At 39.9% G+C, this 72,089-nt stretch overlaps 2 protein-coding genes across 8 annotated transcripts in view; both read right to left on the bottom strand.

The window, feature by feature from the left end:
• bach2b (BACH transcriptional regulator 2b) overlaps nt 1-11,381 on the bottom strand; it is a 95,249-nt gene extending 83,868 nt beyond the window's left edge. The window contains exon 1 of one of the 2 annotated variants that reach the window (XM_026142947.1): nt 11,244-11,381. The gene's annotated coding sequence lies outside the window, so the exon portion shown is untranslated. The remainder of the gene's footprint in view (nt 1-11,243) is intronic. The other variant, XM_026142945.1, reaches the window with a different exon arrangement.
• A 24,899-nt stretch (nt 11,382-36,280) lies between these two features.
• Nucleotides 36,281-65,162, bottom strand: map3k7 (mitogen-activated protein kinase kinase kinase 7). Of its 6 annotated transcripts, none has more exons than XM_026194555.1 (18): nt 64,861-65,162; nt 64,229-64,348; nt 64,000-64,110; nt 63,856-63,921; nt 63,731-63,776; nt 61,166-61,304; nt 58,504-58,628; nt 57,595-57,723; nt 57,138-57,268; nt 51,269-51,350; nt 47,497-47,627; nt 46,988-47,135; nt 46,154-46,234; nt 42,192-42,259; nt 41,504-41,603; nt 40,771-40,832; nt 38,101-38,216; nt 36,281-37,848 (listed from the first exon to the last, which is right to left on the bottom strand). In XM_026194555.1, the coding sequence occupies exons 2-18, from the start codon at nt 64,319-64,321 to the stop codon at nt 37,668-37,670; spliced, it is 1,809 nt and encodes a 602-aa protein (XP_026050340.1). In that variant the 5' UTR covers nt 64,322-64,348; nt 64,861-65,162; the 3' UTR covers nt 36,281-37,667. The 6 variants fall into 6 exon arrangements, with proteins under 6 accessions (XP_026050340.1, XP_026050343.1, XP_026050339.1 ...); XM_026194558.1 differs by having other exon boundaries at nt 64,229-64,299; XM_026194554.1 differs by lacking the exon at nt 64,861-65,162 and adding an exon at nt 64,626-64,847 and having other exon boundaries at nt 64,229-64,299.
• Between the last annotated feature and the right edge of the window lie 6,927 nt (nt 65,163-72,089).

The raw sequence follows: 72,089 nt of genomic DNA, 5'->3' as shown, positions 1-72,089 counted from the left end.
AATATGTCAATATTAAATTAGACTAAAAATTTAAGTAACACACGAACACGCAGCATTTCACATAAATGTGTGCAGCTAGAAGATGGCACAAAGTGTTGACCAACTCAATTAAAAAAGTTTTTAAAAATCATCATTTACAGTAATTTAATAAAAATAGAAAGAGAACAGCATATACTGTTGATATGCTCAACAAATTAATGTTAAAAAATATATAAATTAAAAACTAAAAAATTTAAAAATCCTTATTAACAAACTCATACTGAACTCATATTTTCACCTGTCAGGAGTAAAAAGGAACCTTTGCGCTGCGCAGAAACAGTCATTTGATTCATATTGCTATATACATCGATATTACCTGTAAAAGGAATTACAGGGAATTTTTTTTACACCAAAAAGCCCTAGGCATGTAGACACTCACACGTATATCGCACACAATCAAGCTGGTATGGTTGCTTCAAAACTGCATGACTGCAAGAAACCAGTCAAGACAAATTTATGTGACGTCTGACCATCGAAATGAACTCTTTCCAGTAACAGAGGAACATATTCTTATTAAGAATAATATCCATTTTTTTAATCTGTGGGGAAGCATTTAATGTGTGTTGTGTTGTGTTGACATGCTGATGAACTGTGTTGATGATGATGATGATGATGACAAGATGATGTTGTGTTGTGACTCAACCGTGGAACAGCTCTGCCTGGCTGACCTTTTGCCATCTGTCCTTAATGACAGAGTCTGGCTGGTGGACTGCAGGCAGGAGCATGTGACTGCTGCAGGTATACAGCTGGTGCCTGCTTACTCACTGTAGACCATGGGGAGACACAAGTGGACAACCACTGACACCTGGACCGTGAACTCAAATCATACCCACTTCTGGTTTCCCTTGCTGGTTTACAATTAATTTGGGTCATTGATGCTGAGGCTTGGAGAACAGACTAACCAGAGCTTATACTCGTGTGGAAAAATTTTTTTTTGCCATTATTTAACTTTTCTGGATGTCGCATAGACTATTTTTTAGACTTTTTTTTTTTTAAAACTTTTCAACAACGAGGAACGGCAGACTATCAGATGTCGACATCCGCTTACGTTGAGGTCATTTCCTCTAGTTACCCTGGATTATATTGTGTCACAAGTAGGGAGTGATAATGATTTTTGCATTGTTTTTTTTTTTTATTACAAAATCAGAACAGTTAGTAAACAAAAGAAATTTTAGCATGTTTTCTTATTTTCTCAGACTCCACCAGGTTTGCTTTGCATGATTCATAGTTGTAAATCATCCTTTATCTTACACTGGGCTTTGGTGCAGCCCTGCAGTTCATCCCCAGTCTAAAACAAATTATTTTACCACCTCTGATATTAATGTAATTAACCTTTCAAGCCAAAGAAATTTGGGTTGAAACGTTCTTCAGACTAGCTTGTAGAGACTCATAAAGAGAAAGTCAGAACAGCAGGTGGGTGGGGCTGCTGTGCCTGAGATGATTCATTTTTGGGATGTCGGTGCTCTATGACATCACACGTGTTAAAAACTTGGTAAAGAATATTGAAAACTGAGTTTTTGACTTATTTACCATATTTTTAAACGTTGGCCCTTTTAAGATGAACAATCAGTATTATAACAGAATGTATATGACAATACACTAGGAAAGGAACAAGAAGAAGAACTATCCAGTTTAACCTAAATCAAACCTAACCTTACTAACATCATAAGTTTGTATGTGTTGTAGCCTGGCTGCCCTGTGAAATGAGCACATCTCTAAAATGAACCCATAACAAAAACATTTAATCTTTCTGGTTATCGGAAAAAGGTAAAAATCAACACATTTCGACTTGTAAAGCTACGAGTAACTCAAAGCTGTCAGACAAATACTATATTGTAAAAAAAAAAGTGAGAGAAATATTAGTCTGCATAATACATAAAAATGAAAAACTACCTACATCTTCTACTTGTTGTTGTTATTACTGTAATTTCTAGCTCTCTTCCATGGTGTGTCTTTTGTCCTGTCTTCCTTCCCTTGACCCCAAACGGCTGCGGCAGATGGCTACCCTTTCCTGAACCTGGTTCTGTTCTGAGGGAATTTCCTGTTAAATGGGAATTCTTCCTTCTCACTCTCGCCAAGCACTTGCTCGTAGGGGGTCATCTGATTGTTGGTGCGTCTCTGGTGCTATAAATATAAATAAATAAACTGGAGTAAAAGAACTCAATTACTTTATTATTAGTGGAAGCAGCGTCCATAGGGTGAACATCACGTTTTCAGTTTCATCGTGTCAATTCTCAGGTTTCTCTCGCTGTATAATTTCATCTTTCTCTTTTTTCGCCTCCCTTTTATGATTAGAAAAAAAGTCAGCCATGACTGCCTGCTGTTAACTGGAAAAAAAAAGGCCAAGAGCAGCAAATTGTGCTGATCTTGTTGTAACCTCATGGTTTTTACAGTGCTGCGCAGGGGTTTGATGCAGGAAGTGGGCACATTACTGCACTTCCACGCCCACAGCAGCCCTATTCCCTCCCTCCATTACACCAACCCCCCTCCTAACCACCTGTGCTGGTCTCACAGGATGAACCCCCCTCACCCCTAAAGCCTTCTTTCCTCCGCAACACAAACTCCTTTACAGCTGCACGTCTTTGCCAAACCACATACTGAATGTGCTCTGTTGTTTTACACTCCACTGCTTCAACAACATCAGTGAAGATTTGGTTTACTGTAAACTGTCTCCAAGTGCAAGCGAGCACTCGTTAAAAGATTGGGCTCCTCCCAAACTCATCTTCTTCTAGAATTTTCTATACAGACGTCTGCTTCAAAGATACCCATGTTCATCAACAATATTTTTTGTACAAAAGAAATTCAGTGTACGGGGATTACCCATCATATTGGGATCATAATTTCGGGAAAGATATTTTTTGCTATATTTCTTTTGATATGTCAGTATTCTATTCTGTGAGTAGCTGAATAAAATAATTTTGGCAATATAGATTATCCAATTAACCTATCCCCACAAGCTGCATGTCTTTGGACGGTGGGAGGAAGCCAGAGTACCCGGAGGGAACCCACGCAAACACGGGGAGAACATGCAAACTCCACACAGAAAGACCCCGGCCTGATGGTGGAATTGAACTCAGGACCCTCTTGCTGTGCGGCAACAGTGCTAACCACCGTGCTGCCACCTCTTAAATTTACATTTCGATATAATTCAGTTCACTTTTATTCATACAGGACCAAATCACAAAAACAGTTGCGTTGAGTCGCTTTATATTGTAAGGTCAAGACCACTATAATAAAGTATTAGACTAATACACACAGAATCCTTAAACTATACATAATCATTTAACCATATAGCCATTATATTGGCAGAAATCTTCAACGATATTTTCTGTGTTGTTACATCGTTGCATTTAGGTGAAATGACAGTTATTTTATATTGTGCTTTGTGCCAAATTAATATTATTCGTGAAGATATATATTAATTATTGAACTGAATTGAACTATATTGCCAACACGGGAATCATTTACATGCTTGAATACAGCCTAAGGTCCTATTGGTTGGTTTATCATCTAACAAATGGCTGTTAGATATGTTTTAATAACATATTAATGTTGCAGTCCTGAGTATTTATCAGGAACTAGTTTAATGTTACACCAATAACTGGGCAGAAGGAGGAAGGCAGTGTTGCAGCAGCACTGGCGAGCTTTTCAATGTGTAACCTGTGATGTCAGCGTGTGGAATAAAAGGGTGCTACACAGAACTAAATGACCTCAGGCTTCAGAGAAAAAAAGCACACAGCAGCGTTCTTCTTCTAACGCGGGAGCACGAATAACCAGCCAAAACCAACACGTCTCATTGAGACATCCTTATATTTCTAACCACAAATGTTTGTGGTCAACAGCCAATATCAAATTCAGGAGTGTAGAAGAACCTTTATAGCTGGAAAAAGAATGAGTTAACTCTCATTGTGCAGACTGATTCTTTTCTACTATACATAAAAGCAAAGCAAGGTCATTTTACTGGATTGATAAAATAAGTATAATTAATTATAATTAACTAGTTTTTTTTCTGTTAGCCGCTATGTTAACTATTTAGCAGTTCAGCTCAATATCTTAATTTGGTGGAATATTTACTGATGATAAATTTCATAGTTTCAGGCTTAATTAAGTGAGCCTTTGTAAGATTTAAAGCTTTCCTTTCCCTGATATATTTATAACGAAGCTCCCATTTGACGTGTTTTCATTGTGTGAATCATTAATATCTGTTGAAAAAGTATATTTTTATGAATTTACAAGATATAATAATTAGTAAGAAATGTTAAGAAAAGTTTATTTGGTTGATTCTGTACTTATAGAGCCATTCTGGATCTTTACTCCACATTGTAAATAAATTATGGACCTTTTGTGGTCTAAAAAGGTAATTTTAAAGCTTATTGCCAAATCGAAAAACAAAATCCGTATGCTAATAAACATCAGGGGAACAAAACAGAAATTAGGTAAAATAGTTTTGTCAACCAGAAATATAGGCTGGGACAGCGAAAGTGTAATCATCAGATCTGCCATGAAGAACATCCTGATGAGTCAAAAGAAAACAGCAAAGACAACGTATATATATACTGAATATATACACTTCACATGTGACTCAGCAGCTCCAGAGAGCAACCAGAAGACTACTTCTGTGCTTCAGTGTTCCCCGGGAGGACTACGAGGGGGCCTAACCCCAGAGAAATTCTCTGTCTACGTTGCCTCATTTTCACCACAAAGTGCTCTAATGTGATATGGTATGCATAGCATTTCTATGGTGGCAGCAGGGGGATGGGCTCTGGGGACCACACAGACAACAGTCCTTACTAAGAATAACCCAAGCAATGCTGAGAAAATCCAGCATTCTTATATGGAGGAGCTGTTTAAGCTGGACGCATCCATATAGGCTCTGTTATCGTCACCGTGGTGAATATCCAGACGCTGCAAAAGCACTGGATGAGGCTCTCTAGCCGCCATTTTGCCAGTTGGCCCAGGGGAAGAAACACTGTAGCGCACATGTCATTCACATTTAGTGATGCTTGGAAAAAATAAAACAAAGACCACACACAAGTCAGTGGAATTGAAAAACAGCGTGCAAAAGCTTCATCAAAGAGCTTGTTTAAATGTGGAGGCGTGTGTTTCACATGTGCATAAATGAGAATGCGTCAACTGTAACACATAGCTATTTTTATCAAACTATAGGCGCACTCGTAAGTGAAGTCTCTACATGAGAGCAACAAAATGAGACTTCTTTTCCACAAGAAAAGGAAAAAAGGAATATTATTTAATAAAATCTACAAAGAAAATTTGAGAATTGCCATTAAATATAAAAGGAAAAAGCTGAAAGAAACCTGCAACTAAAATGTCTGTTTCCCTCCCCCCAGAATTTGCTACACATCCTTGTGGTTTTGAATGGTTTTATGAAACTATTTGATATTTGAAACAACTGCTAAGTTATTTTAGGAATCAAGATGTGAATGAAGCTAAGTTTATGTAAGTGTTACGTCCCTCTGCAACCCGTATTCTCTTAAGGTTGCCTGGGCTTCACTGCTAATTAACCATATTTGGTAAGGTGTGGATAAAGGCAAGACTGAGGGTCACTCTACAGAGACACACACCAGTTTTGTCTTTTTGGGGTACCAGTTGTTTTAGCTAAGTTATGATGTCATTTAGAATAAAACTACACTTCTTAAAACTCTAATGTCAGTTTCTTGTTGCTTCTGAGCTGAGTCGTAATGTAAATGGGCGTCTGGGGCGTAACTGTAAATTTTGTCTCATATTCTCAATTTATGTTTAAACTTGTGACAGATAATGGAACACATGTACGTGAGAGAGCTGAAAAAGTTAAACTGTGACAAGAAAATAAGATTGAACAATTTCCAATTTACAGTTTTACAAAACTCTTTAACTGATCAATGGTGAAATCAGACTTTTAAGGAAAGGTTAATGGGTTTAAATCTAGGTTTTTTATTTATTTATTTTCTCAGATTGGTTTCTGAGATTTAAGATTTCCAGAATTAGGTTAACGTGAAAATTAAACTTTAAATATGATTATAATTTGAACTCATTGCCACTTTAATCAGTTCTTACAAATGCAGATAACACATACAGTACTAGTTAAATGTCTGAAGACTCATTCATTGATATGAGTGCATGACTGTGTCCAAACTTCTGACTGGTACTGTTTAACGGATGAATTATAAATATACTTGGACTTCTCTGTTGGGAAATGTCTTTTAACAGAAATCAGAAAACTTTACTATATTACAACCATTTTACTACACTGAGGCTAAGTTTCCTCCCTTGTTCAGAGCACTTCAAGGTTTTCTCTAAAGCAGCTTTCAGCCTCGTTCTGATGAGTCAACTGTGCCAACAGTAACAGTGCTGCAATAATCTAATATAAACAGGTTACGCTAAATGATTTCTTTTTGTTTACTGAATGCTACTTTACATTCTTCTAAACACCAAACCCCCCTCCTTTCCCTTCACTGAATTGAGTTTTCATTCACAGCTCAGAAGGTGAAGTCCTCCACTCAGGGAAGAGGTCATCAAATAGGTGGGTCATTTACTCCATCGTTTCTAACAGGCACACAAAGGCACAAACACAAACCAAAACAATCAGAAAATTGACTGTGGTGGTTTAGTTTTGCTAGCTTCTTGGCAAGAGTCAAACACACACAGACAGGCCCTGACTCTGCAGCCGCAGACTGATGGCAGCTGGGGCTGGGTGTATAATGCAATCTGATTTCACACAAGTGATGAGAACACCAGTGCACATCACTACTGAGAAAAGTGGGAAAAGAGAAGAAGAATGAGCAGCCATGACATGACACGGGGAAAGAAGGGATCACAACAGGGAGAAAAGGAGAAGGAAACAATAGCTTTTGCTGTAATGTACAGAATCTGAGATTTCTCCAAGCAGTGCTTCTCCAGCTATGCCATCACTGGCAGATGCCCAATCACCTGCCTTTGAGAGTGCAATAGCAACATCTTTTTTTTTCCCTAGCCAAGGCAGTGACTTGGGATATTCAACTGAGCCGGTCAGGGGTACTCAGATACCCTTAGTGATGCAAAGAAGACTTTAAAGATGCAAAGAGAGGAGAGATGGGACCTGCTGCATACACTATCTGCTTTTTTCTTCACATAAATCAGAAATAATAGACCTTAAAAGGCTGCTGATATTGTGAATTTGATCACTTCATGTTGTCCTACTCCAGCTGAAATTTCATGAATCAATAACCCACCAGTACTTGGTTCATTTGGAACACAAGCACCTTCTCCAGTCATTTATTTCCAGTCATTTTTTAATTAGCTGAATAGCAGGATGATTACATGTGGCTCAGCAGAAACAATGAGGAGCTAGCCCTGGATGTTTTAGACTGTTTTAGTCTTCAGGATCCCTTCATGGTCACATGACAGGAACTTGGTGTTATTCGGAATTTTAGCTGTCGAAGACAATCCTGAGGGACTTGAGCAGATCCCCAGAACAGCACTGTTCACAGTGAGATGTTCTGATATAATACCAGTGAGATGGTCCTATGTATTTTTAAACAGATTTCAGAAGGGCCTTCTTCATTTTTCATTTGGATGCACATAGAGATAAAAAAAAAATAGAAAGTATTTAAAAGTCCAAAATAAATCTGGAAGCTTTAAGCAAAGCACAAAAATTCAAAAATCTAGCCATTTGGGGGTTATGGCAAACTAATTCAACTATTCAATTAAACATTTACAATGGTTTAACATCATGATACCAATGTCCTTCTGTTTGCTTTGTTTTTGTTATTATTTATTTCCTATTTCCTATTTAGTGCCATGGAAAGGAAGGGATCTTAATATAAAAATAAACTATTTACCCTTTGACATCTGAATATTCCTAATCCTAACCCCAAAGCACCTGCCATTGTAGTGAGCTGACTGTCCATAGGTAATATGCAGAGCTTTTACTAACCCACATCTATACACTGTGCTGTAGTTGTGCACTGTCAGTAGTGGGAAATACCTGAAACACAACTTTTCAGTCAGTCAGAAATCTACCTACATGTCATGTAGCATTATCAACATGAGGCTGCATGCTGTTGACTTTTTAAAGAGGCTGTACACAAGTGTGTCTCCTTTTTTGGGCTCAAACACAGAATTAGGTTTAGGTTTAGGTATCATCAGTGATGTCATTGTCCTCACAATGTTCTTTCAGCTCTTAATCACACTCTGAACAATTAAGAAGTACTGCATTGTGATGACATTAGCCCCATCTAACCACTATTTATTCTACAGACTCTTTTCAGTCCTTTTGGATTGAATACAAAATTTGATGGAAACAAGGATTACAATAAAACAAGTAACAATTGATCATAAATTACATCTCATCGCATTACAGAAAACATATTACTGAACATATGACTAGTTTGTACTTTTTGTTCCTATTACAGATGTATTATATCATATAATAGCAACCCTGAATAAACAGAAGAAGATGGGTGGATTTTATATATTACTTGCACATTAAAATAGGTAGAAACAAGGCTTGTGGTTACAAGCTACAGCCTGTGCACTGGTTTGACTTTCAAGCTGCAGGTTTTTGGGGTAATTAAGGAGGCAGAAGGGAGAGAGAAATTCAAAACGTGATGCAATAACTGTGCAACAATTCAATATTCCTGTTTTACTGTTGTCTGTGGGAATTACAGTGTGACAAGACAATTCTAATTTTGTGTAGTGATGCTGCCAAAATTAGAAGAGAGTTTAATAAAGAAACAAACAAGATATGGTAGTTTTTCATCGCAGTCATTATTGCTGGGTTTTGTAAGGCTGCAGATAATTGATAAGCATTATTGTAATCTTCCAGGTCTATTGTGACTGTACTACTGCTCTGATCTGTTACGGACACCTAGTGTAAGTATATTTGTATATATTACAAATAAATTGATGCTTATGCAGTGCAACTTATTAGCTGTGGTAAAACTCGTCTGGGCAGTTACTATGAATCATTACTTAAATGTAAGTTGTTTTTGGGACATAAAAACTACAAATATAGAATCACAAGCTGAATATAATAATAATAATAATAATAATAATAATAATAATAATAATAATGGCTTTAAAACTTTGCAAACACTGCCCCATCATAAGGTTTTAAAAAGCTATTTCACCATCTCTGCTGTTGTGAAATTTTCCTCTAGATTTCATTCAAGGATCTTGAATTCTTTGGTTCTTATAAAGTCTGTAGTTTTCTCTGAATGCACAGTCACTGGTTTACACATATCATTCCACATGGTAAGAACACGAGACTAAACGCTGGTCAGAGAACAGACCAGCTGGAACTGAAAATCTTCTTGCTGTTAATGATTGTTGAGTGATGTAATAAAGAGATTTCTCAGTGGTGATCTATTAAACTGATCGTGCTTACAATAAAATGTGACACGCAATTATGAAAGTATTATTTTTATGCGATTCGCGTGTCTTGTTTATACTAATGAGCAAAGAAACCAAAGCTTGACGTAAGCTGACAAAGTCACTATGAGGTTTACAGTATGGACTCCACCCCCTCTCCTCCTCACAGTACACAGAGGACTGCCATGCCTGGGAAAAGAAAGGCAGGGGGCTACTGTAGAGAACAAAGGGTTCCGTGCGTAAAACTGCGCATGAGTGCCACTGCCGTGCACGCGTCGCCAAAGCAGCGCGTTGTCTGTGAAAATGTGAGTTCACGTCAGCTGCCTTTACACCACCAGTGAGATCCTATTAGCTCCTATTACCTATGCACCTGCTCTCGGCACAGCTTAAACCCATCCCTGTGGCGGCTGCGTGGAGTCAAGGCGTTTCGGGCGTTTCAAAAGAATGCGCGACGCATCATGACAAAGGTTCTTGATCATGATGATGGAGGATCCATCCATGATGCTGCGATCGTTCCGCCGTTTGCTTTGCATCAGCACTATCAGACAAAGAGGATGGTATGCTTCCTCGAAATGCTGCATCACCGCATTTATAGCAGCATCACTCCGCTCCCTTATGATTCCAGGCTCCTCCGCTGCCGAGGCAAACACATGGCCATCAAACAATAGTCATGACGAAACAAACACTATTAAGAAAAAGCCCTGCCTGCCTGCACACACGCGTCTCTTTAACGACAGAGGGAAACAATGCAAACGCGAGTGCCTGCAGCCACCGATATGAAGCCAACTAATCTTACTGTAAACACAAACGAAGCACATTCTCATAAATCTTTTAAAGGTCGTAATGCATGGCAGCACGTGAGACTACACTGTTTATATATATATTATCCACGATCACAATTTTTTTTAAGAGTCACCTTAAAAATGCCCCTTTTTATCGACTGAGGTGCATCTCAGCACATTACTGACTCAAGATTGAATAAGACGCGATTGCAGCATCTCCTCACATGACAATGCAGCTCCGCGCACAAGGGTGCAGTTTGATTTAAAAATGCCTATTTTATATTCTCGAATATGATGGCAGACTAAGAAATATATATATGTAATAATGAAATATGGGTTTAACGTCAAACGAGGGATTGACTGTTATAATGTGGATTAATGATAAGGTGTGCTTATTTCAGTTCAGTTTATTTTATTTATATAGCGCCAAATCACAACGCCCAATGGGCTTTATATTTTAAGGTAAAGACCCTACAGTAATACAATGATTTCACACAGAGTGAAATAAACTGGAATAGCGGTAGTAACAGTTCTAATGAGCTCCACATGAACTAGATGCACACGTATTGAACGAGGAAGGTGTTTAATGACTCTGCATGTGGCAGCTCATCCTGACGGATCACCACCGACTACTTTACCATATTGGATAAAAAAACAAAAACAAAAAAACAACAGTACAGAGGAGCACACAGAGAGCGGTGACTCAAAGCATAACAGGATGCGGTACAGAGTTGTGTTTCACTCCTGAACCCGCGTTCACACCCCATCACATTACAGGCTTCAATATTCGTACCACGCGCCAGGCTTTCAAGATTCATGCGTGCGGTTCTGCTTTTTTCCCCTATAAAGTCGATTTTTTTATGCATCTCAGCAGGGGGCTCTGTTGGTAGTAGCCCACTACCACTGCGTCACTTATGCAAGTTTGCGTCTCGGTTATGAGAGCATCAACAATAGACCGAGATTGAAAGCTAACAAAAAGAACAGCTAGAGAGCGAGAAAAGGATAGCGAGAGAGCGAGCGAGCGAGAGAGAGAGAGAGTGGTCAGAGAGGAAAAAGACGTGCACGCCAGCTCACCTTTTCCGTCCTATTCTGCTCGTACTCCAGCCCTTTTGTCCGTTTCCCACAAGTTCTTTCACATGATGACTCGGTTTGCCGTTTCCTCAAACCCTCCTGATTGCAGATGGATGACTTCTCTCGCTGCCGCAACTCGGTTCTTTGTCACTTACAAGAATGTTTATTTAAAACACACACACAGACAGACACACACGCTACAGTGTCTGTGATTTTACGATTTGTTGTGTACGTGTGCGCGCGCGCGTGTGTGCGTGTTGATCCTGCACGGCGTGCCGCTCCTTCTCTGCTGTTTGTTACACTCGACTGGAACGCCTACTCTCAGTCGCTACATTGTTGACATTCGCCCGCTGACGTCACTCATCCTCTCATTCACAACATCGTTAGTGCGACGCGGCGTTGCGTTGAAGCCGGCGGGAAGCGGGTGCGTAGTCCTTCGAAAGTGCGCAACGGAGCTTGGAGAATCGCACAATTCTGACTTTCTAGCTCAAATCCCTCCCCCTCGGCTTTCTGGACTCCCTCCCTCCCTCCCTTGCACACCATGCTTTCTCCTGGTCCTCCCTCCCCCCTCTCGTGAATGCAGCGGGAAAATTACGATTAATGATGACACAAGGCATTTTTTTCGCATGTGAGAACAATTAAAGGGGATGTTTAGCTGACTTATTTTCCGATCGCATTAAAAGCCTGATAAGGGAACACTGAAACCTATCTATTTTCTTTTCAAGTGTGGGAACTATTTTCTTTAATGTTTTTATTATTCACACGCTCCTCTACCATTTCTATTTATTAATGTGTTTTACTGAACTCATTACCTGACACACATTTGCAAAAAGAATAATTAATAGTTTCAGCTCCCAACTTCCACGTAATTAACAACACAAACGCCAGTGTATCAGAAAATATACTTAAAAGTACCCAAAGTAAAAATAATCATTAGGCAGATTCAGCCTTTTCAGAATCACATATTATTTATTTATAAATTATTTATTTATTTATTTACTTATAGCTATAATGTTATTAAATTACTTGTACATGGGATAGCTTTTAATTCATTTAGAATTTATCTGTACAGTGCCCAACAACAACAACAGTTGGCAAAGACATTTATCTCTTATAACTTATATTAAGAAGACTGATATTTTTAAATGTGGATAATAATAAGTAAGAATAATCTTAGAAAATAAATGTTGTGTAACACAAAGCTCACTGGCCACTTCATTAGATACTTGTTCTACTGTTTGTTAAAGTAAATATCTAATCAGCCAATTACATGGCAGCCACTGAATGCATTTAGATGTGTAGATATGATCAAGATGACCTGTTGAGGTTAAAATTGACCATTAGAATGGACCGGAATGGTGATTTAAGTGACGCTAAAGCTGATGTGGTTGAAGGAGCCTACTCTTAGTATTTCAGAAAGTGCTGATCTGCTGTGAATTTCCTGCGCAACTATTGAACAGTGTGAAGAAATAGCAGATATTCAATGAGAAAGCAGTTCTTTGAGCAAAAATGCCACTTTTAATGTCAGACATCAGAGGAGAATTGTCAGACAACTCAAATAACCACTTGTTATGCAGAAGAGTATCTCTGAACACACACAACAGTAAACCTTGAAGCAGATGGGCTACGGCAGCAGAAGAATACACCAGGTGCCACACATGCCAGCTGAGAACAAAAAGTGAGGCAACAGTTCATAAGGACTCGCTAAAATTGGTTAACAGAAGATTGGAAAAAAATGCTGCCTGCCATGACGAGTCTTAAATTGTACTGCAATATTCAGTGCTGGTGATGGTCTTTTGTCATGGCATGGTTGATATTTTTTGGCTATTTCCATTGCCTTTAGTACCCAGTAAGCATTGTTTAGTTGCCACAGCATATCCGAGTGTTCTTTCCGACTATAGCCATCCATTTATGACCACAGTCAGAACAAACAGACATTTGGGATGTAATGGAACAGGACATTCACATCTTAAAAGTGTCGCCAACAAATTTGCAACAACTGTGCAATGTTATCATATCACAGAAATACAGTAAAATAGCACTACACTAAAACTTTACTTCAATAAAGTGTTTAAACTTTATTAAAAGTTATATTCCATGTCCTGTCATGACAACAGTTTGACAGTACTGTAGCACTCTGGCTAGTGTAAGTTCTTAAAAAACAAAAATGAAATCATGAAAAACTAATGAAAAATTTGTCACCTAAGAAATTCAGTGTTTTTATTCTGTGATCATTTTAATTAATGTTTATAACGCACATGTTTTGTGTGCAGTGTAAAGTGGGTCTCTACTAAATAACTTAGCTACTAAATAAATAAATAAACAAATAGATGTAAGCATCTAAGGGATATTGTGCAAATGAAGTTCAACTATGCCAAGCTTTCTTTGCATTAGCTGGCTTGAAAAAACCTAAAACTCCAGTTGGAGATAACAGGTATCACAGCAATTAAGAGAAAGTTATTAACTTTCCATCCTACTCAAAGGAGGTTTGGCTCAGCATGTGAAGCAGGGCATCTAGTAGTTGTAAAGTTATTGGTTTGATCCCTGACTAACCCAAAGTGTCCTTAGGCAAGATAATGAACCCCGAGTTGCTCCTGATGCTCCTGGAGTTTGAATCTGCGAGAGAAAACACTTTGACATAGAAAAAATTGGGTGAATGAAAAGCACTTTGAATGCTAGAGTAGAAAAGCAGTATATGCGGACCAGTCTATTAACCATTTTCAAATTCAAATTTTATTTGTCACGTACACAGTCATACACAGTACGATATGCAGTGAAATGTTTAGACAATTGCTCGTGACCTAAAGAAAAAAAAGGGAAAGGCTATGAATAAGATAGGAAATAAATATGAAAAATTAAAAAGGGTAAATTTAACTAGGAAGGAATAAAATATAAAAAATTAAGGTTAAAAATGAAATAACTGTACAACAAAAAACACAATACACAGTATAGAACTATATAAGAATGTATGAAAAAAAAAAAAAAAAAAAAATATATATATATATATATATATACATACATATACACACACACACACACACACACACAATAACAGCAGCTGTACAAGTATTAACTGGAAATGAAGAATATAGTGACCAGTGTTGTGCAATCCACATTATGTCTTGTGCAGTGCAAATATGCTTAAAGTGATTTAAGTGATGAAGTGAAAACAATGTCCAGAAAGTCCAGTGTGTGTGTAAGAACTATATGTGTGGGTCAGTACTGTGTGGTGGTGTGATTGAGAGACCGTATCGCCTGCGGGAAGAAGCTCCTCCTCAGTCTCTCTGTGTTGGTCTTCAGGGAGCGGAATCGCTTTCCTGACCTCAACAGAGAGAACAGTCTGTTGTTGGGATGGCTGAGGTCCTTCACGATCTTCCTGGCTTTGGTCCAGCACCGCCTGCTGTAGATTGAGTGCAGGTCAGGGAGCTCGGAGCGGATGGTGCGCTCAGCTGACCGCACAACCCTCTGTAGAGCTCGTCTGTCCTGCATGGTGCTGTTCCTGAACCAGGTTAAGATGTTTCCCGTCAGGATGCTCTCTATGGTGCACGAGTAAAAGTTCCTGAGCACCTTGGAGGAGCCATTTATTCTTCTTCACACAAAATGACCCTTATCAGTGCAGCCTTCTCAAATCAGAGACATTATCAGATAGCGATGAGAAAATGGTGATTGGAAATCTCTAAAGAACATACAACAGTAAAAAGCAGTGATGTTACAAATAAGACAAAAGATTAATGCTGCAGAAAATTGTTGCTTTTAGAATTGATCAAACATAGTGGTAAAAAGACATCTTAATTCCAGTTAATTATTTTATAGTTGAGTTTACGCTCAGTGCTACTGTTTGTTTCGAACATGTGGCTCTGAAACTTCATTGCGTGTCTCATATTTTAAATATAGTTAGTTTCCTGGTAACACATTGGCATTAAAAAAAAAGATTGTACAATAGGACGGACAGAAGACAAAAGAATGTCTCTATTTTCTCCTCAAACAGCTGACAGTATTATTTCATATGTTCTTTAAAAACAATTCAGATGTATTCAAGTTGCTCTTTTGTTGAACTGCAGTCAACTGTCAGTTGGGCCACAACTTATTACAAAAATTCGATCAACTCCTCACATCTGACACAGAGGAGGTCTTAGGAACCAAAAAGCGTCAGGCTGTGGGGCTGTTGCCAGTTTGCCTTGATGGTGGTGAATATGAGTGCTCATATTTCTCTTTAAGGAATATATTCTAATATTGTAATGTGCACACTCAAACCTGGAGACTGTAATTAGTGCAAAAACCACTTCGTTTTTTCTCGCGAACGGAAATGCAAATGAATGGTGCTTTATGAGCTGAGCGAAGTTGTGAAAGGGGAGTAAGCTGAAGAACTCTGCTCAGCTTAAATACCTGGAAGGCACTCGCACCCTTTTTGGACAAGTAAACACTCACTGGAGATGTTTTAATTTCTAACGGGAGAAATGTCCCCTGGGGAGTTTGCATATAATTATGAATTATCATTGTAAAACATACAGCCCCTTCTTTGTGGGGCTGTATGTATCCAATATCCAATTTACTTGGATATTGGATACTGGATATTCCACTGAGTGGCATTCAGAGAATAGCATTGAACCAACAATCTGAAATTGTACTGTTCCTGACATCAAAATAAAAAAGCCAGCAGTTTTTAAGGTGTTCAGATAAAAGGCAGGGAGATATTATACTTTTGTACAGTATGAATAGGGAGGTGGTGATAATAATTCATGACTGTGAGTTCATTTTATACATTTTCTTCTAGTATAACTCATAAACAAGAATTTGTAAATAAGTAAGCCCTGATCATGAACACTGAACATGCAATTAACATGTAGAGAATAATGAAACAGTCAGAGATGAAACATGGACTGTCTTAATTAAAGGATATGTCAAGAAATCATCCTTCTGATGATCAAAGCTGCAATGCCTAGATAAGAAATACATATTTTTGCGGGCTTTCGAACTAAATAAAGAAAAAAATCATAAAATTAACATAAAATGTCAAATAAATAATCAAATAAACAAAAACCCCACATACTAAAAGCCACTCCATCTACCTTGTTAGGTTTGGAGGAAAATCAAGTTTTAGCATGCATTACTCATAATTTAAACGTCAAATGTGGAAGAGGAAAATGAGGGCACCCATAAATAAGGAGCTAAATGACAACTGAAAAGCAAAGAAGTCTGTCAAAGGGTGATTTTGGGAGTCTAAAGACATTGTTTGACAATGCAGCAGCTAATCCCCCAGATTAGTAAAGATATTCATATTCATATGAATCTTTGCAAAAACCTTTAGGACATATGAGGATTTTTAGCTCCTATATGCAAAGCCGTGGGCCTTCAAAGCCGGGCCGGGGGCCTTCAGGAGGTGGGAGCAGCCCTGTGTCTAAAGGGTGTTGGGAGATGAGCGTCACGTCTTTGTGTCTCAGTGTGCATTTTTGACAGTCATCCATATGCTCATTCTCCCAATGCATACAGAGAATTTAATTATAGAGTATTAATTATAGAGTACACACTCACTCACACACACACACACACACACACACACACACACACACACACACACACACACACACACACACACACACACACACACACACACACACACACATTGCCATTCCTGCACCCAATGACCCGATCTGTTCAGGACAGGCAGATGACTGAAATGGGCTGAGTGGGGGAATTGGAGGAAACCGTGGCAGATTAACGCAGGAGTGGTAGTGGAAATGTTTACAATGTACTAGCCTTACCACACAGAGCCTACACAGGAATAATCTAGGAAGTCTAAGTGTTAGACCTAATAAAAACAGCATGCCGTTTTTTCATGACAGAAAAAAGAAGGTCCATGCAGTGATGTGTAGTGAGGGGATGCTAGTGGAACCTTTGGAACCCTCAGGCCTGATCCGTAATCCTAAAACACAAGAATACCGTTCAGGCCTGAAGGTAACACGAGCCTGACGGGTCGGTCTGTGGAAGCCCCTGTTATGAATGGTGGTTAGCTGGGTCTTTGGGTCCCTCTCAGACTTGCAGCTATTGATGTAATCAAAGGCATTTGGCTTCAAGGCATGCTTGCTGGCTGACAACAGCACTGCATTTACGTGATTGTGCCTCTGTCTGGACTTGCCCCACTCCTTATCCAGCAAATTCATGGAAGTTCTTTTTGGCTGGCGGTCGTATTTGGGTGACCGCAAAAGTCTGATGAATCACTTAGAAATGAGTCACCCCAGCTCTCGAAGTAATGACTCTTTGACCGACATGTCTTTCGTTCTGAGCAGAGGCTTTTTTATGTGCTTTTGGATTTGCTTTGAACACTTTTCTTATGAGTCATTGCTTTGAGTGCATGCAGGACTGTACATGTACCTGTTTTGCTCATAGTGTAAATTTACTGAACTGCACTAGATAAAAACCCTCGACTATATAGCTGGTATTGGACGAAACACTTTGTTGAACAAAAATACAGAGATTTTCCAAACTGTCCTGTGTTCTCATTTAACAGTTTGGCCATCATGGGTGTTTTCTGCAAACAGGCCCTTGAAGAACCTGACTACTGATATCATTTATGTGTGATTATATATGCATAACTAGAACACTTCTGTTATACAGCTTGTACCTCCTTCAAATCCAAATCTTTCTGAAACAGCAGATTTTTTTCTGGCCTTGCCACGTTAAATGTGCATATAGACTTAGCACAAGCGTGCGAGTTCTGCAAAAATTATGTTTTAAGGGTAATTTTTCTTTTCTTTTCATTGTAACATGAATTCAAATTCCTTTCCCAAAATGCATCTTAAATGTGTAAATCATAACTGACCTCAGTGGTGTGAATACATTATTTACAGCTGCTTTATTGGTCAGTTAAAGCGTAGCGATAAGGACAGTTTTGCAAACAGCCATCATCAAAGAAATGATGTTTTATGCAGATCAAGTATGTATTACCTGCCTCTAAGACTTTATATATTTAAATGGAATTATTGTTTATATCACTAAACCTCTTTGCAGACTTTATGATGCTGACTTAAATGATGCTGACTTAAATACTCCTGAAGGAAATCTGTTGGCAAATTCTGTAGCACAAGAGATGAAGCATATGCCTAAGTTCAGTAAGGAAGACCTGTAATCACCAATCCGCCTGCTTTACTGGATGTTTAGTCTATTCTTTACATCCATGCTTCTTGACTACCTTCCCTATCATTTTGTCTTTCAGTCTCTTATATCTGCAACCTGCTTCTTCCCCAACTCCACTGAGGCAAAATAAATTAATTGAATTTTGTTTCTTAGAAAATTATGTCCAGTTCTTCCAAATGACCTCTCCTCATTAAAAGGCAGTTATCTGATATATGCCCTACCAACAAGTCATGTTGTTGCAAGTTAGCATCTTAACTTTGAGTTGTAGGTGGTACTGGTGTCAATAGACTTTCTAGACTCTGTTTCAAAAGAGCATGAAAGAAGAGGACATCAGAGGTCAACAAGGCCTTGACTTAAATTTACTTGCCTCTGTCGATACACTATATCTACACTTTAGGGATCATTTTAGACATACGTAGACACTGAACCTTTTAAAAAACACATTTAGATCTTCAATAACACACAAAAGGCACAATATAGCACATAATGCAGCTGACGCACTGAGATACAGTTTGCAGGTCTCTCAGTTTCTCCCAAATTAAAAGGTAAAAATCTGAGCCACCACCAATGACAGGCTGTCAGTGTGTGTTTGTCCACTGTCTATGAGTGTGCATTGCATGCATGCATGCATGTGGGCGGAGAGCTGGAGAGTTCACATGGGTGGGAAGCCAGTTTCTTGCCACATAAACACAACAATTATAGTTTCCCACCATCAAAAATGGGCTTACAAACTAGAAGTACAACAGTCTGTAGCACAGCTTTGTTTGCTGGCTGCTTTTCTAATGGTTTGGCAAAATAAGAACTTATAATATAAATCACAAGAAATAATTCAAACAATAATAATTGCACAAGATCATGTCACAAATTCAAGTTACAAGTTTTCAGAACTTTTTCATGTGAAGTGCGTTGGCAGCCTGCACCCTTGTTCACAGCACGCCTGTTAAATATGTCTTCTACATCCTGCAAAAACCACAGAGTTTTGTATCACAACCAGCAAAAAGTAACAATATATTATCTTAAAATCATATTGCCAATTTCTATTTCTGTCACATATTTGCAGTATTAATCAACATTGCGTGCTAATCAGTATCATTAATCGTGTATTAGCAAGGTGGAAATCACATCCTTCAGGTAAAAATATAGTGGGATTTAAGTTCCGTCGGGCTTTTGATAATGCTCCCTAAATTTGATCTCATATACATTAATTTCTCATCTGCTGCGTCAACAAACACTGTACTGTAGCCACAACATTAAAAACAAAACTCAGTGGAATGGAGTCAACAGTATTCAAAGGAACATATAAATGTCTTCTGGACTTGTCTAGAAATCTAGGAGTAAAGCAATACATACACTCAACAAAAATATAAACGCAACACCTTTGTTACTGCTCCCATTCCCCATGGGATGGACGTAGAGACCTAAAATTCATTCCAGATACACAATATAACCATCCCTCCCAAACAGTGGTCACAAATCAGTCCAAATGTGTGGTAGTGGGCACATCTGCTATATTGAGATAATCCATCCCACCTCACAGGTGTGCCACATCAGGATGCTGATCTGACATCATGAGTAGTGCACAGGTGTACCTCAGACTGCCCACAACAAAAGGCCACCCTGGAATGTGCAGTTTTTTGCGCTATTGGGGGTCTGGGGACCCAGAACCGGTCAGTATCCGGTGTGACCACTATTTGCCTCATGCAGTGCAACACATCGTCGCATGGAGTCTATCAGATTGTCAATTGTGGCCTGTGGAATGTTGGTCCACTCCACTTCAATGGCTGTGTGAGGTTGTTGGATATATTCGTGGGAACTGGTACACGCTGTCGTATACGCCGGTCAAGCACATCCCGAACATGCTCAATGGGTGACATGTCCGGTGAGTATGCTGGCCATGCAAGAACTGGGACATTCTCAGCTGCCATCTGCCCTGAACAATGTGAACCATGATTCATCCGTGAAGCGCACACCTCTCCAACGTGCCAGACACCATCGAATGTGAGCATTTGCCCACACAAGTCTGTTATGGCGACGAGCTGGAGTCAGGTCAAGACCCCGATGAGGACGACGGGCATGCAGTTGAGCGTCCCTGAGACGGTTTCTGACAGTTTGTGCAGAAATTGTTTGGTTGTGCAAACCAATTGTTCCAGCAGCTGTCTGGGTGGCTGGTCTCAGACGATCTTGGAGGTGAACCTGCTGGATGTGGAGGTCCTGGGCTGGTGTGGTTACACGAGGTCTGCGGTTGTGAGGCCGGTTGGATGTGCTGCCATATTCTCTGAAACGCCTGTGGAGACGGCTTATGGTTGAGAAATGAAGATTCAATGCACGGGCGACAGATCTGGTTGACATTCCTGCTGTCAGCATGCCAATTGCACGCTCCCTCATTGCTTGTGGCATCTGTGGCATTTTGCTGTGAGACAAAACTGCACATTCCAGGGTGGCCTTTTGTTGTGGGCAGTCTGAGGTACACCTGTGCACTACTCATGATGTCAGATCAGCATCCTGATGTGGCACACCTGTGAGGTGGGATGGATTATCTCAATATAGCAGATGTGCCCACTACCACACATTTGGACTGATTTGTGACCACTGTTTGGGAGGGATGGTTATATTGTGTATCTGGAATGAATTCTAGGTCTCTACGTCCATCCCATGGGGAATGGGAGCAGTAACAAAGGCGTTTATATTTTTGTTGAGTGTATATTCTAACTGGCCACATTATTAGACACACCCAGGTTGTTGAGTGGTTCTAAATTTAATCTAATCAAAAAACAACTTGGGCGCAAACCAGTGCAGGTATGTAGACATGGACAATTTGAACGCTACTTGGTTGTGCCAGATTGGCTGGTCTGCATGTTTCAGAAACTGCTCATCGGCTGGATTTTCCTACACAACCATCTCTAGGGTTTACAGACAAAGGTATGAAAAAGAGAAAAGCTCAGCGAACCTGAAAGGAGATGGGCTACAGCAATAAAAGACCACCCTGGGAACCATTCTGGGTACTACTAGAACTGGACAATAGAAGACTGGTGCAACCTAGTACTAGCAAGGTATACCTACTAAAGTGGCTAGTGAGTGCAGCTGCCAGGCTTTTATGAACACAAACACCTTAGAATATCCATCAAGATTAAAAGTAAAAACCTTAACAATACTTTGTGTGTTAGTTGTGGAGTAAATAAAAAATCCAGGGGTGAATAAATATGATATGACCTTGTCAGAGTTGTGTGCATGTCTGTGTGTTTTAAATAAAAGTCTTCTGGCATGTTTTTGTTTTTACTATAGGAAATATGCTTGTAAGTCTTGTGGGGAATTTGTCTTCGTATTTCACTAACACCAAATGGCAAAAATAGCCCCCAAAACATACATAGTGTCACTTGAGCTGGATTTTAGTGACCTTGGCTATTCTGCAATAGGCTTAGGCTGCTGGGGGCTTCACATAATGCACTGGGCACTTCTCCTTCTCTTATAAACTCGAGGGTTTATACACCTCTGTGCATTTAGTAATGTGTTATTATTAATCTCTGGCTCTCTTCCACAGTGTGTTTTTTGTCCCATCTTCCTTCCCTCACCCCAACCAGTGAGATGGCTGCCCCTCCCTAAGCCTGGTTCTGCCAAAGGTTACTTCCTGTTAAAAGGGAGTTTTTCCTTCCCACTGTCGCCAAGTGCTTGGTCTTAGGGGGTCGTCTGATTGTTGGAATTTTCTCTGTACAATATAATGAGCCTTGAGGCAACTGTTGTTATAATTTCGAATTTGAATTCAACTTGAATTTAATCTTTCAAATAGACAATCAGACTTTATAATCTGGAGAGTAGTCAGTCGCTGGGGTCCCATGACCTTAAGTTTCATGTTTGTTTTATTTTTGTGTTATAAGCACTGCTTATGATTCTGGATGACGATTTGCTCCTCTGGGTCATAAACAGAGGTGGTTGATATCCTATGTGAGCCTCTACAGGGGACACGGTGGCTAAAGAGATCATTCAGTTGTGTGTATACTCAGCTAAAGCCAGGTTTATGTGGACTAGTTTAGCTGGACCACACACTGTAGTGCAGACTCCAGGTCATGGTAAGTCTCTCAGTTTGGCTGTTTGATAGTGGAAACCAGAAGACAGACTTACCTTGTCTCAATGGAGCAAAACTCCTTCCAAACTTGAGAGGTGAACTGCTCAGAGACAAAGTCAGAAACAAAGAAAAATAGTACGCTGTACAGCTGAAAGACATGGTTAATGAGGAGCTGGGAAGCTTGGGAAGTGCATTTAAATGTACAGCTTTGGAGAAACAATCAACTACAGTCAGATTGGTTGTGTTGCAGACAGTTAATTTCCTGTGACAATACTTAATAGTTGGGTCTCATCTGCATAGCAGTAAAAATGTATGCTATGCCTTTTAATGATGCCTAAAGCCTAAACGAAGAATGCATAATGTAAATAGAACAACATCTTTAATACGGACAGCATGCTCTCATCACTGTAATAAAATACTATAGTCAGTGGTATTGAACGTTGCAATGTGGTGTAGCAGCATAAGCACAGAGATCATTCACGGCATTCACTAAAGCTGTTTGTGTACTGTGATTAGCTTTAAAACCTGACTGAAACTCTTCAAATAAATCATTCCTTCGCACATGATCAATTACCTGTTTTTTTTTCTCCACAGGTGATGCTTAGGAGAAAAGAGAGTGGACTTTTTGACCAGACTCTATAACACAATTCCAGAGACTGAGAACTGGTATCTATTTTAAAGAATTCTACTCATTTTTACTGATATAGAGCTGTTGATACCAACAGTTTCCTTAAGGTGCTTTATATTGTAATATGAAGAACCTTCAACCATACAAAGAAAACTCCAACAATCAGACAACCCTCTATGACCAAGCACTTGGTGACAATGAGAAGAAAAAACTCACTTTTAACATGAGGTTTTTTCACGAAAAACCAAGCTCAGGGAGGGTCAGATGGGCAGGAAGGTAAGTAACTACAGGAGGACAAAGTTGATGAACCATATTATGAAGCTATACTTCAGCTGCTGAAGTTAAACTGAGAAAAGAGTGATGATCATTGAGCGTCAGTAGAGCAGGTCATCTACTGATCGGAAGGTTCGTAGTTCAATCACTGGCTCCCCCTAGGCTGCATGCCAAATATCTTTGGGCAAGATGTTAACCTAATCTGACTGGAGTATGAATGTGTGTGAATGTTACTCAGTAAGCACTTAAAATCATAGAAGAAAGTGCTTGTGTCAGTGGGTGAATGTGGTATGATGTATTAAGTGCTTTGAGTACTCGGGGAGAGTAGAAAAGATCTGTATATTAGAATCAGAGAAAGCCAGAAGGGGTTGCACTGGGGTGGGATTATATAGGGATCGGCTCTGACTCCCTTTTTTTGTGATGGTGTTAGATGACAAAAGTATTGGAGATTATGTATCGGAATTTCAGGAGCAGGACCACGCCTCCAACCACACTCCTTCTGGTTGTCCCAGTTCTGCAAGCTGTTCATTCTCGTTTACGTGCCCCACCCTCCCTCCGTCACCCTACTATACTGCTGAGTGACTGTCTTCTGCTCTTCAAATACATTTCATTGCAATGTTGACCCTGTGTTAACTTGCATATGACAAATAAAAATGATAAAACTGAAACTGAACTGGGGAGCAGGTGGAAGAGTCTGGAGAGGTGGAGGTATGTCCTGGAGAGTAGGAAGGAAAGTCACTGGAACCAAGACAGAATATCTGTGTGTGCATGAGAGGGAGACAGGTGGAAATATGAACATGCAAACAGCAGAGAGTTTAAATACATGGTGTCAACCATCCAAAGCAACGGACACATACAAGACAAGTAAAGAAGTGAGGGGAGGCAGGGTGGAGTAGCAGGAGATAAGTGCCAGAAGTGATTTGTGACAGAAGGATAGTATAATGCAAAAACACAAACAAACAAACAAACAAACAAAAAACAGGATGCTGACCTGGAGAGAGACAACTTAGGTTGAGTGGTTTGAAGACAAAGCTAGAGGGACAAGGTTAAGATTGACATGTGACATGTAACACTGTGACATGTCACTGTATCTTTTCTGCACATATCAGTGACATGTGGATAGTGGATATCAATGAGAAAACATGCTGAAGATGGAGCTGCCGAGAGGAAAACGGGAAGACCTCAGAGGAGGTCATGGATGCAGTGAAGAAAGACATAGACAGTTGGTGTGAAAGAAGAGGCAGATAATCTACTGTGAAACCTAAAGGAAGGAGCTACAAGATGATGATGATAATGATAATTATTATTGCTCTTATTATGAACAGTGTCTTTATTGAGGATAGATTAAAAATGAGGGGACACTTCTTAGGGGTGTCCATCGTAGTGCCAGTTCATTAATTGAAAGCAATGCATATACTTTTAACAGTATAGTATCCACAATGAATAAAAAGCTTAGCATCTGGCAGTTTATTTTAGGAGCCCGGTTAGTAGATGCAGACACGACTGACTCTCTTTCTCAGTGCAGTAAATAGAAGCTTAGAGTCTGCCAATTCTGGAGGCTGTTTACACGGGAAGCGGACCTGGATCTAAATAAGCCGCTTGTCCTGAAGTCTAAACAGGTGAAATCCTTTAAGACGGCCCAGTCACTGGGTGACAGTCCCTTGTCTGTCAGCACTCTTACTCAGGCTGCAGAAGAGCAGAGTAAACAAACAAGAGGGAATGGTTTGTGAGAGATGAGTCATCAGTTCTGGGCTGCCTGCACCTTCTCTGTGCGTTCTGTGTGCCTCAGTCTGCTCAACATCCGCTCCCCTGAAGGCCCTCGTCACCACAGGCATACTCCAGCAATTACCTTCTCGCCCACACACTGTCAGTCACATGGACTGTAATAACAGGCTGTTGCCAGCACTCTGCAGCTCAGCCCAACACGCCCCCCCCCGAACACACACAAACACGCACATATGTGTGCACCACTGAGAGCGCTCACACTGTACGCATCCTAAAAGTAGTCATTCTACATTTGAAATCAGTCTTACTGAAAATCTGACTACATGTTGGAAATATGAACCAATACACAGTTTTAAATTAACTCACTACCTAATTTTAACCTCGCTATATATTTTAAAAACTACAGTAATCAACCTTTTTAGACAACCAGTGGATACATGATATGTTGCTTAAAACAATGAATTCACGGAGCGGTCCAGCAGTTTTATTTGATCTTTTTTTTTTCCATTATTTTAAAATGTCAGATGACTTTCTCAAGAATTGGTGGAAACAAACAGCTAAAAGTAGAGTGAATTTTGTTGCACTACTATACCAACTTTACACCCAGACAGAAATAAAACATCTACCTTACTGCAGCTTTAAATGTTTCTGTGCATTTTTTTCTGGAAAATAAATTGTAGTAAGTAACACTACCATTTCTAATGAACTGATCCCTACTATCAGAAATGCAAACATTCCCAGAAGACTGAAATTTACATTTTTGGACTACAGCTTCATGGGACAGTGTAATAGTCCTGGACAAGTTCTTTGGTATTATGTTGATATCTCAGTGAGATATCAACATATATTGTATCTTAGCATGCATCACTGACATGCTTTAGTAAGAACTTGTATAAAACTTGTATAAAACAGTATGTCTTTTATCCTGTCTTCCTTCTCTCACCCCAACTGGTCGTGGCAGATGGCCGCCCCTCCCTGAGCCTGGTTCTGCTGGAGGTTTCTTCCTGTTAAAAGGGAGCTTTTCCTTCCCGCTGTTGCCAAAGTGCTTGCTAATAGGGGTCATATATCAGGCACAATAGCGGCTAAGATGAGAGAATAAGAGACAGAACATCATCCACTCTGGTCCTGAATACAGTACTCTTTTCACACTATTCACTAACGACTGCACAGCTATCTGCTCATCAAAAACCGTTCTGAAGTTTCCAGACAACACCACTATAGTCAGTCTTATAAAAAACAATGATGAAATCCTCCACAGGGAGGAGATCCAGCACCTGCCCCAGTGGTGTTTACTGAACAATCTGCTGCTTAACACCAGCAAGGCCAGTAGACTACAGAAGGTTCAGGAGGACAGAGCAGCCACCTCACCTCATCCAAGGGGAGGTGGTGGAGTGTGTGGATAACATCAAATTCCAGATCTGACTTGGCCACTGAACACCTCCTTTCTGGTGAGGAAGCTTCCACAAAGACTCTTCTTCTTCAGGAAACTGAAGAGGGCTGGACTCTCCCCCCAGTTGCTCAGAACTTTTACAGAGCTGCAATCGAGAACATCCTCTGCCACAGTACGACTGTGGTACAGCAGCTGCATCTTTTTTTTTTTTTGTATTTTCTTTATCACAGAGGGCACCACTGTAATTTTTGTTATGTTCTAGCAACATCCATCCATCCATCCATTCGCATCCCCTTATCCTTTTCAGGGTTGCTGGAGCCTATCCCAGCTGTCATAGGGCGAGAGGTGGGGTACACCCTGGACAGGTCGTCAGTCTGTCGCAGGACCAACACACAGGGACAGACAACCATTTGCACTCACATTCACTCCCACATTCACACCTGTGGGCAATTTAGATTTTTCAATTGACCTATCCCCACAAAGCAACTATTGACAATAAATAAATAAATCTGAAATCTAAATATGCAACATGAAATCTGTACTGGGGGTTAATTGTCTTTGCTTGCCTTTCTGTACATATATTTACATATCAACATGTCACAATGCATACATGTGCATATCATGCGTCACAGCAAACCAACTGGTGAATAAAGCCCTCTTCACATTTGACTGCTTGTTTCTATTTTTCCTAGACCTCTGCTTTTGGAAAACTGTGAGGTTTTGTGTTTACATGGCAAAAGTTCACTTTGAACTCCATGGCCTGTCTCCTACATTTAGTTTCACCTGCCACCAAACAGATGCTCTGTACTGAAATGTTATAGTCACAATGTCAGTGGAGAAGGAAGGTAAAATGTGAGCATATTACTGCATCCCAGCTTTATGTTGAGCAAGCTTAAATTATGAATAAGCTTGTGCACTGTGTCAATCAAATGTGTGCAACGGGCAAAAAGATGTTGTAGTGATCATGTATTCAGGAATATTTGCTGTTGTTATTTCATTTTCCTTTATAGCCCTACTCTTGTCTGTTCCTGCTTCGTGAACCAGAGGGCATGAGGGAACAAGATGCTCTTCTTACAGTAACACACAAATCCCTCACCACTAACTCGTGCATCTCTTTCCAGCATGACGCAGCAGTAGCCTGTCAGCTGTATTATTACAGCATCATTGGGATCCTACTGAGTCTCAGCAGAGGTGATCTGAAACAAAGCAGGGCCATCATGTGAAGGCTTTCACCATATTGAATTTTATCTAGACTTATTGTGGCCAAAACAAATTAATATTAAAGGTTGTATGTGTATATATATATATATATATAAAAAACACCCAGCACGCCCCTGCGGGCGGTTTATCCATCAAGCTCGGGTCCTCTACCAGAGGCCTGGGAGCTTGAGGGTCCTGCGCAGTATCTTAGCTGTTCCCAGGACTGCGCTCTTCTGGACAGAGATCTCCGATGTTATTCCCGGGATCTGCTGGAGCCACTCGCCTAGCTTGGGAGTCACCACACCTAGTGCTCCGATTACCACGGGGACCACCGTTACCTTCACCCTCCACATCCTCTCGAGCTCTTCTCTGAGCCCTTGGTATTTCTCCAGCTTCTCTCATTCCTTCTTCCTGATATTGCTGTCATCCGGAACCGCTACATCGATCACTACGGCCGTCTTCTTCTGTTTGTCTACCACCACTATGTCTGCTTGGTTAGCCACCACCATTTTGTCCGTCTGTATCTGGAAGTCCCACAGGATCTTAGCTCGGTCATTCTCCACCACCCTTGGGGGCATCTCCCATTTTGACCTCGGGACTTCCAGGTTATACTCGGCACAGATGTTCCTGTACACTATGCCGGCCACTTGGTTATGGCGTTCCATGTATGCCTTGCCTGCTAGCATCTTGCACCCTGCTGTTATGTGCTGGATTGTCTCTGGGGCATCTTTACACAGCCTGCACCTGGGTCTTGCCTGGTGTGATAGACCCCAGCCTCTATGGATCTTGTACTCAGAGCTTGTTCTTGTGCTGCCATGATTAGTGCCTCTGTGCTGTCTTTCAGTCCAGCTTTGTCCAGCCACTGGTAGGATTTCTGGATATCAGCCACCTCCTCTATCTGCCGGTGGTACATACCGTGCAGGGGTCTGTCCTTCCATGATGGTTCCTCGTCTCCCTCCTCTTTTTTGGGTTTCTGCTGCCTGAGGTATTCACTGAGCACTCGGTCAGTTGGGGCCATCTTCCCAATGTATTCTTGGATGTTCGTTGTCTCATCCTGGACTGTGGTGCTGACACTCACCAGTCCCCGGCCCCTTTCCTTGCGCTTAGCGTACAGCCTCAGGGTGCTGGACTTGGGGTGAAGCCGTCCATGCATGGTAAGGAGCTTTCTTACCATGCATATATATAAAGCTCCTTACCATATAAATGTATGTATGTATGTATGTATATATATATATATATATATATACACACACACACACACACACACACACACACACACACACACACACACACACACACACACACACACACACACACACACACACACACAGACATACACGATATGTGTGTGTTCCTTATGCTCGGGTCCACTTCCAAAGGCAGTTTGAGGGTTCTGCACAGTATCTTAGGGCGTTTTCCCACCTATACGTAGTTTACCCTTGTCCGAATTGGTTGACGAGTTTGTGAGCTTGCAGCTTTCCCCCTTGGTTTGGTTTGTTTTCACATAGAGAAAAAGCCAGGTGAGCTCCCAGCGAACCAAAATGTGTCACTACAAACCATGTGAGAATGTTCAGTCACCTCTAAGGCCAGATGTGTCTTTGTGGGGAGCAAGAAAAGAGGATACAAGAAGAAAGCGCTCTGTTCTGGGCAGAGACCTCTGGTGCCGTGGCTTGAATCTATTGAATCTATACACTATTCCAGTTTCAAGGTTACAGCTCCTAATTCTCCTATTATCATTGGGACTATTTTGAACTTTATCTTTTGCTTTTTCTTTATCTTATCTTTATTTGCTCCAGCTCTTCCTTCTGGTACTTCTCTATTTTCTCATCTTTAAAATCATGATTACCACATCTACCACAACTGCACCACTATGTCTGGCTTGTTTGGGACTTGAAGTCCCACAGGACCTTTGCCCTCTTGTTCCCCACCCCCTTTGGTGGAGTCTCTTTGGGGACTTCTAGTCCATATGGAGCACAGATGTTCCTGTACACTATCCCGGCCACCTGGATTTTCTTCTAAGTGTACGCTCTCTTAGCTTGCATTTCACACACAGCTACTATGTGCTGTACAGTCTCTATACAAAAACAAAACTGAGGTAATAGTCTTTGGTGCCAAAGAAAAACGATTACAGGTCACCAGAGAACTTCAATCTATACATCTAAAAACCACAAACCAGGTGAGAAATTTGGGTGTAGTGATGGATGCAGACCTAAACTTAGAAAAACACATTAAGACAATAACAAAGTCAGCTTACTATCACCTCAAGAATATATCAAGGATAAAAGATCTGATGTCTCAACAGGACCTGGAAAAACTAGTCCATGCATCTTTAGTAGGCTTGATTACTGTAACAGCATCTTTACAGGTCTACCTAAAAATTCAGTCAGACAACTACAGCTCATTCAGAACTCTGCTGCTCGAGTCCTCACTAAGACCAAAAAAGTGGACCACATCAGTCCAGCTCTGAGGTCTTTACACTGGCTGCCTGTCCGTCAGAGGATAGACTTTAAAGTTCTGATGCTGGCCTATAAAGCTCTGAATGGTTTAGGACCAAAATACATCAGTGACCTCCTGACCCAGTATGAACCATCCAGATCCCTCAGGTCATCTGGATCCAGTCTTTTATCAGTTCCCAGAGTCAGAACCAGACACGGAGAAGCTGCATTCAGCTTTTATGCTCCTTATATCTGGAACAAACTCCCAGAAAGCCTCAGATCAGCTGAAACACTCAGTTTATTTAAATCCAGGTTGAAGACTCACCTGTTCTCAGCTGCATTTGAATAAAGCACCAAATCCACACTTTTAAGCTTAAATTTCAAAACTAACATTTTAACTACTGATTTTATCTACTGTTCTGATTTTATCTGTTTTGATTTTATATACTGTTGTTTGTTTGTTTGTTTGTTTGTTTGTTTGTTTGTTTGTTAATTAGTTAGTTAGTTTATTTGCTTGTTTTAATCAATTTTAAATCATGCTTTTTATTTGTTCTTGTTTCTAATGTCTCTGTAAAGCACTTTGAATCGCCTTGTTGTTGAATTGTGCTATACAAATAAACTTGCCTTGCCTTGCCTAGGGCACCAATCTGCAACTTGGGTCCTGTTGCCTGTGGTAGACTGCTGCCTCTCTGGATCTGATGTTTAGGGCCTCCACCTGTGCCATGTGTGGGGCAATTTTCAGGCCTTGCTCAGATCTGCCTGCCAGGTCTTAGCCCTGGTATACTGCTCTATTGACCAGGAACTGGTGTTTTGGCTCTCTGGTGTTATTTCCAATTCCTTTCTGAGCTGTGCTCATGTATTCACTCATGTGCCTACTCAGTTTGGTTGCTATGATGTCTGATAGGAGCTTCTATGCCATGGAAAGAAAGGCAATAGGCTGATGTTATGAGATCCTTCATTACCAGGATTGTTCTGCTCTGTGTTAGTTGGAGGAGTACCTTCTGTTAGCAGACCCCTTATTTGTGCTGCCAGGTGATCCCAGATTAGAATAGCTTCTTCAGCCAGTAGGCACGGATCATGTCACGTCCTGGTGCTGCACAGCTCTTCATTCTGGAGACTTGTTGTTGGATGTCTGTCTTGGTGGTGTATATAGCTCTGGGAGGTTGCTATGGTCTGATTGTGGCTTTACCAGCCACTTGGCACTGGTGTTATTTAAAGCTTCTTGTTTCCTGATATTCTTCCAGTTTCAGCTCTGGGTAAGTCTACCCTATTCCCCCGGTACATGCTGGATGGATCTTTGGAGAACAGGCTATTTATTGTCTTGGCCTCTGTTTCTCTGGTATATGTTTTCAATGTAGTGGCCAGAGCCTTTGTTACAGTTATTAGAGCCTGAATTAGTTCTTTCTAAGATGAGCTCTATAGGCTGCTCATATTCATGCGTTTTTTTTTTGTTTTTTGTTTTTTTAGAATTTGGAGCCGAAATGTAAACCAGCAGCCTGGGAGGAGCAGTCTTACTCTCAGTGGCCAGATGCGTCTTATGTCAGATGCATTTAGGCTTCAGTTATTACATTATATATGTAGTATGACCATGTCTAAGCTGACAGGCAGGAGGAAGAAAAAAAGAATGAAGGGGGTAAAAAATATGAGAAAATATAATAAAGGGATAGAGCACAAATAGAAAAGCACAATGTATCACAAACTGCTGCAGCTGTAAGAAGTGAGCAAGTGTCTCTGTATGTGCCTTTGCCATAAATTGTACTTGATAAAAAGGGTGGGAAAGCACAATAATGTCCCCAGGAGCCAGAGGCAGACACAGATAGATCCAGGAGATCCGGGCCAACTGCAGCCCCCCCTGAGGCCTCACATCCTGATGACAACCGCACGTCCATCCCACCATGAGGAGGAGGAAACCCCCAGACGGGAGCCATGTAGGTGTTCTCTTCAATGTGAAGTCCATTAGCTTTTCTCTGATTTATTCACCTTCAGAAGTGAATTTTTTAAAAACAAAACAAAACATTAGTGCTCTGTTCTCAACCACTGCAGAATCAGAGTATTTTTGTAGTTGGAATGAGTTGTACTGAAGGTCTAGGGGCATACAAGTTGAACAGGAAGACAGCCATAAGGAGCTCCTGACATGTTCATCTCCAAATCAGACAGAGCACTGCCCAGTCTCACATATTGTGGCCTGTTAGGCAGAAATTAGTCAGTTTGATGGTAGCGTTTACTGACACACACATATATATATATGTATATATATTCCTTCCGATTAGTAGATGAGCTACTCAACCTCATTTTTCAGAAGTGATGAAAAACAGCAAGAAACACAACAGTTGCTGCAACAGACTGCCAGTTACCACAGAGCTCCTTTTTTATGTATTTATTACGAGGATTATCATGCTGCTGCAGTCTTTTTCCCCTCCTAGCAACACCAGAAAAAGTAACAGTTTAGCAGGTGATAGCAAAAGGGAACCTAAATAAAGAAACACCAGTTGCGTTCAGCACTTGCCTTTGACTACACTGGTGTTTTCACTGACACAATAACCTCTTTTAGAAAGTTAACTCATTTTGGGACTTTTCAATGAACACTTCAGATCATTTACGCATTTAACTTTCAGCACTGGCTTCATATGAGACTTCAACTACTTCCAGCCCTTACTTGAATTCAGTACTTGTGTGTTTACTAACACTAACTTCAGCTCATATCAGTACTTTCTCCTGTGTTAATGAAACTTTCTTTCAGTATTTTCTTCTATTGATTCTTAAATACCAATTTAATTAAAATCATTTGATTAGTTGTTTAGGTTATCACCCATCTCTTTGCTGTGATTTTGAAATGTATTCCATGGTCTGTACCTTAACATCAGTGTTGGCTGAGCTTGCACAAGACACATAATAGATGCTTTTAAGTCTGCTTTGCTTGCTGGCTTGTTAGCAGCGTCTTGTCATTAAGGAACCATAGTTTGTATATTCCAGCATGCTGCACAGACTTTGACCTTTTTCTGCCACTATAAAATCCCATAGACGTTACTCAGATGCTCTTCCATGAAAATTAATTAAACAGAAACAAACCACTGATATGCTAATAATCACAGAAAATTTGTCAGAGCTTTTCCTTGCAATTCTGCATCAGAAACTAGAGCAGCTACTGTTCTTTCCCTCCCTCACTCTTATTAGTGCCCCTCTAAATAAACCTGCAGTGAAATTATGAATGGGAAATAATTGTGTTGAGTGCTATTCCAAATAGCAAAGTGATTCATGATCTCAATTACCATGCTTAAGCTGTTAATGTCGCTGAATTGCAGTATGTAATTACATAAGACATGAAGTAAACAAAGAAAAAAAATTGGTGTAAGAACATGTGGCTTTTTCCTCCTCTAACATTGCTTTAATGATTGCAAGGAGACATCACTCAGTTCTTAAATGACTTCCTGCAGCTGATTTGAAGACCAAGCAGGGATTCATGCAAATTAATGAAATTTTAAGTGGCACATGATGCAATTTATGGATCTAACAAGATCAGATCAAGCAAGATATCATGACCCAAATTCTGTCCATTATTAAAAACTGCAACATCCCTCTCTCTGCCACTGCTAGCCTATTTATGTCATCCAGTTTCCATGGCTACCATGCCATAGATAAAACATAAAGCACACACAGTTTTCCAATGCAACCTCAACTTTCCCTTCCAGTGAGGAGAGGGATGACATTACTCCGCTGCATTCAGTACTGCGCTTCAACAAAGACAATTCAGGATTGCGTATTACATCATCATATATATGAATAAGAGAACATAATTTGCATTCTGATTTGGTTTAGGTTTGAGAAGGCAGAACAAAAACATACACTACACTTGAATTGCAACAATAAAACTAAAATATTATACAAGTATTACTGAACCTCAACCTGCGTGCAAGCATTTAACAAATCAAAATGTGACCTAGAGCACTTTTGCAGATATCTTACATTAACATGTTTTCTCTATAGTTGTGTTTGTACAACTATGGAATCTTCTGTACAAAAACTTGGGAATTGTGCTAGGATATTGGAAAATGTGAGAGCTTAAACAAGCCTATTCTGAAAGAACACATTTTATAATTGTGTGGTCACAGTTAAACAGATGTAGAAACTACTGAGCTAAGGTTGGGTGTCAAACCTTACAAAGGACCTAGAACAGCTTTTTGGTAACAAAATGTTGATGTCAGCTGAAGCAAAGTCCTTTCAAGTGCAATGAAATTAAATGTACCGGCACTAGAATCAAAATCAATCACGTGCCAGGTGCCCTATTACTTTAATATTGTTTTTTTTTAGTTTGATGACATATATTGCTATGTTTTTGCACTTAACTTTACCAAAATTGGTTTGTGACCAGAGTTCAGGTTTGGTATCAGTTGTGTTACTAAAGAATATACAAACTATTTTCCAGCTACATGCTGTTTTATTTTTTAAATTTAAGTCCTAACCAGTTGCAGACATGAAGGTTTCCTTGTGAAAATAAAACATCATAATTACAAAATACAATTCAGCCAACGACACACAAGCCCTGTAGACAGAAGCCTTCCTTCCTTGTTTGCACACACAAATAAACCATCAAACTGGATTTCCTACAGCTGGCCAAACCTTACATGGCCTTCTGAGACAAAAGAGAGCTGGACAAAGCTGGCAACAACCTTCTGTCTTCCTTGTGTTTACCAGTTCAGTGAGGGGTAGCTTACACACACACACACACACACACACACACACACACACACACACACACACACACACAGAATACCTGGCAAGAGAAGGAAGATGACATCACTTCTCTACAATAAAGTGAGTCATTGTTCCCTATTTAGCTTTCAACTTCAAACACAAGCAGCACCCTCACAAATGCCCCTCCACCAAAAAAACCCCCTTTGTCAGAATTTGGAGCTGAAATCTAGACCAGCAGCCAGGGGGGTGGTTGGAGGGGTGGGGGGGGGGGGGGGGGGGGGGGGTGCTCCTTACTGTCAATGGCCAGATGCGTCTTATGTGAGACAGATTTGGTGGCCAAATTTGCTCCACTCAAAAGAGCGCACATTGCACAAAATTGATATAGTGTAGCGTGTGAAAATAGGCATTCACACTCATTGTGGCAATCAGTAGGCAGAGCATGTATGGTTCTTTATCTGAGGAAGAATAGATCCACAGCTATGTGGCTCCATTACAAAGACTGTGTGTTTAGTACCACCTGCTGTCTGCCTGGAGGCACTGCAGCAGAGATTCAGATTTGGGCTCAAAATTCTGCTGTTTAAAATGTCTGTAATGTCTTGTTTTTCCTCATGTTATGAACTACAATGACAGAATATTTGAATTGTTTTACTGGATACATGAATAAATGATAGATCTATTAGTTTGAGTGTGCAGAAATATTCCCCACTCTGCACCAACAAGACATATTATTCCCTAAGTAAACATAAATTTTCTTTGATAAAAGCTTTAGAGTTTGTTGATTATTCTATTAACTGGAGTGTCTGTCTTAACATGCAGACACTTTCTCCCTACTGACTAAAGAAATACATCTAAAATTGTAAGTGAAGATAAAAACAAACAAACGAAAAAAGGCAGTCTGAGCTCCTTGTGTTTTAATGATGAGACAATGACACTGTCTGCTGGCTGACAGGTTGCCTCAAGAGCACTTATGGGACTTTATTTACGCAGCATTCCTCCAATTTTAGTGATTCAGTGGCTGCAGCATCGTTGTAGCTTTTGGTTTGCATTATAGCCTCTTTGGATTATTATGTTTAGATATCATATATTATTTATCATATATTATAGTTTTAGACAGCAGCCAACTGACCTGTCTGTGTTTAAGATTGACTATTTGCTGCCAGTACTGCCTTTTATGTCACCCTGAGTCGACTTATTGGGTTGAAATCTCTCTTACTGTAGCAGGACTGTTGTTACTAAAGTAAGAGAAGCCAGGAATGAAAAAGGAATCTTGGGTATGTTGGACATGATTGTACAGGTTGGTTGTGTTTTTTGAATCTGTATGTGGGTTTGTTACATTTTTAAATTTGTTAGATTTGTCATAAAAAAAATAATAATCTGAATAAAATGTCCACCTTGAAAGATGACCCCCCCATGTTAAAATGTCTAACTGTATAGCCTTAAAAAGTATATTCTATTGGTTTTAGTCTCTGTAGTTTCATCCTCCATAATAACACACACATCACATCGTTTCACCATTTTGTTTATTTCATAATGCCTTCCTTGATGTCATATGCTGCACCCCCTTCCCAATAACTTATGAAACATTTCGAAAAAGAGGTGTGTGTGTGTGTGTGTTATAATTCAATCTCAACAGGAGGACTTAAAAAGAAAGATGTTGTTAAGTCTTGGATGTTTAAAACCAGAACCAGTATAATGAGAAATACAATTTGAATATAACCTGATTAAATAGCAACTGTGCAAAAATACTTACGAGATGTGAGACACCAAGAAAAAAAACGTACATTTCATAGTCCTGGGAATAAAGCTGCTGGCAGACATTTACATTATCAGTTCAATGATACACATCTATCCCTCTTCTTTCCGTTATTATTTCATTCATGTTCAGTAGATCAAAAATATCTTTAAAAAAAAAAAAAAAATTTTTATCCCCACTAAATATCACATAACACAAGCACTTAAAATGCAGGCAACTTCTAAGGCAGCATGTGAACTAAAAACAACTTCTACTGTATAGGGAGGTGACCCTCCTCTATTTTGTCCGTTAGGCCATTCACAGACCAGATAAAATATCTCCTATTGCAAACAAATGACACAAAGTGAACTACTGAATAGAAAAGACAAAACGCAAAACAACACTGAGGTCAAATAAGAAGGGATACCACAGCTCCTTGTATTTACTCTGGAAGCTAGCCCACTTTTTAATGTGTATTTTAATGTGAAGCTCTTCCTTCTGCTGACACATCTGACTGGAGGTCTATGGAGAGGCTCATGCTCACAATTAAAAAGGTAGAGATAATGGGTGAATTTAAAAAGGGGCTATGATTTGGATAACAGGGATTCCTAGCACGCACTGCAGAAAGATTTTTTTGCACATTCTGCTTCAAAGCCTTTGTTTTGAGTTTCACATTCTGAGGAGGATGGTGTGGCCATTAACCACTGAGGAGCGCAAACAGACACTGACTGGTTAGCCCACAGGCCCTGAGAGCAAACACAGAGAAAACACAACCTGCGTCTCATCAGCAAGTTGTCTCGGTCATAGACGTCAGCCACCTCGCTCCGTCCTGAAGCGCAGTGGCGGCAGCGGCAGTGTCTGGGCTCATCTGAATGGAGGACCAGTGATTGTTTGGTCTGCGCTCACAGAAGACACTGTGAGGATGTGCAAATGTATGTACAGGAGACAAAGGTCTTCCTGTTGGGTCTACAATGCAACATGCAGCAGACAGTAGAATAGAGGTCTCTTTCCAAAGCTGGACTGGGAGCAGTGTATGTGCAGAGCAGATGACGGGTAGTGTTGGTGTGCAATGTTGAGGAGCGCAGGAGGGTGGAGGTGACGAGGAGGGGGGGGGGGGGGGGGGGGGTGAGGAGGGGGAGTGGCAGAGTTTGTGTCTCATCATGACGTGCCCTGTCTCTTCTGTTGCTGAACCCGGATCAGCTCCAGCTGTTTTTTACACTTCTGGTAGTATGTGGACAGACTCTTATTCTCCTCCAGCAGCTTTTTGTGCTCCTGCACCAGACGGGACGTGTTCTGCTGGTCCTTTTCGTCTTGGTCCAGTTCAGCAATGAGCTCCTTCCTGTGCAGATAGTCAGGGGGGGCTGCGTTTTTAGGCATGTCATTTTCAACATTATGTTACGAGATTATGCATGCAGCTTTGGTAGCTTTTATGCAATTAAAATTTTAAACATTCACACATTACAGCTGTGAGATTTGGCAGTTAAGACACAATGAATAAGCATCTTCCACTGGGGTTTATGTGAGGTCTTTGAATGAAAGTGAATTTAAGAAAAATAATTAAGCAACACTTGACTTTAGTCACTACACTTACTTCCTTTGGATTAGCAAGGCAATCTCAGTTTGCACTTTCAGGTATTCTTGGGCCATCTTGCAGTGTTGCTCAAAAACAGCCATGGACTCTTTGGAGTTGGGACAGGGAGCAAGGGGCTGGAAATGAAAATGGACGCTGTTTAAAAATATTCTGCTCAGGCATTAGTATCAGCTAGTGCGTATTTAAATTTACATTACTCTGTTTACAGAGCATCATGTCCTCAGGGATAATAATAATAGTAATCTAATCTAATCAAAATTTATTTATATAGCACATATTAAAAACAACAAAGTTGACAATAGTGTTTCACAGTCAGTAAAAGCATGAGGCAATTAAAACAAAACGGTAAGAAAACAGGGCAGGAAACAATAGGTGACAATACAACAAGCCAGATAACAGCCAACTAGTTAGAATCAAAAGCCAAAGTAAAAAGATGGGTTTTAAGACATGATTTAAAAGACTGGATAGACTCGGCGGTCCGAATATGAACACGGAGGTTATTCCAGAGTCTAGGTGCCACGGTTGCAAAGGCCCGGTCACCTCTGGACTTCAGTCGACACCTAGGTTGTGCTAGGAGCATCTGATTGGAAGATCGTAGTGCTCTACTGGGATTCTACAAATAATAATAATAATGAGATGGCTGATGTCCCATGGCCTCAGTCGCCTCATAGCTAAGTGCCTCGAGGCAACTGTTGTTGTGATTTGGCACTCTAAAAATAAAACTCAATGAACTTGAATTGATACCAGTGCAGCTGAGCCGCATCAGATTCAATACAGCATTTACATTACAAAGCATAATTCAATTCAATTCAATTTTATTTACACAGGGCCAAATCACAACAACAGTCGCCTCAAGGCGCTTTATATTGTAAGGAATACCCTACAATAATACATACTGTTGAAAACACGCAGTTCTTTGAATCTTTGGGCTGAAGGAGGGACAATACTCGGTGTATCAATGCTCAATCAACAATCATTTATTTGCATACAATTCAACAATAAGAGCATTACAACGTCCGGACGGGAGAGATGCTACCAGAGGGTCAGGCACATGTCTCAAAATGGTGACGGGTTGCTCAGCTTTTTATAGTCTCTAGTGGCCCCCAGCTAGTCGTAAAAGCCAAAACATCACATTTTTTCTCTGTTACAGCGCCTAAGTTATGACCTCGGCAGTTGTTTCTCTGCTTTCTGTAAGGTGGGGGTGTGGAATGTGGTCTGTCTATCTCCCCTGTCTTTAGACACAGAGTCTCCTGCTTACAACCTTCTCTTCATGATTCAACAATTAAGCATGTCAAGAAAACAGTGTAACACATTCCCAGCAGATCAAGGATACAGAGTGGTGCACATTTATATGTGAATATGTTCTGTTAACTCAAAAGTATAATGAGAACTACACTACATACAGATCACACACTCTATTTTAAAGGGTATAATATGATCTACAGCAGTATTCTAATTCAACTACTTTGATTACATATATAAGGTAACATATAATAACAGAATAATATCACAATACAGAGAAAAACCCAACATTCATATGACCCACTATGAGCAAGCACTTTTGGTGACAGTGGGAAGGAAGGGTTATTAACTAGGGGTGCAGCAATACTCGTATCGATATTGAACCGTTCGATACAGTGCTTTCGGTTCGGTACGCATATGTATCGAACAATACAAAATTTTTAATTTATTTTATCAACTTTTCTTCTGATGATGCTGTCTGTGTTGAGAGCTCAGTGTATCTGCGTTCAACTACTCCGTCTAGGCTGCACTGTCGAGCGTAGATCCACTGAGCTCAGCGCAAGCTAGCGAGACAGATGTTAAGCTCGTTGCAACATGGCAACTTCCTCAACGCTAGCCAAAATTGAACCTCCCCCACCCTCATTCAGATCTGGCGTTTGGAACTATTTTGGTCTTCATGTGAAGTATGACCCTGAAGGTAAGCACGTCGTGGACAAAAGTAAAACAGTATGTTAGATGTGCCACGCAATGCTCAATTACATTGTTGGGAATTAGTGCGTTAGCGCAGTTAGCTCGTTAACGTGTTGACGCCGTCCAGCCCCACACACGGGGCGATCCGCAGTAACTCGTTAACGGAGATTTGCCGCGTTATGGCGTTAATGTCAATTTTAACGAGATTAACGCTGACAGCACTAGTGGGAACACAACGAATATGACTGCACATTTACGCCGACATCATCCTAGTGCAAAGACAAGTGGAAGCAGACAAAAACAACAAGTACGTATGCTACAAACTAGACAGCCGTTAGCACATGATTCTCCTTATGGGGACCTGATATGTTTAATATGCTGCTGAGAATATAGCCCAGAAGAAGCGTATAGTATAGCTTTTATTTTGGAAAGAGCCATTTCTCTGAAATAAACTCTTTTCCAAAGATGAGTGATTTCTCGACCAGATAAGATTTTTTTTTTTAAATTATTTTGTTGTTTCAGCAACATTACATTTAAAAACTGTACTTTTGAGTTAAAATATATATTTATAATTTTAATAAATGACAAATTAAAAAGGAATGAACATTTTTTTGTATCGAAAAAATATCGAACCGTGACACCAAAGTATCGAACCGAATCGTGAATTTTGTGTATCGTTGCACCCCTATTATTTACACATCAGTGCATTGTGTACAAGTGCCTGATAGGATGGTGTACCTGCAGCTGATGGTCTAGGGTGAGATAAGCCATGGGAATGGAGTTGTCTGAGCCATTTGTATCTGAGGGGAGAAAGATATATAACAGGCTGTTTTGGGACTTCATAGAAACAGAAATGTCAGAAATTAGCAACACACGTCCTAAACACATCTTTGGCCAAAAAACAGAAAAATCATTAACATTTATAAAGGTAGCCTGAATGAGTTATAAAGTTGGGCCACAGTGATATTGATGGTGGTATAGTCATTGTGTTTAATAGATGTGTAATAAATTACTGAGGGGTACAATTTTTCACTCTGACATTTGACATGGATACCTCAGTGGGAACAGCTGACAAGAAGTTCTTCGCAACTAAACTTTTTGATATGGTCCAGAAAGGATTTGTTTCAATTCACTTAGACTGTCATGGATTTGGAAGAGGAGAGCTTTTTGAGGATTACCAATTATCAGTTTTCATCAGAAACTGAGATGCCAGGAGTTCCCAGCTGTTACTGCACATGATATGACTCATATGTTCAGTCCTAATAATACTTTCCCAATGTGGCAGTTTGAGACTTAATACTTACAATAATTATATAATAATTTCTGTACTGTTGCTCATAATTTCAAACAAATAGCTTACAAAAACTTTTCAACAGTGATTCCCTTCTCAATTGTGGCTGTACATTGGGTGGCACTACCCAATGTAGTAAACAGTAGTTAACTGTAGTGGAATTTGTGCAGTTGTCATTACCTGTGGGGTCATCGGGGGAGAAATAGCCCCTGCCACTTGTCTTGTCAGGCGGCATCATTCTCACACTTGGACTGGAAGATCGACTGCTGTTCCTACTCCCCTGCAAAGGTTACAAAAGAAGCCAAAAAGTCAATAATACCCTCCAAGTCTCAGAGTGAGAAAATGACATCTGGACCAAAATATGAGCAAAATAGTGCACTCATTGTAGACAACATGGAGACATTTTTAGTAATGTCATGTCTTTGAAGATGCTCCACAGTGTTTTGTTAGCAGCAATAGTGAAGAATAATGAGCGCACCATTTAACAGCCACTTTAAGCAGTTCTGTCACATTTGTGTCCCACAATGTGGCTGTTATGCTTTAAGCTTGACACGAAAGTACTGTGCACTCTGATTGTGCAGGTTTTAAGTTTACTAATGAATCTAATGCATTGATACTTTAATGGTATACTAGACAATCGCATTATGCTGTGACGTGATCTGTGAATATGGTTTTGTTGAACTGCTAAGGACTGAACAGTGAAGCTATAATTCTGGGCACACCATAAAGAGCGTGAAACTAGAAAAGCTAACTGTTATCTTTCAAACTAAAAAATGTGATTTAAGTTAGATCTCTTTAAACGCTCAATCCCTAAAGTCACTAATCATCAAAAAGCTAAAACCTCACAGGTCCTCTGCACATGTCTTACCTGGCTGGATTCTGTGCAGATGCCTGGCAGATCCTGTACAGACCGACGTCTCTGAGACTCACATGTGGCTGTGAAAAGCGTAAAGGACAGACAAGAGAAAGAGTGAGACCTCAAGTACTATGGATAGTGGTACTGGGGGACTAATCCCTGTGTTTGCTTGTGGCTTGACGGGGATCCAGACCCATACTGTAACAGTTGCACTTACTTAACCATCATAAGTTGTGGTGTGGCGGGAACATAACCAATCCATTCAATTCTATTTATGTTGTGCCACTTGTTCAAGGTTCACAATATTGAAATGTAAAGACCCAACAATATTAGAAAGAAACCCAAACAATCACCCAACTCCCTGTAACAATCCCCCTAGCAAGCACTTGGCAACAGTGCGAAGGAAAAACTCTGTTTTAACATAAAGACACCTGCAGCAGAATCAGACTCAGGGATGGGTAGAAGAGAACAAAAACAGTGGGGCTATAAGTAACCGCCATTGACAGAGAACACAGCATACACACAAACCACCACTCCAGACAAAAATACAAAAAAGGTTGTTGGGGGCGGCTCAGAGAAAAACACAAAATGTCACAGTACTCATTCTAGTAATCAGCAATTCATCTGCTGGTCAGGTTAACACTATGCCAGGATGACATTAGGTGCAATCAGAACATCAGCTCGATCACCTTGCAGGAACTACAAGACTCTTCAGTTGCATGCAATTTCAAGTTCTGACAGAATTCCAGTGTTTTCTCCACACATGTTACTAGGGATGGGTACCGGTATTATGTCAGAACTGGTGCCATAGACTGAAAAGCAGCGCACATTTCGGTGCTTTATTTCGGTGCTTTTTTTTTTTCCCGAGATGTCATACACTTTGGATTCTAGCCAATCATTTTACCTTTGCAAGCGTAGTAGGCGGGCCCAGGTACGTACGTTCTTTTAGAGCAGTGCTACAGATTAAAAATGCCCAAGGTGAAGCAGTCAAAAGTCTGGCTGTACTTCACAGCAAAAGATGCAAACTCAGCAGCCTGCAACAAGTGCTTTAAGCTGATACTGTGCAAAGGAGGCAACACCTCGAATCTGATGAAACACCTGGCGACGTACAGCATTTTGTTAAAAGCCGAAAAATGCGGCGTATTTGATAGCTTACTGCGAGACCTCACACCGAGCACATCTACTGTGGGTGTGGTGCCTGTTATCAGACCCGGAGTTAGCAACATCCCACAAAAACCCAAAGAGGAGAGTCCTGGCCCCTAGCCCTGCCAGTGTAGCAGAAATGATGACGGATGATGGCAGCAGCAGCCGTTCTTCTCTGTGTGAGTAGCTTAATGTTGTTCGTGTGTAATTTACGTTGAGTAGGCTAACCACGTTATTAAATTAATGCCTGTAAGGTGAACTAGCAAACACCATCGTAGTTACATGTGGCTGTCTTCTTGTTTGATGGCAGATACTCCCTTCACCCTGGCCAAAAAGGCTAAAATGACCAAAGAAAAAGTGGAAAACAGCTAAACATGAGAGGTTTTTGGACCAATTTTGTGTTCTCCATTCTTTAATCACCGATTCGAGCACCGTTTAAGCACCGGCACCGTTTCAAAAGTACCGGTTTAGTACTGGTATCGGATAAAACCTAAACGATATCCATCCCTATATGTTACACAGAGTCACAAACTAGCACCAAAACACGAGTGCAACCAATAGTACATGGAGTAATACTACTACCACTCCTCATAATAGCACTAATAATTTACATATCTGTCTTTAGGAATAACAGTCACTCTGAAGCTAAGAGTTGACAGTTGGAGCAACAACATGACAATTAGCCACAGGTACTAACCTAAAATGATATTTTATTAGCAGGCAGGTCCCTCTGGGCTTCACACCAAAATCAACTAAGCTTTGAATGGAATTAAACTTTTTAGGACTCCCAAAAATGCTAAATATTATTCAAGACATCAGACTTTTGACATTTTACCAACATACCATTAATCTGTATTATAAATGGTCACAATCTCTGAAATGGCAATGTTAAATGGGAACTGGGACAGTCTAAGATAAAATGTCCTCCTGTTAAAATTGCGGTTGCTGGTGTTTGTTATCTAATCTCTAGGACAGTGTGACAGGGCCTCTAAATAATAATACATTCATAATGGATTGAAAAAAGCAATACTTGTAATCAAAGTTATGGCAAACAATGCAATTAACGATTAAAAATGTGACATTTTGCATAAACTTTTCACCAACCAGCAATGACATGTTGCAACCAACACATTTTAAAAACGCACAACTGCTTGGCAAGTAGTTTGCAGACTGGTCAGCATCTTCTATGCAAACTGTTGGCGACCTGCTAGTTACCAAAGAAATCCCCAGGAAGCTTTTGGTGTAGCACTGTATACATCTTTGCAACTAATATCACATGAAAGACTGGCCGCAACATCCAGCAATCGCCTGCCAAACAGGTCACGGGGGTCAGTGGTCAATGAAGTCTTTAGGTCTCCGTGGATGGCTCTATAGCAATGAGTCTCACAGCAACCATTTGCAACTGGTCGCAAGTCACGACCAGTGCAGACTTATTTTGGTGGATTTGACTGATCTCTAGGCCTGTGTGATTCACAATTAACTGACGCCTAAAACAAACAAACAAACAAATAAATAAAATAAGCGATATCAACTTTAACACCACCCACTTGGAAAAGGGATTCTTCTATAGTCAGGACATTCCCCAAATTTCTAATTTACATCCATGAAAAGTGATCCTATTAAGACAAATTTTTAGTTTTAGAGTTATTGGTTCTATTACTAGTTAGATAACATACACTAATATAAACCTATTGACTGCAAACAACCAACCTGATGATGTCATGTTCTGTACTGACAAGATGACACTAAACATTTTTCAAATATTTTAAACACTTCTTAAATGTAGTCACATAGACAGTGTTACACATGTAACGTTTCACAGATCAAAGCACACCCCACGGTCGGGTCGCTCACTCACCACCAACGTGATTGGTTTGGTGGTGAGTCAGCGGTGATCTGGAGGGATCATGGAAAAGTGACTCGATGAAGATCAGACCACATTTTACTGACACTCATTACATAAATTGGTTATTTTTTTTCCTTGTACAGGTTTGCAGATCCAAAGGTGCGTGCCTTACCATCTATAACAATTCCATGCAGACTCCCTGCACCACTTGATTAAATGAAACACTTACTCAATGTCTCTCATATATCTTCAAAATAGAAGTATTTCTGACAGGCAGAGTTGTCCCCATTCCCTTTGATCCATATCTCAACTTATAATAATAGCTCTGACCCTCACTGTGAGGGAAATTAATCAAAATGACTTTTTTCAAAGTGGATGTGGATGGATGGAAAGTGAGTGAGAAATGGGGGAAAAAAAAAATAGCCATGCTTTCTCAATGTCCTCTAAGCATGAAAGTCAAGGACAAGCTCAAATGCACTAATTTACTACTGCTACCCGTGATTTGCTGCAGCCAAGCCAGGGATATAAGAGACAGGAGAGGGCCAGGACTTAGGAAAGTTATCTCATCTATGTCAAAATACTGACTATAACGTACTGATTAACAACCACTTGCTTTTAGTGGACAAATATGCACACAGCTCCAACAAATGTGTTGATAACAGATGAGAAAACTTCAATATTTTACGAAAAACAAACAAAGAAAAAACAGAAAACAGGACATGACACAGCTATGATGTATGTAACTCCAAAATCAGCTTCAAGGACTTCTGTGTTGTTGTTTTTTTAAATTTTAAATTTTTGGTTTGTGTTTTTAAATCAGAGGGCAAATTCGAAAAAAATTTAAATGTTATGAACATTATCTGCATTCTTGAGGGGATCATATGGAGTGACACACAACAAAAAGCCATGTCTGATGACAGTAACCCACAGGCTCATTCAAGCCAGTTCCACCGTGTCACCGGAAAGACCAGTAGTCCAGTGATACCTGTAACGACGATCTTGGGGACATCCAGTATGGTTCCGAATGATGCAGTTTTACGGTGGCCTCGCTTATACGGGGGGTTTGCTGCAAAAACACATATACACATATAGCTGCATACAGGACAAGCATGCCCACAGCTGGACTGCAAATGTGGGTCATACACATGCAGAACATAGCTGTGCATGCAGAGGAAACATGCACCATTCATTCCAGGAGCTGTGAATCAGTACTGCATAGACAGTCAGCAGAGAATGCACTACCTTCCTCAGCACAGACAAGAGCAGGCATTTTGCTTTTTGGAAAAGTTCAACAAGGTGATCTGAGAACAGAGTTTTCAATAATTAAATGTTAGAAACCCCAACCACTGAAGCTATATTTAATTGTGAACAACATTTAAAACAAACAAACAAACAAACAAACAAACAAGAAAGAAAACTGACAGACATTCACATTGAAATCGAAACTACACCAGAGGAGTTCTTGATTTAGTTTCTCTATGACAGCACGAGTACATCTGCTGAAAGGAGATTAGCGACAGCTGGTTTCGAGAGGCCCTATCTTCAGAGACATATTGACACTTTTAATGAGGAATCAATCTTCAATTCAAAGTGATGAAATCACATAAAAGGGCGACCTAGGTGCCAAAAAGAAGCTTCCAGACTGGACCAGCAAAGACTGCCTCAATATTAATACTGCATGCACTCCCCCCCCTTTTTTTTTTTTTAAATTTGAAGTAATGGCATGATCAGGCCAATATGCTTTGTTAAGCTGGTCTTTTTTTTCTTTTCTTAAATGTATTTGATGTATTGATTTGTGCCAAGTTTTGTCTGGCATTACCTGCAGGTGCAAACTGCATCTTGGGCTCCAACTCTGACAGGTCAGCACTCATTCTTTTGCTGTCAGAAGAAGACAGGCACTGTGTTCGTGCTGACAGACTCTCAACGCTGCCCCCTCTGGAAAGAGACACATTCCTTAATGTGTCTCCCTGAAAGACAAACACGAAACTTTTACTGAACCACAGAAGACTGTATTACAAATGAGGATTAAGTGCTTATCAGTGCAACTTCATGGCTGACTCTGGGTTTTCAGTGTTCTGCAAACCTGGGATATACATTTTTTTACCAGTCAATATAACAGCTAATATAAAAAATTGTCCTTTAAGGACCTTTATGTTTGTTTCATTGTTCATTGACATATGCATTATGATGAATCCAAACTATGTAAAAACTATGTTAAAAAAAACACCACAACACAGAAACCAGCAGAGTTGTCAACAGAAGACAAAAAAAAAAAAAGATAAATCATTACATGTACAGTAAAAACGTCCCTTTTTAATATGGTCTTACCTTTGGCTTGAAATGAGGTGCAAACTGAGGCGTAATCTTAATAGTGTCATTGCTCCCTTGAGAATCACTGTGCTCCATGTTCGCATCACTTCTGTAGCTTGTGCTGTTACCAGTGTAGTCTACATATGAACCTGTCATTTCAATAGACACAGGACAGGACAGGACAGAAGTTAAATTTATTTATCAGTTTTAATATCAGGACAGCAAAGCAGGCAGGCAGGAAAGGAGCGATCGAGAACAAGACTGCAGTAAATTTTTGGCACAAGGGCTATCTGCTCAAATTTATACTGGCACAGAGACAGTTTCAATATTTTTTTAAATATACACTTTCACCGGTATTGCATCTTTACATTAACTTTGTGGATTTTTGTTGTCTTTGAGTTTTCAAAACACTGAAAAAAAATCAAATAATGAAAATAAAGAACTAACAGACAAATATAGAAATCTGAAATAGACTGAAAATATTACTACAATGCATTTTCCTCTGCTTAGTTATATGCTTAAACTTAGGTGGTTGTCTCATTTGAGTTGAGGCTGTATTTGAATCGTCTTGCCACGGCCATCTCTATGGAGGAGTTGGGTGGGGGCAGAGCATCTGTGGCTCCTGGGAGAGGTGGGAGGCTCACGTGTACTTACAGTCAGGACCATAAATATTGGGACATCGACACAATTCTAACATTTTTGGCTCTATACACCACCACAATGGTTTCCAAATGAAATGAACAAGATGTGCTTTAACTGCAGACTGTCAGATTTTATTAGAGGGTATTTACATCCAAATCAGGTGAATGGTGTAGGAATAACAACAGTTTGCATATGTGCCTCCCACTTGTTAAGGGACCAAAAGTAATGGGACAGAATAAGAACCACAAATCAAACTTTCACTTTTTAATTCTTGGTTGCAAATCCTTTGCAGTTAATCACAGCCGGAAGTCTGGAACACAGACATTACCAGACGCTGGGTTTCATCCCTGGTGATGCTCTGCCAGGCCTCTACTGCAACCGTCTTCAGTTACTGCTTGTTCTTGGGGCATTTTCCCCTCAGTCTTGTCTCCAGCAAGTGAAATGCATGCTCAATCTGATTCAGTTCAGGTGATTGACTTGGCCATTGCAAAACAGTCCACTTCTTTCCATTCAAAAACTCTTTGGTTGCTTTTGCAGTATGCTTTGGGTCAATGTCCATCTGCACTGTGAAGCGCCGTCCAATGAGTTCTGAAGCATTTGGCTGAATATGAGCAGATATTATTGCCCGAAACACTTCAGAATTCATCGTGCTGCTTTTCTCAGCAGTCACATCATCAATGAATACAAGAGAACCAGTTCCACTGGCAGCCATACATGCCCACGCCATGACAGTTCCACCAACATACTTTACTGATGAGGTGGTATGCTTAGGATCATGAGCAGTTCCTTTCCTTCTCCATACTCTTCTCTTCCCATCACTCTGGTACAAGTTGATCTTGGTCTCACCTGTCCATAGGATGTTGTTCCAGAACTGTGAAGGTTTTTTTTAGATGTCGTTTGGCAAACTCTAATCTGGCCTTCCTGTTTTTGGGGCTCACCAATGGTTTACATCTTGTGGTGAACCCTCTGTATTCACACTGGTGGAGTCTTCTCTTGATTGCTGACTTTGACATACATACACCTACCTCCTGGAGTGTGTTTTTTATCTGGCCAACTGTTGAGAAGGGTGTTTTCTTCACCAGGGTAAGGATTCTTCGGTCATCCACCACAGTTGTTTTCTGTGGTCTTCTGGGTCTTTCGGTGTTGCTGAGCTCACCGGTGCATTCCTTCTTCATGAGAATGTTTCAAACAGTTGTTTTGACCACGCCTAATGTTTTTGCCATCTTTCTGATGGGTTTGTTTTGTTTTTTCAGCCTAATGATGGCTTGCTTCACTGATAGTGACAGCTCTTTGGATCTCATCTTGGCAGTTGACAGCAACAGATTCCAAATGCAAATAGCACACTTGAAATGAACTCTGGACCTTTTATCTGCTCATTGCAATTGGGATGAGGGGATATCACACACCTGGCCATGGAACAGCCAAGAAGCCAATTGTCCCATTGCTTTTGGTCCCTTAACAAGTGGGAGGCACATATGCAAACTGTTTTAATTCCTACACCCGATTTTGATGTAATAACCCTCTAATAAAAGCTGACAGTCTGCAGTTAAAGCACATCTTGTTTGTTTCATTTGTTGGAATTGTGTCGATGTCCCAATATTTATGGACCTGACTGTATGCCACACTGATTCAGTGCTGGTCCTATAAATTCACAAAAATGCCACACTTCTGTGTACTCTGTTCAGTGTTACTGTCACTGCACCCTCAACTGCACTGAAGCATTTGTGATGACTGGCAATGAGTCTTTTACAGCGCTGTGGAGAAATCTTGGCCCACTCATCTTTGTAGAATTGTTGTAATTCAGCCTCACTGGAGAGTTTGAGCATGAACCGGCTTTTTAGGTCATACCACAGAATGGCAATCAAATTCAGTTCAAAGCTTTGACTAGGCCACTCCAAAGTCTTCATTTGGTTTTTCTTATATCATTCAGAGGTGGACTTGCTGGTGTGTTTCGGATCATTGTCCTGCTGCAGAACCCAAGTGAACTTCGGCTTGATGGCTGGACATTCTCCTTCAAGGATGATTTGGTAGACAACAGAATTCATGGTTCCATTTACTATAGCAAGTCAACAAAACAGCTCCACACCATCATACTACTACCACCATATTTTACTGTTGGTATGATGTTCCTTTTCTGAAATGCTGTGTTATAGTAATGCAAGATGCAAGGGGACACACACTTTTGTCCAAAAGTCTTGGGGATCATCAAGATGTTCTCCAGCAAAACTGAGAAGAGCCTTTATGTTCCTTTTGTCGTCTCTTTCTTCTGGTGGAGTCATGAATACCGGCCTTAACTGAGGCATACAGTTCTTCTGATGTCCTTCTGGGGTCTTTTGGGACCTCTTGGATGAGTCGTCACTGCACTTTTGGGGTAATTTTGGTCATGTGGCCACTCCTGGGAGGGTTCACCACTCTTACATGTTTTCCCCATTTGTGGATAATGGCTTTCACTGTGGCTTTCTGGAGTCCCAGAGCTTTTCTATTACTATTATTGTAATTTTATATTATTGTTGCGTTTACTTTTATCCTGTTGCTAAACTAATTTCCCTTTTGGGACAACAAAGAATTTGAGTTGAATTGAATTGAATTAGATATGGCTTTATTTAGTTTGTCATTTGTTCCTGAATTTTCTTGGATCGCGGAATGATGTCTGGCTTTTGAGGATGTTTTGGTGTACTCCAGTACTTATGTACTTAGGAACATCTATCTTACTGCTTCATGTTAATGTTAATCCAGCTGCTAATGTTATGTGTACTGGCCTGAATTTTACTGCAATCATTTGCCCACAAACTTAAGCCAAGGCTGCTTTCTTTTGAAGGTATATTATTCTGAGAACTTCTAAAACACATGTGACCTTGAGCTCAGTACTGGGCAACTGTATAGATACCAGGATACACTGGAGTTGCTGTGCTGGTCAACAACATGCCGCTCATAGTACACCTTTGTAAACATCCATGGTATTTGTGCAGGCAGAGAAAACAGTTTGAATTAACAAAGGAAAAAAATCCTATGTGGTAGAAGAAGTAAGTTAACGACGCACATAATAGTTTTTCTGTAAAGAAAAGCGATTAGCAGCAGTAAGAGGAACTATAATTATTTAAACATAATCTAGAGCGTCATCTTCACACGACCTTAACATGAGATGTACCTGTACTAGTTGCAGAGTTGCTCTGTCCCTCATCTGAATACTGGTATGGATACTGAAGGGGTTCATCAGACCCTGGGAAGTACTGCAAAAAGAATGAAAACAACACATAATGTTGGGAGTTCTCAACTCAGGCTTACTATGAATGAAAAAAATCCTATTAGTATAATTAATTCAGGAGAGTAGGACTTGGTGATATTTTGAGACATAATATATGTATTATGTATATATATGTAATATATATAATAAATAATATATGGAAAGTTTAAGCTATATTTGGCTTAATGTTACAACCTCAAACACTAAGAGAACACCAAGAATGAATCTACCAGAGATCACTGACACAAAGCCATATTTACCTTGCAGAAAAGAGATAGGGTTGGTCAACTGCTAAGTGACCTTCGTTTACTATAGTTCTGACACTATATAGCACAGTATACAGTGGGGCAAAAAAGTATTTAGTCAGCCACCGATTGTGCAAGTTCCCCCACCTAAAATGATGACAGAGGTCAGTAATTTGCACCAGAGGTACACTTCAACTGTGAGAGACAGAATGTGAAAAAAAAAAAAAAAATCCATGAATCCACATGGTAGGATTTGTAAAGAATTTATTCGTAAATCAGGGTGGAAAATAAGTATTTGGTCAATAACAAAAATACAACTCAATACTTTGTAACATAACCTTTGTTGGCAATAACAGAGGTCAAACGTTTACTATAGGTCTTTACCAGGTTTGCACACACAGTAGCTGGTATTTTGGACCATTCCTCCATGCAGATCTTCTCGAGAGCAGTGATGTTTTGGGGCTGTCGCCGAGCAACACGGACTTTCAACTCCCGCCACAGATTTTCTATGGGGTTGAGGTCTGGAGACTGGCTAGGCCACTCCAGGACTTTCAAATGCTTCTTACGGAGCCACTCCTTTGTTGCCCGGGCGGTGTGTTTTGGATCATTGTCATGTTGGAAGACCCAGCCTCGTTTCATCTTCAAAGTTCTCACTGATGGAAGGAGGTTTTGGCTCAAAATCTCACGATACATGGCCCCATTCATTCTGTCCTTAACACGGACCAGTCGTCCTGTCCCCTTGGCAGAAAAACAGCCCCATAGCATGATGTTTCCACCCCCATGCTTCACAGTAGGTATGGTGTTCTTGGGATGCAACTCAGTATTCCTCTTCCTCCAAACACGACGAGTTGAGTTTATACCAAAAAGTTGTACTTTGGTTTCATCTGACCACATGACATTCTCCCAATCCTCTGCTGTATCATCCATGTGCTCTCTGGCAAACTTCAGACGGGCCTGGACATGCACTGGCTTCAGCAGCGGAACACGTCTGGCACTGCGGGATTTGATTCCCTGCCGTTGTAGTGTGTTACTGATGGTGACCTTTGTTACTTTGGTCCCAGCTCTCTGCAGGTCATTCACCAGGTCCCCCCGTGTGGTTCTGGGATCTTTGCTCACCGTTCTCATGATCATTTTGACCCCACGGGATGAGATCTTGCGTGGAGCCCCAGATCGAGGGAGATTATCAGTGGTCTTGTATGTCTTCCATTTTCTGATGATTGCTCCCACAGTTGATTTTTTCACACCAAGCTGCTTGCCTATTGTAGATTCACTCTTCCCAGTCTGGTGCAGGTCTACAATACTTTTCCTGGTGTCCTTCGAAAGCTCTTTGGTCTTGGCCATGGCGGAGTTTGGAGTCTGACTGTTTGAGGCTGTGGACAGGTGTCTTTTATACAGATGATGAGTTCAAACAGGTGCCATTCATACAGGTAACGAGTGGGGGACAGAAAAGCTTCTTACAGAAGACGTTACAGGTCTGTGAGAGCCAGAGATTTTCCTTGTTTGAGGTGACCAAATACTTATTTTCCACCCTGATTTACGAATAAATTCTTTACAAATCCTACCATGTGAATTCATGGCTTTTTTTTTTTCACATTCTGTCTCTCACAGTTGAAGTGTACCTCTGGTGCAAATTACTGACCTCTGTCATCATTTTAAGTGGGGGAACTTGCACAATCGGTGGCTGACTAAATACTTTTTTTTGCCCCACTGTATATGAATAAAGATGTGGTTTGTTTAGAATAGTATAATGGTTTTTCAAACATATGAATGATGTATTTTAGAAGTGTTATAAAATAATACACAAGACTATCTATAATTTGCATAATTACATCAATGTTCAAAAATACTGTTGGCCACCAGTGCTACCCCTCAAACCTCTTAGTATACACGTTTGGTATCAATGTAAGACTGTTAAAATGGTGTTAAATGGTTAAAATGTGCCGTAAAACTATTGCCGCAAACGGGAAGCAGTAGCACAAATGTATTCCAACAGCCGAAAAGTCATCCACTGCAAAATGAAGAATGTTTTAAACTCTGCATGTCAACATCTTCCCACACACCAAAGAAAATGTTAAATAAAACAGCTGTGATACCTGATTCTTTGTCAATCGTTTTTATAGTCACCGTCTAGACTTTTTTTTCTGTAATTTGGGGTCATCACATTTTAATTTTACTATTTTTATATATTATAAGCACAAAAGAACAATTTCAATTGTTTTATTATTACTCGATGTCCTTTTTCGTTATGATCTTTTGTTTGCTTTTTAAAGGTCTAGTGTTGACCACCTGCTGTGACAGTATTGTCATTGGTCAAAAACCTCTGCGTGCAACTGATGGTTAAAAAAAATGGTTTAAATAAAACATTTTAATTCATTCAGATTTCTTGTATTCAAAGCAGAAAAATAAATATTGAATGAGCATACCAGTGCAAATTTAGGCACTGTATGGTTGAAAACAATTTTTGTTTTTTGGAGGTTATTTAAACATATCGTGATATATATTGTGTATCATGATATAATCAAAAAAATATTGTGACATTAGATTTTCCTCATATTGCCCAGGCTTAGTTCACACGTATATAAACGTCCCATTCTTAATTAATAGCGTTTAAAATTATGTTGGCCTGCCTCCTGTATAGGCCTGCACAATAAATCGAAAATTTATTGTCATCGCGATATCAGCCTGTGCGATGGGCCCATCGCAAAAGACGGCGTAAACGGCGATAATTGGGTACCTTAAAATGTTTACACACGTGCTTTAAAGAATTTACCAATAAAAGAAACCCCTTTACACATTTGATCAGTCGAATAGAGCCCTTCACGGCATTAACCAATCACATGGATTAGAGGTGGGGAGTGAACAACACTGCAGCAACGAGTCAGAGTTGTAATGGCTGAGAGCGAGACACATGACAAGAATGCTACTGACTATGAACTCGTGGCTTAAAAAAAAAAAAAAAAAAAATAATAATAATAATAATAGTACCTCGCTTAATTGGAGGTACTTTGGATTTGATAAAGACGACGTTCTCCAAACACAGGTACTCTGCAAAACTTCCTGAACACTTGTGGCAACCACCAGAGGAATCACGACTAATCTCCACCATCATCTTCAATACAACCACAGAGAACTGTTTGAAGAGTTCCAGAAAGATAGGGCTAGCCAAACAAAGGTTGCTAATGTTAAGACAAAGAGCACAGCAATCCAACAGCAGTCTCTGTATCAGATTTTTCAAGTGGAACTCCTTATGAGAAAACGTCGAAGCGGTATAAAGAAATAACAGAGGCCATTACACATTTTTTGGCTAAAGACATGATGCCTATAAATACAGTTAGCAGAGAGGGCTTCACCAGTCTAATACATAAAGTGGACCGGAGATACCGCATCCCCTCACGAAACTACATTTCCCATGTCGCCATTCCACAAATGTACGAAACATGCTGCAAGACCGTCATGTTTGAACTAAGCCAAGCTGAAAACTACGCAAGCACTACAGTAAAGTTTCCTCTCCAGTTTTGACTTACATCATAACTACTTGGTGAGTGGTAAAATGATGAACAACTGCATTGAGATCATTTGCAGTATAATTTAAGTTATGTTTATTTAAAACTAATGATAGAGACCGGGAAGGATGTCTTTTTTTTATGGGGGTAATGTTTCAATGTTAAAGTGCACTTTGTTGTTACACTGCTCATACACTGCTCATACAGCAGCTTTCTTTAAATAAACTGTTGCAGTAAAATGGAAATTATGTATTTTTCCATTATGGAAATTATGTATTCATTTCATTTTTTTTTTGCTATTTATTTTATCGCAAGTCATATCGTTATCGCAATATTGATCAAAGTTATTGCACATCGCAGGTTTTCCTAATATCGTGCAGCCCTACTCCTGTAGCTATAACAGCTTCAACTCCTTTAGGAAGAATTTCCACAAGGTTTATTCCTAATCGGTTCCACTTTGTTATGATACCACTAACAGTTGACTGTGTAATATTTAGTAGCAAGGACATTTTTGTTGCACACTCGGAACCCTATCGCGATACCATATTGGAATACACCGAGCTCCTGAGAGTGCCCCATTCTTTCACAAATGGTGTATATATCAGCCCAAATGCAAAACAGACTAAACTGTTTTCTTTCATGCTAGTGTCCACACCCTGGTGCAAAATTTGGTTGCTTGGTTTTAATGAAATTATTAATTTTGAATGGCAAAAATACAGCTGCTCAATTTTTTTTTGAAAAAGCACAAAAATCTGCACAACTTCACCATTTAATACTCGTCGCCTGTTTACTTCCCCTTTGACCGGAGAGATAGAGGGAGAGATGGATAGTGGTGTCATAACTAGGGATGGGTACCGGTATCCGGTGCCATGATGGCACCGGTTCTGACATAAACGGTAGTAACCAGACCGAAAAGCAGCGCACATTTCGGTGCTTTATTTCGGTGCTTTTTTCCCTGAGATTTGATACACTTCAGATTCTAGCCAATCATTTTATGTTTCCAAGGATAGTAGGTGGGCCCAGGTACGTACGTTCTTTTAGAGCAGAGCTACAGATTAAAAATGCCCAAGGTGAAGCAGTCAAAAGTCTGGCTGTACTTCACAGCAAAAGATGCAAACTCAGCAGCCTGCAACAAGTGCTTTAAGGTGATACTGTGCAAAGGAGGTAACACCTTGAATCTGATGAAACACCTGGCGACGCATACCGCTTTTTTTAAAGCCGAGAAATGCACCGTACCTACTCCGTGTGTGGTGCCTGTTATCGGACCCGGAGTTATCAACATCCCCCAAGAAACGGAAGAGGAGAGCCCTGGCCCCTAGCCCTGCCAGTGTAGCAGAAATGATGACTGATGATGATGGCAGCAGCAGCCGTTCTTCTCTGCGTGAGTAGCTTAATGTTGTTCGTGTGTAATTGTACATTAATGCATGTAAGGTAAACTAGAAAACACCGTCGTAGTTACATGCGGCTGTCTTCTTGTTTGATGGCAGATACTCCCTTCACCCTGGCCAAAAAGGCTAAAATGACCAAAGAAAAATTGGAAAACAGTTAAACATGAGAGGTTTTTGGACAAAATTTGTGTTTTTTCCATTGTTTAAGCACTGCTTCCAGCCAAGAGTGATACCATATATGACCTATAGCTGCATAAAAGGCTAACATTGTTATCTTTTTACAAAAAAACAGATAAACATGAGAGGTTTTTGGACAAAGTTTGTGTTTTCCATTTTTTAAGCACTGGCACCGTTTCAAAAGTACCGGTTTGCCACCGGTATCGGATAAAACCTAAATGATACCCATCCCTAGTCATAACATCTCTGGACTGGTAACTGCCATTTATAAACTAATATGTTTAGAATATATTCGACCAGCTACTTTTTCTGGTGCCGACAAGCAAGGACAGCAATGTTTAATCATTGCTGTCAGCTAGAGGTGTACATCCCTAATTTTAACAAACTGATGAGACCCCCGGAGACTGCAGTTTTTTGATTCATTTACTTCAATTTACTAAAAGTACACAAGGCAGAATACCTTCATTAGATGAGTCATGATCTTCACTATCTCTTCCATGGAAGGCCGCTGAGAGGGGTCTTTGGACCAACAGCGAGTCATTAGGCTTTCAATGGGCTTGGGCAAATTCTTGATTAAAGGTGGTCTTGTGCCTGAATACAATAAAAAGAAATAACTGGTCACACGCAGTTACAGGGAAAGACATATCTGCATCACACAACACAAGAGAAATAAATATTATATATTACTGCCTCCCATTTTTTGAGTCAGTAGTGCTGCATCCAGGATGCAATAAACTGCAAGGAGAGCTGAAAAGGTCAACATGTCTTTTACCCCCTCTGCCAACATCTTTATTTTGACAATCTTCTAGCATGCATGCCTGAGCACTCTTAGTGGCCGACAGCTGGATGTGACCTCTGCATCACCCACCACAAACAAACACACAGACCCACACAGTCAGACAGGAAGAGTGACTCACCATTGTGCACAGCCCACATAATGCGAAAAGCTGGCCCTCCGATTTCATCGAAGGGCTTCCTGCGGGTGATCACCTCCCAAAGAATGATTCCCCAGCTGAACACATCACACTTCTCGCTGTAATTGCTGCCTGTGAGTAGAAAGAAACCCACAGCAACACTTAGGTCCTTTTCAAAGAGGGGGAAAAGGCTCAGTCTGACATCACTGACTGATAAAGGAAATTCTCTGCGGAACATTTGACAAGAGAGCGAGGAATGTGCCTGGCAGAGGCAGCAGCTTTTCTCTTGCTTTCAGTGGGGAGGAGGATGAAAATAAGGGAGCCATTTTCACCAAGGAACGGCTCCTGTGTTGCTTAATTATGGAGCCTGTTATTGAAGAATTAAAGTGCACATCATACACCTATTTCAAACTTGCTGCGCTGGGTTTTTCTGATAACATTCCACACTGATGCAAATTAGTTGTGAAGGGTTCACTGAGGGGGCAAAAGCGGCTTGTTTAATTGCACTGGAGTCTTGCAACATGCATCCAAAAACAAGGCAATGACTAGGAGTAATTCATCTTTCCCTGTGACATCCTCTAATCAGTCTCTTATTGTAGACTTACATTAGGCTCTTGGTTGTGTAAGAACAAAAATTCTGCGTTTACAGAAGAAAAGCCAGTACAGCATGACTCCATTCATCATCTCACTGTCACTGGTTCGGTAGCTACTATCAATAAATAAGAGTATGGTGGAAGTAATATATAGTATAATAATAATAATCATAATAATAATAATAGCAGGACCCATCTCCAATTAGATGAAACATGACAAAGATGATGAGGCTGAGGTAATTAGAAAAACACATCTCAGTTTTTCTTGGTCAAAAAATAGGAAAACATTTCAAACAGCTGTAATACTACTCATATTTGCCTTCAAATACTTCTGGGGCCATCCATGCTGCACTTCCTTTGTTGTTGGTCATGTGTGTCTGAATGTCACATGCTGTTCCAAAGTCACAAATCTTCAGCACAGTCCCTCCTGCCACCAGAAGTAGACTGAAACAAGGAAGACATACATCCTGTTAGCAGCAAAAAAGTGCCTTGAACTAAACAACATAGGACTAACTGTAACTAACTTCAGCCCGGTTTGGTTTAAAATGTTTCTTTTTAAAAAGTACTAGAGGAATGACAGTGCTCGGCTCTTACGACTGTTTGAGACAAAGGAAATTCTATAGTAATAATGCAGGAAATAAATTCCTGTACAATATTGGATAGGTGACAATTTGTGACTATGAGAGGCTTCATTAATTCTATAAACTCTCCAAATGATCTACACAGAACAGGTAAGCTGGTCCTCTCTTCCTACAGAATACTTACTAGTAATAGGTTAGTTTTCTTGCTTTTTTTTTTTTTTTAATTAATGCTGGAAGTGTTGCCTCTGGTCCTTCTGAGACAATGGAATATAATCCAGATATCACAACATATTTCATTAATTACTGCATCCTATATAGCAGTAAACAATTACATCAAATCTACCACTATTCTGTATTTCCACATGTTTTCTTTTTTTTAGTGCAACACATTTAAAGGGTTTCCACAGAGGAAATGACCATGCAATAAGAATAAAGACAGTCTTCACATAATAATGAGATTTCCATCCTGTGTGGATGCCCTGCAAGAGTTGGCATTTATAGAGGGTGTGTTAGTCTGATCCAGCTGTTATAAAGAAGATGCGAGTAACTCTATATGCTGATAACACAGGTTTTCTTCATGGTATTTACCACTTCCTTTGATCAGGATTTTACATTGCTGGCATGTAATGCCATTCCCTGAATCCTGAAGCTGCCAGATTGAATTGCAACCACTGCTTTTCATTTCCCTTTTTTCCATCTAGGCTTTCCATAATCAATGAGAATATAATCTGAATAAGCCCAAAACAAAATGTATATCGAAGTAAATAATGTCTTTACACCTTCCCATTTTGCCTGTATCAGACACATCCAAATGTCGTTCATTTATGGCCAAAATGTTTTGGCTAGTTATTTAAGGGTTGGAGTACACTGTCTTGCTAATTTCTTCTTCTTCTTCTTCTTCTTTTTTGAAAAATACAGCATTTTATCAAATTCTCTGATAGTAGGATTCGTATCATGAGAGAGAAAGAAAAATGATATATTCTGAACATGTCACAATTCCAAACTTTCATTAGCATCCTAAAGGTAAATAAAAAGAGCCATAATAAAATAAGAAAAACAAAATACAACACACATCTTACTGTGACACTTCCACACACCTCAGCATTCCTGATAGGTCGCAATAAATGTCTGTTAATATTAGGGCTGCCACGATTAGTCAACTAGTCACGATTAGTCAACTAGTGAAATCGTCGACGACTGATTTAATACTCGACGCGTCGTTTGAAGCTTTGTAAGATCACAAAAGACGCAGGAATAAGTAGTAGAATTTAAGAGTGTAATAACGGACTGAAACAGAAGATGGCAGCACTGCATGTACAAGGATGCCAGGTGCCGTTAAACCCCGAAGAAGAAGAAGCTGTGCCCCAGAATTCATAGCGCGGCCCAGCGCAGTAGTCAACAATGGCGGCAGCTAGTTAGTTTTAATATTACTCTTATTATTCTTTTTGGGTCACAAAATAAAGTTTAACATATTTTCAGGTGAGAATGTAGCTGTGTAAACCTCAAATATCTGCTCAGTTTATCAAGACACCACATATTTTCAAAAGCGCTCTGACGTTTTCGGAGATGTGCGTTACCCACTAGCTCGATAGCTAGTGGGTAACATACGTCTCACCAGCTCGATAGTTAGCCGGGGTTCAAGGCTCATTAGAGCCTGTGAGAACACCGGACTCCCGGCAAATCGTTTTCAAACCCACCGCCGTCTTTCACTACTCAGGTTAAACATGTAATATAAGTCACTTAGAGAACTTAAAAATGTTATTGTTTGGCTTTTTTAGTATTTTATTTGTTCCTGAGTAAATCGGTTTGGCTGAGAAATAAAGTTATAGTTTTTACACAGCTGAATAAACGTCAAGCAAACAACTGATTATCAGAAGTGTGAGATGCTCGAGAATATACTCCGGTGTCTTGTTATATTTTAGATAGCAAGGAGCAGGCGGCTGAGTTTATTTAAACTTCACTGAAACAACCTGCAGATTTAATTAAAATTTAATAAACTATCATCTTGTCTTTATTTTTAGTTAGCACATACCATAAACACTTCAAACTGTAAGCTAATGAGTTAGTTATACAAGAGCAGATGCGTGCTGGTGCAATAAGCTGTACGTTTTACGTCCAATGGATGCATGATCTGATTAGTCGACTAATCGCAAAAATAATTGGTGACAAGTCGACTATCAAAATAATCGTTTGTGGCAGCCCTAGTTAATATCTTGAGTAACTTTCAACTAAGTGGCTTACAATGTCATGCCAAAAAAAAAAAAAAAAGCCTCTACATGTTTCTCAAAAGATACCAGATATTTTAACAAGAACACAATATAGTACAAACTGAATCAAACTACTTTAAAGAAATAATTTGCTGGAAACATAAAGGAGTGTGTGAGGTGAAAAGGTGCATACTTGGGTGGTTTGAGGTCCCTGTGAATGAGAGCCTTTGGTTTCATGCCATGGAGATAGGCCACACCCTGGGAACACTGTAAACACCAGCTCATAGCATGGGAAGCAGTGTAATAGGGGAGGGGTTCAGCACCATGCAGTACTGTGGACAAGAAAACACAGTCTCAAACAGCGACCACAGACAGCATACCTTCAAACCAACTAGGCAAAGTGTGGGGTCCCTATAGTAATTATGACACTGTCATATGGACTGAAACACCCATGTGCATTTTCACTATAGCTTCTTTAAGAGTACTGACAAAAAGCTATTACTAGCCCTCAGTGTCCCAGCAGATGCACCTATGTTATAAATTTGAAACAGCCTGGTGTTATTTTCACAAGGAGAAGAGTGTTACATTAACAGCTTCCAAGACATAATTTAGTATTTTTGACACCAGGAGGAACAGAATACCTGTAAATAATGATCATTATTATACAATCATATTTAAAAATATAATTCATATTAATGTTTTTTTTTTTAAAATGACAGCAGCATGTTTAAAAATGCTGGAGAAATATCTTACAACTTACTAGGTTAATTTGAAATTCAATCGAGTATTACAAGACATCCCAGGAGTGTATATTAGTTCACCAATCAAAATAAAAATAAAAATGAGTGTTTGTCAACATAAAATTTCAAACTCATTGGGGATATTATCATTACTGATTATCAATAAAGGGTGACCCTTAATAAACATTCTGTCAACCAAAAATGTTCGCCAGAACAGCTAACAGATACAAGGCCTAAGCACACGAAGAAACATATATGCACATTAAATACCCACAATGACCCTCTAACAGCATATATATTTTTAAGAAAAAATTATAATATTAATGACATTAATTTTGAGTAACTGATATAAAATAATGTGTATTTTCTCATTCAACCATATACATGTGACCTGACTCTGTAGTAAGACTAAACTGCCTAGAGTCTCATTTGCAGTGGAAAAGAGGTTGAGGTTCAAACTCTAAATTTGTAGACATCCAAAAGCATTGTTTCAACAATATCTTATGACTGGATTTCAAAGTGTCAGCATATTTCACCATGAAATGTAATCACAACACAAACTGAGCTATCTGCAGCCTTGTTAGAAAAACTCACTTTACACTTCATTTTGTCCAAATTTATTCCGCAAAACTAATTTCAAACTCATCTTCACACAGTCATTTTTACACTATCATGTCCACCATGATGCCATTGGTGTAAGCATATTTCCATCATCACAACAATTGCCAGCCAAAGTCAGAGACCAGGAATTCCATTTGCGCACAAACACACGCAATATCATCAAGAACAACAGGACTTTTCGATAGTTCTCAGCATTTGTTATATTTGCTTCACTGCCCGCAATGTCCCACAAAACTATGTCCAAAAATGTAGTTTATGAAAATGTATTATAAGCAAACCACTAAGAACAGCAAACTACTTTGTCCCAAAACCTCATTCAAGTAAACCTGATAGCTACAAGGGGAAAACCCCAAACTCACTGAAATTCAGCGAAATTTGCCCCATAACAATTCTGGCAAATTTTAAGTACAACTGAGCACAGAATATTTTATGAACATGATACAAATTAGTACTAACAGTGCCCTCCATAATGTTTAAGACACAAGTTTTTGACGTTTTGTCTCTGAATGCTACCCAAAATGAATTATATATAAAACAGTTGTGACTGAAGTGGAGACAGCTTTAATTCAATTTTTTTAAAACAAAAAAATGGCATCCTTCTTGAGTTATCACATTCACAAGATTTTCAAAAACTTGACCTCTGACCTTGACCTTTTAGTTGAGGTCAGAGATTTAAATTTGTCCCCCTTTTGCAGAGGAAAAGCCCTCACCTGGCCAGGAAACTGGCCCTCACCTGGCCAGCTGGGCCAGGTGAGGGCTGCTCCCCTCTTATTTCATGATATTTCATTTCTGAAGTGTTGAATTTGCTTTTCATGGTTTGAAAGTTAGGGGGAAAGAGATTTCGCAAGAAAGGGAGGCCATCATTAGGCGGAAAAATTCAAATAAACCTGCACCTATCTGACATCCAGTAATCCCAGACTCTGCTGCTACATGACAACAAATTGCTTATAAAAGCACTCATGGTAAACATAAGAAACAACAAGCCTAGATATACATAGGATAAGTCTTTTAACTTATTTGAAAATGAGGCTGTAAGAAATATATGTATGTAATTTATTTGCAGAAGGTTCAAATACTCAATTTTCATTCTTACTGAAAATGTTAATTTAACTGTCTTAACTGTACGCACACAAATTATTTTATTACTGATCAATTTTATACCCCACCAGTTCCCAGGTTTATCTGAATATTTAGGTATGTGCATGTAAGGGCTGCATGTCGCTGTGCAAACATGGACTTCTAACGAATCAGAAAAGTGGCTGAACATGCAAACAACTGGAGGATCAACTCAACAGGGCTGTGTCTGTCTAAAGCAGTGTTCATTACTAGCAAAGCAAAATAAATGGTGTAACATGTAACACAACCATAGTGTTTTCTATTAAAACATATTGACTCACCATTATATAATGATCCACCTTCTGCATATTCCATCACAAGGCAAACCTGCGGTGGAAAGAACACCATCAAAAACTCAAAATCAACCAAATAGACCAAATAGTCATTGTTATCCTAGTGAACTTACTGGACTATTGCAAGAGCCATACAGTTTCACAATGTTGGGGTGATTCACACGTGAAAGTTGTCTGAGCTGGAGATGAAAAGGAAAGGTTACACACAGGCAGGCTGTTGAAATAATCTTGAGAATATTTCAATAACGAAAAAATACCTCAACAATAAAGGCTTTCCTCTCTGATTCACTCTCAATAGTCTTGATTGCAACATCTTTTCCTTTCCATTTTGCTTTGCAGACGACCCCAAAAGCTCCTCTCCCCACCACCTGAGAACAGGTAGTTAGCATCAAAGTTACACTCACTAGGTAAGAGCTTCATCGAGCTGACACTAACTGTTGTCATGCGCTAGTGACACGAAAAACAGCAAAAATAATCCCAAGTTACCTCCTCAACTTCAATGTCCTCATAATTGATTTCTTCAAAGGGATACCCAGGTGGTGTTTCAAGCATTTCCGCTGGTGGTAACGATAGAGACATTACTAGCTTAGGTCAGCTAGTAACTTACTATGAAAACGAGCAAACAACACATAGGTAAAAAGCTCAATATTAATAAATAATAAATAAATCAGCACAAGGATACTTAGATAGGTTTCAAGACATCAATTGCAATTACGCAGTCGTATTTTTTTTTTTTTTTTTACCGTAACTGCGTAATTATGACTGATGCCGTAAGGAGACATGGCTACTCAATAAAACAAACACGTTACAGCCTTCAAAAATGGCAAATTGTCATTCTTTGGCCGGCTGTCAAGCACCGAAAAACGGATCGGCGTTTGCCTACCTACTGTCAGTTCCCTTGATGCAGTCAAGGCTAACCGCATAGCATAACTAGCTCAGTTATGCAGCTGCTACGAAAAACTACTGGAGAAAATAAGTGTTTAAAGTTAGCTTTTTGCATAATTAAAGATCTGGGACGACAGAATAAGACTACACCATTCCTCACCAGAGTCTGACACTGTCACAACACAACCTTAAAAAAGACAAGCAATTCGAGGCCTGTTAAAATAGCAGCTTACGTTAGCTGGCTGGCCCGGTTGGTAACGCTAGCTACCAGGACTTTCTTAGCTTCAACAATCCAACTCTTCGTAGATGACTTGTCACCAGTGCCGGTTATGTGGACATGGGGATATTTTCTACTATTCATGTAAAAAAAAACCTGGAATAACGTCCATTTTTATAAAAACTGTTTTGTCTATCCACTTGACAAACAAGCATAACTTTTTGACAACTTGTGTAGCTGGCTTGCTAGGAATGTATTTTGATTCTTCGCAGGGGAGAGGGGGAGCTCCACCAGGAAGTGTGTGCGTATTGTAATTCTGTCCCCCGAAACCCAAAAAAGGTACGGAAGCGTAATGCATTAGCTTCAGAAAATGAAGCATTTTTTCCCCCGTAAATGACATAATTAGTTCGGATATAACACACAAAGAAAAAGTAAGAAATTTGTTTTCGTGTGGAATATTTCTTTGTTGTAAAGATGTTTCTAGAACAAGTCCTAAACTAGGTCTCAGGACAAAGACAGTTGTTTGGTTGTTTAGTTTGTTTGAAAAATTATTATTTCAGTTATTTTCTGAAAATTTCCGATACTTAATATTATAAATAAAAATGTTGAAGCAGTAAAAATACTTCTATGCCATTTTACAGATTAGAATTTAAATTTACTTCCAAGATAACATATATTTTGTATTTGTCCTTAGTGTAAGGTACCAATCAATATAAAAAATAAAAATAAAAAAGAATGTTTTCATTAAAAACATGTAAATGTAATAATGTGTCTTGCACATGTCGTCAATCTTGCATGAAAGCAAAAAATTCCGTTTATCTAAGCAGAATATTGACTCAACATCTGTACAGTCTTTTATTTTTAGGGCTGGCAGAATATAAGATTAAATACATCTTGTTTTCTTACATTTACCTGCTGTGATCCAGGGCAGCTCATTTCCTCCCTTCTGTTTGGTATTTCTGTGAAATTCCCTCTGTCTATCACTTATCCCAGCTTACTCGTACAAAAGAAAAAAAAAATATAAATACTGCAATTCAGAAAAGGAACATTAGTAATGAACAATGATAATACAGAAGCTTAAGTGCAGCTTTTATCACTTATACATCATAATCTTGGGCTTATACAGGATTCTGCATTCTTCATGGAAAGCAAGTGAGAGGTTCAAAGTTCAGCTGTGAATTTAACAGGCTGTTGTTTAAAACTTGAAATATATAAGCAGGTCTATATCAGGGTTATATCATTATATCATCGTTTTCACCTCCCCTTTCATAAGGATGTTCCAGTGTATCCTATGCTAAAGGAAGCAAAAAGAAATCATTGAAGCTCTTTCTGTTAGTATTTGGAGAATTGGAAGACCTATTAAGTTTAGAAACCTTACTAAGTAAATCGGGCTATTGGAACACACCCTTGGTGTCTGTTCTAAGCTTTATTTAAGAAATAGAAAAACTCCTGTCTGAAATTGTTCATCTGCTATTTGTATGAGAAAAGCCTGATAGCTGTGGGTGTATTTGATTTCTTATATCACTCTGTTTTACAACAGAGAGAGAGGAGTCTTCCAGTACTGATGCCTTTTGTTCCATAAAGATTTTATAAAGTGGGTGATCAGCGTTATTCAGGATGGCTTCTAATGTCTTTAATGTGCATCCTTCCCCAGCATCTCCAGTCTGGCACCAATTACAAAGCCAGCTTTTCTCACTAGTTTGTCCAGTCTCCTTGCATCCTTGTTACTCATGCTGCCTCCCCAGTAGACTGCAGCATAGAACAGGACAATTGCCACCATAGACTGATAGAACATCTTTAATATTTTACTGCAGATCAAGAGATTTTAGTTTTCTTAACAAAAAGAGGTAACTTTGCCACTTTTTGTATAGGTTGGTATTCAGGGACGCATTTAGATTGTTATCTAGGTGTTTTCTAGATATTTGTATTTTGTTACCATCTCTATGTCCATCCCACAAACTTTCACAGGCTGAAGAGGGGGTGTTATGGCCCATCTAGGCACGGCCAGACCACAACATAAAGGGTGATCCATCCCCGTCCAACCCCAAGCAGCACGTCACACACTTAATATTTTGTGACAGTGATTTATTTACAATAAGTGCAGTTAAACAAAGGAAGGGAGCATATCATAACTTCAGGGTGAACCCAAGGCCAAAACAACAAACAAAAGGTAGGCTATCTCAGGAATAAACACAACTTACCTACTCAAAGGAACTAAACCAAACGACAATCACTTTCCTCCCTGCCTAACAAAAACAGGAGAAAACTGATCAAACAAAAAGGCGGTCCACCCCTACATGCTCTTACATTAACCAACATGGTAACATCGTGACACAGTGAACGGTCTGCCGGTTGGGTTGGGCCGAGGATGAATGAAGTGGCAGTCGCCGGCGGTCTCTTCATATCCGCTGCCTCCCGGTCCTCAGCCAATCGGTGTGAGCCATCCACCCTGGATGCACCAATCCCAGAGGAGCACCTGGACACTCAAATTTACATATGATTACGATCAGTCGTAACAGGGGGTCTGGGAGTCTTGAGAAATCTACTCTCATTTCCTTTGCCTTATAGTTGTTCAATATGAGGTAGTTTTTGTGACTCCAGTCACTGAAGGCTTTTACAATATTCCCATATTAAGATTCTGGTCTATTCCTGATACACGCTACAATGGCAGTGTCGTCCAAGCATTTCTATTTCTGCTGTATACAATGAAAAGGAATTGAGCCAGTCCCCTGTCAAGCCCCCGTGCTGCTGATTAATTTCCTAGAAACACAGTTCCCCAACCTGACAAACTGTGTCCTTTCTGTCAGGTAGTTTGCGATCCAGGAAACAAAGGAGGAATCATGGTGAGCTTGTCTTTGAGTATATTTGATTGAATGGTATTGAAACCACTTAAAAAAAATCAAAGAACAAAACTCTCACATAAGGGCCAGATTCCTCCAGATGAGTTAGGGCTCGGTGACACCTGTAAAGGACAGTCTCGGTGTAAAATCATTTGTTCCAAGATCTTCATGATGTGCCATTGGACCATGGAGGAGAGCAAAGTTATAACATGCACAGAGCTGTAGTGAAACTGAGTGTTAAAGACAATGAAAAGCCTCACTGCAGCCACTGTCAGTGCTTTTGATGCTTTATTTTGTGATCTTTGGTGTTTTTCACTGTTCCATCTTTCCCAGAGAGCTCCGTTATTCCGTTATAACCAATCAACATTAGGCAGTCCATACGTTATCTGCTTCCAGCAACGCGCAGCTATAGGATCTTGATGGATTGAAGAGAAAACCCCTCTCCCTCCTCTGTCCAAATGAAAACTGTATGGTAAAGGTGGGTGGATCGGTCCAAATGTCAATAGTATCAATACCAATGGTGGTACTGATATCAGATCGATATTAGCAATATAGGATCAATATTTTTTTTCTGTCCTCCAAGTTCAGTATTTGGCCCAACTAAATTAATTTGTTATTTGGAAATGAGAAGAATATGCATAATGAAAAATATCTGAACCTGTTTGTTTTGACTACACGTCTATTTTTTTCCCCAGCCTATATCACATTTAAACAACACATGCTGACCCAAAGTGCTTTAACAATAGGCACAGTTACATTCCAGGTCTCCAAAAAACCCAGTTTCAAAATGCATGAATAGCTGAAAGGTGTGTCTTGTTGTGTTAACTAATTACTACGGAAAGCAAAAATCGCAATGCTCTCACCTACATAAGTTGCCCTTAGAAATTAAAAAAATATCAGTATCAGTATTGGTATTGCCAATACTGATACTGATATTTATTGGGTATTGGATCAATGCCCAAATTTGCAGTATCACACAGCACTGCTGCATGCTGACAGACACATTTGCAGGACTATAAAACCACTTTACTATCTACAGCTCTAGCACTCAGCATCAGCTAGGAGCGTGTGCACTTGGACCACTTGTTTTTTACCAAACACAAAATAAAATATGGTATATGCTGTAGTTTATAGTTATAAAAAATAGACTAGTTGACTCTTCTACTGTTTTCTAGGGACCCTGTCAGTCATGGGCCCTTAGAATCATCAACACTTTTCTCCCCCTATGGTGCTCCTCTTCTCATTTACCATTAAAATCTTGAAGAAGTCCACATTCTTCAAGAAGAAAATAAATTAAACCTGTCATTTCATTTCTTTTCTTTTACTATTTTATACTATTTGTAACATTCTTTAATGTCTCTGTAATTTTGTCTTTTGTTTTGGGGTTAGTACTGTTGTCTCATAGCAAGAAGGTTCGTCTACAGGGAGTGCAGAATTATTAGGCTGAAAGACGACCACCACTGAACAAGACACACAAGCTGAAACATCAAGACTGGGCCAAGAAATATCTCAAGACTGATTTTTCTAAGGTTTTATGGACTAATGAAATGAGAGTGAGCCTTGATGGACCAGATGGATGGGCCCGTGGCTGGATTGGTAAAGGGCAGAGAGCTCCAGTCCGACTCAGACGCCAGCAAGGTGGAGGTGGAGTACTGGTTTGGGCTGGTATCATCAAAGATGAGCTTGTGGGGCCTTTTCGGGTTGAGGATGGAGTCAAGCTCAACTCCCAGTCCTACTGCCAGTTTCTGGAAGACACCTTCTTCAAGCAGTGGTACAGGAAGAAGTCTGCATCCTTCAAGAAAAACATGATTTTCATGCAGGACAATGCTCCATCACATGCGTCCAAGTACTCCACAGCGTGGCTGGCAAGAAAGGGTATAAAAGAAGAAAAACTAATGACATGGCCACCTTGTTCACCTGATCTGAACCCCATTGAGAACCTGTGGTCCATCATCAAATGTGAGATTTACAAGGAGGGAAAACAGTACACCTCTCTGAACAGTGTCTGGGAGGCTGTGGTTGCTGCTGCACGCAATGTTGATGGTGAACAGATCAAAACACTGACAGAATCCATGGATGGCAGGCTTTTGAGTGTCCTTGCAAAGAAAGGTGGCTATATTGGTCGCTGATTTGTTTTTGTTTTGTTTTTGAATGTCAGAAATGTATATTTGTGAATGTGGAGATGTTATATTGGTTTCACTGGTAAAAATAAATAATTGAAATGGGTATATATTTGTTTTTTGTTAAGTTGCCTAATAATTATGCACAGTAATAGTCACCTGCACACACAGATATCCCCCTAAAATAGCTAAAACTAAAAACAAACTAAAAACTACTTCCAAAAACATTCAGCTTTGATATTAATGAGTTTTTTGGGTTCATTGAGAACATGGTTGTTGTTCAATAATAAAATTATTCCTCAAAAATACAACTTGCCTAATAATTCTGCACTCCCTGTAATAGTTGCCATAAACTCACCCAGAATTTCTGAAAAGCTATTGAACAAATACTGTGATTGTATTTTGCTCACAATTGTCTGCAAAACTAAATATCTGAATACTTTTTGCCAGTGTTTGCTTGGATTTTGATGCAACTTTGTGTCAAATAGAGTGTTTTAGTTTAAAGTATCTTTGCTAGCTTCTACAGGGAGTGCAGAATTATTAGGCATGTTTTTCTTGAAGGATGCAGACTTCTTCCTGTACCACTGCTTGAAGAAGGTGTCTTCCAGAAACTGGCAGTAGGACTGGGAGTTGAGCTTGACTCCATCCTCAACCCGAAAAGGCCCCACAAGCTCATCTTTGATTATACCAGCCCAAACCAGTACTCCACCTCCACCTTGCTGGCGTCTGAGTCGGACTGGAGCTCTCTGCCCTTTACCAATCCGGCCACGGGCCCATCCATCTGGTCCATCAAGACTCACTCTCATTTCATCAGTCCATAAAACCTTAGAAAAATCAGTCTTGAGATATTTCTTGGCCCAGTCTTGATGTTTCAGCTTGTGTGTCTTGTTCAGTGGTGGTCGTCTTTCAGCCTTTCTTACCTTCGGTATGTCTCTGAGTATTGCACACCTTGTGCTTTTGGGCACTCCAGTGATGTTGCAGCTCTGAAATATGGCCAAACTGGTGGCAAGTGGCATCTTGGCAGCTGCACGCTTGACTTTTCTCAGTTCATGGGCAGTTATTTTGCGCCTTGGTTTTTCCACACGCTTCTTGCGACCCTGTTGACTATTTTGAATGAAACGCTTGATTGTTCGATGATCACGCTTCAGAAGCTTTGCAATTTTGAGACTGCTGCATCCCTCTGCAAGATATCTCACTATTTTTGACTTTTCTGAGCCTGTCAAGTCCTTCTTTTGACCCATTTTGCCAAAGGAAAGGACGTTGCCTAATAATTATGCACATCTGATATAGGGTGTTGATGTCATTAGACCACACCCCTTCTCATTACAGAGATGCACATCACCTAATATGCTTAATTGGTAGTAGGCTTTCGAGCCTATACAGCTTAGAGTAAGACAACATGCATGAAGAGGATGATGTGGACAAAATACTCATTTGCCTAATAATTCTGCACTCCCTGTATCTACAGATGCAGATTCTGCTGATCGTTGATGCAACAATTTAGCAAATTTAGCAGTAAGACCCTCCTTGATAAGGAAAATAACACTTACATAATGTCAAAATTACATTTTTGAGGAGGGACGTTATATAAACACAGCATTTGATGAATGTTAATTACATGCTCTACACACAGGGAGTAATAAAGCATGTTCCCAATGGAGGCTTTCCAAACCACTAAGCAAGCACAACTCATACTAATGAGCATGAACTAATTTGTTGTGATATTGAACAGAGGGTTGTTAATAGCAGGAGCCATCCCTCTAGCCTGAAATAATTATTCTAATCACTCATTTCAAAGGTGATTAGAATGGTCTCACCTGGAAGGTTTTTTTTTAGACCTACCTCAATAGACATATGGTTTGAGAGCACAGTCAAAATTTCGGTGCATGTTGCCTAAAATCTTTTCAAGAGTGATTCCTCCACAACTTCTGCGCAGGAGACTTGTGTTGTTTACAAAAGATATGTCCTTGAATTCATGTGTCATCATCCAGCAGCATCACAATAGAAGTTGAGTAGTCCCTTGCAATGTCAAAGTTTCATGTAGTAGCTAGGGATGGTATTTACTGAGATTTTTAAAAGGACAATTGATCTGTCTTCAGGGCTGGATGATTAATTTAAAAATCCTTGACATTAAATTCACAAGGCTCATACTTACAAGCAACCTTCAGTTCCCTAAGATGTGCTAGGTTTCTTGATACATTTCTCTCTGGTCTCTATACTCTGGGGAAAGAGCTTCTCCAGTTATCTAATGACATCCTGATGGCGGGAGTGATATGGAAAAAATT

This window comes from Astatotilapia calliptera, chromosome 15 (assembly GCF_900246225.1).
Source record: "Astatotilapia calliptera chromosome 15, fAstCal1.2, whole genome shotgun sequence".
NCBI classification, from domain to species: Eukaryota; Metazoa; Chordata; class Actinopteri; order Cichliformes; family Cichlidae; genus Astatotilapia; species Astatotilapia calliptera.
Note: the sequence above shows the minus strand (reverse complement) of the source record. Positions and strands in the feature narration are given on the sequence as shown.

Bases quoted from the DNA above. Each gene is read 5' to 3' on its own strand.
- map3k7 (XM_026194554.1), bottom strand. From the start codon at position 64,665: ATGCGGTTAGCCTTGACTGCATCAAGGGAACTGACAGTAG. The intron at 63,777-63,855 runs GTAAGTTCACTA...TTTCCACCGCAG, and splicing joins ATGGCTCTTGCAATAGTCCA to GTTTGCCTTGTGATGGAATA. The intron at 46,235-46,987 runs GTAATGCCAGAC...GTGTTTTTGCAG, and splicing joins GATGCAGTTTGCACCTGCAG to CAAACCCCCCGTATAAGCGA.